Source organism: Coturnix japonica, chromosome 8, assembly GCF_001577835.2.
Source record: "Coturnix japonica isolate 7356 chromosome 8, Coturnix japonica 2.1, whole genome shotgun sequence".
Lineage (NCBI taxonomy): Eukaryota > Metazoa > Chordata > Aves > Galliformes > Phasianidae > Coturnix > Coturnix japonica.
The window spans coordinates 10,726,793-10,798,881 of record NC_029523.1 but is presented as its reverse complement, the minus strand read 5'-3'; the positions used below and the strand labels follow the sequence as shown (position 1 = coordinate 10,798,881).

Genomic DNA, 72,089 nt, shown 5'->3' with positions numbered 1-72,089 from the left:
TCATAAGCACAGCTATATTGTTAACATCACAGAAGCCATTACTGCATTATCTGCCTTTACGGCTTTCCTGGAATATTCTTTATATTCTGTGGTCTGTACCAAAGGCTGCACCTGGAACATTAACTCTCCCCTAGCAGACTTGCTATGTTATTCCTGTCCAGAGAGAAATGCACAGCCTTTCTGTTAAATATAACATATTGATTTTTAAATTGCTTTGATGAGTTGGAAAGTGATGCGGAAATGGGATCAGAGCATTTATCAGAGCTCTCCTCTGTGAGAACAGCTGATGTTTCAGATGATCCAAGGACAGCATTTTGGCATCTCCAAAAGACCAGCTCAAGAAGATATGCTCTTAACTGCTATCCAGCCCAGGACTAGAGCTCACTCCTAACAGACTGAAATGCTGAGTGAAACATTTTTACACCTAATCTTAAATCTTAGTTTGGACACTTATTCATGGCTGAAGTTTGCTTTCATTTTCAGCAGTAGGGTGGAACTCTTTGGTCTGTTCTTTCATAAGGATGCTATCAGTTTACTCTGTACTGAAGTTGATTTAGGCTTCAGCTTTTTATAAAGCAGGAGCAAGTAATTGCATGGGAACTTGTTTTCATCATTCCCATCTGCAATTGTAAGAGGGCATAATAAGAGTTGATATATTCTATAAACACCTCAAAAAAAAAAAAAACAAAAAACACAGAAAAACCGTTTTGGCTCTGATAAAAGTGCACTGATTTCAGTAACCTGGTTATCACCAAATCTTTGGATGAAAGCACTGAGTGCATATTTAATTTTAAACCCCTAGCTCCTCTAAATCATAATAACTTTTTTCTTTCTGACATTAACAGAACACATCAGATAGCTCTTCTTTTAAATGGAAAGGGGAAATAAAATAAAATAAAATAAAATAAAATAAAATAAAATAAAATAAAATAAAATAAAATAAAATAAAATAAAATACAACCAAAAAGACCTGCGGCTCAGTATGTGGCCAGACAGGACATTACTTCATCTTTTGTGACGGTTTTGTGATAGATCTGCAGAGATTCTACCAGGACCTGGTGCTTGCACACCCTGAGCTAAAAGGAGAAAAGCTTCTGCGGTAGTGCTGAGGGCTCCAAATCACACTGTGCTCCCACCTGAGGAGTGGGAGAACTGAGAACTATTGAGATCCATTTTGTTTATCCATTATTTCATTTTTCTTTTTTCCCCACTCTCTCATTTTTATTTCCTTATCTCTCTTTCTTTCCTGCTTTCTCCCATCTTTTTCATTCCTCCACTATTTCTAGTCACTTCCTTCTGTACTGCTTTCTCCTGCTTGCTCATTCTATCCTTCTCTTCTGCTCCCCCATCTAGAAGCAAGGTGGGCAGCGCTGGGAGTTTGGACCAGTTCCTCACCTAGCCCAGGACAGATGACAACAACACTGATATAGTAAGTAGTGTTTGAAAAATATCACAGGACCTTGATTCAGATCCCTGCTCCTCCTCACCCTCCAGAAAAAAAGCCATTTTTAGTTTACATCAGATCAAAATTTAAAAGTACCATTCCTGTGCACTTCAGCTAGCTTGAGAAGATTGTGAGACATGGGAAATATTTTCTTCAGCGATTTTGCAAAATTAATCCTAAGAATTATTTGATAAGCTCTACCACACAGTCTGTATTCCACCCCTTCTCTTTCCATACCTATTTGAGCACCAAATATATAGGCATATATATGGAATATTTATTAGAGAACACCGTCCTAAGTATTCTTAATGCCTCTGGTTCAATTTTCTGTCTTAAGTCATACCTGGAACAAGGCAGCAAGAGCCAGCAGGAGCCCAAGCTGCACTCTAACCATCCCCACCAGCGCACCTTTGCCCCAGGCAGTACTTTACATCCCAGAGTTAACACCAGCCTGCACTCACAGGTACAATGGCGCCCAGCTAACAGCATTCAGACGCACAGAATGATGAAGGTGCTGGCAGGGTTTTATGTGCTTCCTTTAAGCACAGGAGCTGCTGCTCTTTGTCCCTCACATCCTTTGTGTCAGAAGCAGTGCGACGCTAATAAATCTAAAACATTTTGAGATTCATAGCAAGGACTGCAGCCTCCGGATGGAATTCATAAACATGTGCTGTAATTGCTCCTGTACAAGGAAGCACAGGGAGAAGGTGTCTGTCTTCCCTCCTCAAGAGCACCCGAGCTGGAAGCAGCTCCATTTCCCAGCCTGGGATGTCCCTGAGAGCCACAGCCCCGGCTATGCCCAGCAGGTCAGGCTATCACCAGCCCACAGGGACAGCTCCACTCAGAGAGCAAAACAGCTCATTGGGATGCTGCTTCTAGGAGTATTCATGACTATTTACATAAGACAGCAGCATGGCTTTCAAATCTGGCAATGCTTAGACTTTGCAGTACTCAGATCTGCTACACAATTAGGATTTGGGGTTGGTTAGATTTCTTTTTAGGGACTTACATAACCTCAGACACTGCTTTGCTCAGGCTGTCAGTCATATGGTTCCCAGAATCATTACTTAAACATTAGGGAATTTCACACCCAATGTACAGCAATCTGTTTTACTCTGAAAACTAGACCATGCTGTAGTAAACAGGTTTTTTTCCTGATCTTGTGCCATGTCATTCGGCAGGAATACTCAGGTGTTGGAGGCTTGCATCCCGCCTGCAGGCACAGAATGGTGCTCGGGTTACACGGGGGGATTGGGACAGGGAGAAACATTAATTTCTTGGCTCATCAGACCATCTCCCTCCACCTTTCTCCACCCACTTGCCAATCTGGTACCTCCAGCTTCTCACTGAGGGAGTATGAAAAGAGACCGAATTGCAGGGATTTATTTTGTATGACAAACAGCTTTGGTTTAGTGAATACAGGCTCATATCTTTCTGTGGATCTGCCCTCGAGAAATAATAATCAGATTTCCAGAGCTTTGGAGTAGATTTTCCAGCGCTATTAGGGAATCCATCAATAGAAACATTGGCAGGTCTCTGAGAGAGGGGATCAATCTACAAGTTCGCTGACCAAGAGCCTGCTTTTTCATGTTTCCCAGTGACTTCGCACTCTCAGACTTTAAAGGTGATATTAAATTTCTGGAAGAGCACTTTAAATTATGAATATAAACATTTACCATTGAAAACTATTTGTTGGCTTTTTTCTCCTCCCTGCTTGTACAATTAAAGGAAAATATAGGGAAACACCGAGATTATGAAATCACAGTTTGAACCCCAAACAGCACGGCTAGAGGAGTATCTGCCCCTGGCTGCTGCACTGGCCCATCAGACACATGCTGTCAGGGAGCTTGGCCTTCACTGCCCCACACAACTGGGCCACTGTGCTGTGTGCACTACACAGCCTCACACATGGGCACACTCCTACGAAACACAGTGGTTATTCTTAACACAAAATTGTTTGAATTGCATAACACTGATGGAGTGCCTCAGCTTGAAAAAAAAAAAGTCACGTTTTATATCCTTTATCAATCACAGTGCACAAGTTTGGAGCATCCAGATCGCGTACTCACTGGTTCTTAGTCAGCTCCTGCATTTGCATTTTGACAGTGTTTTTCTGCCCAGGAGCTGGAGCGATGAGCAAGCTATGATCTGGCACATTAAAAACAGGAACCGCTGTTCACGTGTTGTGTGCAGGAGCAGCCCACCTCCATGGGGACAGCCAGGCAGAGCTCCCAACAATGCACGTGGGATGTCTGCCCATGGCACGGGGTTCTGCCACATCACATGGGGTCAGGTTGCCACACAGACAGCCTTCTGGCTTGTTATTGTCAAAAGAGGAAACCTTCTTTCTTACAGCTTCTCCCCAAAGCTGTCCTTAGGAAAGAATAGTAAGTTAAAAAATAAATACATAAATCAGTATGCGATTTGGTTTCCTATGTAGAGGTATGCAGAAATACCAAAGGATATAGGCATAAAGGAGAGTCAGGCCATTCTCACCATATTCCAGGTGATGGCATAGCCATATCCTAACACTGGCACTACCTGTGTCCATGCTAAGGTCCGTTTTGCAGCCCACAGAGCCTTCCCAGCCAGCACTTCCCACACACCACAGACCAGAGTGTGGCAGCCCCACGTCTGTGCTGGCTGCAAGAATGCTGGTACAGCAGTGCCTGCTTCTGGCTTCACTGCTCCCCATCCACAGCAACAGGAAAAGGGGCCTGCAACACAACATCTGCTGAGGTACGGAACGACCCAGGATGCAGACCAGGACTGACAGGGCTGTGGGACCATTTGCTTCCAGCCACAGCCACACCTCATTACTTCCACACAGATCAACAGATCAGGGGTACTGCATAATGACTGCTCAGGCTTATATATCAGCCTAGGCTGGAAGACACTTTTCCAGTCTTCCCAGACTATACCACTTCCAGCAAACACTGAATCATCCAGCAGCCCTAGATCCATGCAGCGGGTCTACAAAATACAGAAGAGTTCTGCAAACCCAATGATGCAGATGAAGGAGGGCAGGAGAATGGGTCCCTGCCTGTTCCTGAGCAGTCAGCCTCAACAGGTGAGCAACCCTCAGCACTCCACTACAGCTAACTGCAACCCTCAGCACTTGGTAGCCATTTGCACTTGATTACCTCCTCCTGAGGAATCTGAGCTGCTACACCTAATTTTCCCACATCTTTCTGAAGCAAAGTATCCATAAAAGGGTTCACACTGCATCAGCTGTCCGTGCCTAAAGAAACCACTTAGTGACCTGGTGGCAGTTGGGTGTCACAGGTGCAAAGGAACTGGTAAGGACCTTGTCCCATTGAGAAGGGCAGCTCCAAGACCTAAGAAGGCACTGAGGTGCACAAGAGGGCTCAGGAACACAGAGCCCCTCTATGGAACTGATCTGCAGCTTAAGGCCAAGCTAAACCTAGGGCAGCTTCTCCACAGTGGGGACACGAGGAAAGGAAGCTGCTGCACACTGAGAAACCTAATTGCATTTGCTCTGCAGGCTCTGTAACGTCAGTCAAACAAGTATGCCACAGCTTTTACTGCTCTGCAGTTGCCATTTACTATTTTACTGGGAAATTGTCCAGAAAAAGGGATGCTACCTAGAAGGAAGCATTATGCCAGCACCAGTAATATTTCTGAACAGCTCTATAGGCACAGTTTCAATTCCCATACCACAGCAGAGCTGCGGAAAAACCAGAATAGCCCCAGCCACTCAACTTGCATGTGAGACCTGGGGCAGCAGTGGAGAAGGAGGCATCTCAGGACCCCACAGGCACACCTGAGCTGATGTCAACCAGAGCCATGACAACCCACACAAAGAACATGATTCAGTGAGAAAGGGAATAAGCCAAGACTGAGTTCCACAACCCAACACTGCTGGAGTTGCTGAGGACTGGGGAAAGCAGATGCTGCCTACCCCTCTACTTCAGCACTCTGCTGGCCTGGCTCTGTCGCAGGGGTGAAAATGCCACAAAGCATGCATGAATTTGCCAAAGCTATCTCTTCTCTCACAATGGCTCCTACCCTCTAGAGAGCTCACCTACTATAGGTAACACCTTAATTTTTAATTATCCTTCTGCTAGAGACTCAAAGTGAGTTTTAGAGTTATTTAATTTTTATAACACTTTGACAAAGTACTGTTGAAAAAAGAGAAGAGCAAATCTGAGTCATCCCATTTTATCACTATTGTATTTTCCCCTCCCAGTCAAAAAAATAAATAAATAAAAGAGGGCATACTTCCCTTCTCTGCTCCCCACAAGGAAACACACATTTACCTGGAGAGCTTCCCATCAACATCTAAGCAGAGCTTGATCAGCCAGTCAGCATCTTCCCCTCTGAACAAGGAGGAGTAGCCTCTCATCCCTACTTATAGGCTCAGCAGGTGAGGGGGCACTTCCTTGATCAGCTTAGCCAAGAAAACCTTTGCCTGTTACACCAGCACCTGGCTCTATTTTGTGAGAAGGATTAGCATTCATTTTATTTCTGACATATTCTGGTTTTCATCACCTCATCCCTTGTACTCAAAGCACCTCTGCAGAAATGTTCAAATTCTTGTGTTGGGGTACTCAGCTGATGATACTGAGCAGAAATAACTGAGGCCACAAAGCACCCAGCAAGCAAGAGAAGGGGACAAGGACAAGGAGGCCATCACAGTTGCTGCCCAGTACACTACAAATTGCTCTGCCCAGGGCCAGGTGTGAGTTGCTGCAGATTACAGAGCTGTATTCATTGCACCACAGAGGTTTGCTCCAGCTAGATCCCTACTTTGTACTTGACATGTTCTGCTGGCTCTAGCTGCAAAGCTCCTGAACACATGCTGGTTGGATTAACATTATTTTTAATTTTAAACAAAATTAACCCTGTGAATAATTGTCCCTTTCTCCCTGTCTCTCAGATGGAATTTCTTAAACTCATGTGAGCTCATTGTTTTCATAGCACATGTTGTCCAGAATAAGCTGTGTTTAAGTCATCATTTAGGGAAGTGAAGATTTAACTTCATGGTGGAATTAGGTCTGACATTTCCTTTTAACTTACACTACACCAAGGGTTAATAAGGTTCCTATAACCTTAATCTTTGATCACTCAACAATAGAATACTTTGGGATTAGTGCAAAAGCTGGATTTTAACTTTAAATCCCATTATTGTTGATAACCTTATCAACACTGCACCCCACCATGGAGATGGAACAGGGAAACCTTAGACTAGACAGTCTCTTTCCATGAGAAACATTTGGAGTTTCAGCAGAAGAGCCAGGGACAGTTGCTTGGTTGATGCCTGCAGTGAGGTTCACAGTTTGCAGAAGGGCTGCAACACAGCTTTTAAACTGCTTGTCGGAAATCTTTGCCAAGAAAAACACTGGTCCAGAGGCATATGTTGGTGGAGCAATGCAAGGTTGCTCTAATTCCCTTACTTTGTTTTTCCCTCCTCCCATGCGGCAGCTACTCCAAGAATCAGACCGCCAGTCTGGCAAGTTGAGATCCAGAAACTTACTGCTAATTACCGTGTTTACAATTCCCAACCTGTTTGTTGGTGCCAACAATCAAACTGCATCCTCTTGTGTGCACCAAAAGACACTTGCTGGCAGGAGCTTCCTGAGGTTCCAGACTGCCTACATTAATTACTGTTAACTTAATTTTGGGGTATTGAGAAGTAGCTTTAATTAGTAATTTTTTTGATTAAAATGAATTTCAAGAAATAGTGGTTTGACTTACAGAGCGCTTACCGATCCTATACGTAGTTTATATGGAAACACAAGTGGTAGTAAATTTGTATGTGGTCTGACAAATAAAATCGGCAGAGGTTTAATGAAAATCACAGCAGGAAATGAAAGGTTATACCTTCTCTTTCAAATCAAATAAGCAGCTCTAGAAAGGCAGAGACATTTTTTATCACTTTTCAGCAAACATTTGACCAGAAAAAATAAACCTAATTCTTGTAGTGTGTCTTTGAATCGGAGTATTCAAACCTTAGGTAATTTATCTGTTTTAATGAATGTCTTTGGAAAAAAAAGTCACATATTCCATGAACTCGGTGAAAGAGCACCTGAGCTCAAACAAGTGCAGGGCAAAGCCCCAGCAGGGATGATACCATCTATGCCCTGCAGGTCCTAAGCTAGAACTCCTGAAGCCATTTCCCTGCTTAAGTGCCACCAACTCAATTAGGATCCACTTTAACAAAGCACGGATTTATGGAATCAGCTAAGAGCCTCACACTCCATGACAGCCTCAGAGCAACACGGGTGGGAGAGTGGTACCTCAGAGCCTGCCACCACTTTGTCTCTGACCCAAACCTTCCCTAACAGGTCATGGTCAGACTCTTTTTCTGTCCCACAGAATGTTTTCCACACTGTCACGTAGCCCTAAGCCTCCCCCAAGCCACTTGCTGTGCCTCTGGCATTCCTCAGGCTGTGGCCACTGCCAGAGCCCTGCATCATCATCCTGTGAGTGGGACAGCACAAAGCTGCTGGGGAACAGGCACTCCAGGACAAAATCTGGTGGTGTGAAAATCTGTGGGACTGTGAAAGTAGAGACAAAGAAGGCAGTAAGCCAAAAAGTAGCGTATTAAAGCCAACACTGTTTTTGACTTACAGCAGGAAGGAATGGAAGAAAACATATCAGTGCTCCCAGAGAGAGCCTGAATTTAGCCTGGTCCTGCAGGAGGGAATTGGAAACAAGCACCTGACAGCAGTCAGTTTGTACAGACTGATGTGAATTCACGGAGCAAGCCTATACATCTTAGAATGGCCCCAGAGGGACTAAGGGGCTCCTGCAGCACAGGGTTGCTTTGGCCTGCAAGCTGTGTATGTGGGATCCATGGGGCTGGGGCTGCCCCTTCCCACACCACTGCCATTCCCCAGGCAGCCCCTGGCCCAAGCGCCTGCACCCTGTGCAACCTGCAGATCTCTGGAGGGAGCCTGCCAGCCTCAGCCCCATTTATAATGCAGCAAGCAGAGGAGCTTCATTCTTCTAATTTACATAAAGCAGACATAAAACTGAAAGCAAAATAGCTTCAGAGCATATGGGCAAAGAACACAAGAGCCAGCAAGGAGAGGAGTGAGAAAGGACACAGTAAAATCTGTGCTTAGTTTGAGCTTCAGTGGGGGTTTTTGAGTGCATTTACCGCTGCTAAGCTTGGGGACAGTTGGCCCCTGTCCCAAGGGCCTGTGTTAATATATCAGCTCAGCCCCATACCTCTGCCCTGTGCCATAGCAGCCTGATGTGGGAAGGGAATTAGTCACTGATCCATTTTTCTGGGAGAGAAAGCACAATTGTTGAAAACCTTCCACAACAACACAGCCAAAAGGCAACAGCAGGCATTAAGCTGTTTGCATCTTACCCCTTTTTCTCTTGAACTCTCCCTTTCCTCATACAACATGGCAGGACTTCCCCTCTGTGGGAGAGGCTGAGCCAGCAGTCAGCAGAGGGATGCTGCTTGGCCCTGGCCACTCTCCCCATGCCTGTTCTCATAGCACAGCAAGCCCCAGCCATGTTTCTTCTCCCACGTGCCCAAGCCATAAACCTGGGTGCCAGCAAGAACCCCGTGGAAGCTGGTGGAGCTGCGGTGCCTCCCCAAGCCATGTGCAAACCCAGTTATTTCCTGCGAGCAATATATAAATAGATGCCATCTTGTTATTGATGTACATTGTGCAGACAGTTGAGCTGGGGATGAAGCTCGCCTGCTTTCCTTTTATGGCTGAGAAGCAGGATCCCAGAGCCTTTATCTGAAATCTCTGCACATGTCAATCAAAGCTCACCAGGAAGGAGATTTCGCACTCTTAGGTCCTCGTTAACTGCCAGGCACCACTGTATCCAAGAGGCCATGGGAAATGTCCACAGGAATAAAATGCAGCTCTGTACATGTGTGCATGTGCACATAAGCACATTTACATACAACAAACTGAAACCAAGCTAAAGCAGAATATTAACATTTTCAGCCTAATTTTTTTATTCTTTTTCATATCCCAAGACCAAGCTGCAGTCTGGGCACAAATCTCATTTGACTTCATTATAAGCCACTGATTTACACTAATGGCAGAGCTGGAAAAGCAAAGCTCGGAGGATGGCGCCAGGCCCAAGCTTTCTCCCATCCTGTGGCTGCAGCACATCAATATTGTGAGTTCAATTTGATGGCGAGCTCTAGCAAAGGCAAGTTATCGATATTTCGGAAAGCTGTACCTCACACTTCTGAGCAGCAAACGGCCCATCACTAAGAAGGCCAAACCCTTGTCAGCATGAGCTGACTTCTATGAAATGAAATACCGACCTTACTGCTAGCTCCAGAGCTAATCACAGAAGAGAGATTTTATTAGAGAAAGCAGGGCTATTATTCCCAGTCACTCTACAGAACACATGTTTCAGCTTTACATTCAGTGAGTGTGGAATACTCCAAATATAACAGCCCTTGCTAAGAGTCAAAATGTAAAAATTCCTGCTAGGCATTTTGTGCAGGGATTTGTTTGTCTCTCATTACTCAGATTTTGCATCACCCCATTCACGCTTCTTCCCATTGCTGAAGTTTTCCTCCCTTTGTAACAGGGAGCTGGAGCTGAGCAAACAGCACTGACTCACTGCAGCTCCCACAAATGAAAATTAAACATCGCTATTTTCAGCCCTAATGAAGGGTCTGCACCAGACATACATCCTGCACTAGAACGAATGTATTTACATCCACACAAAAGATGAGCACCTGAACATGGAGAGGAAAGGGAAAGTGGCTTTGTCTGTGGCTTCTGAGAGCAGGACTCACAGGTCCTATTTCACTGGGGACTCCATGAATGGCTGAAAACAGATGCATTTTTGTCACCACAAGTACAAGAGCATCATAATGTCATAGCACGAAAAAGGGCAGCGTGACATACACAGACAACAACAACAACAAAAAAAGATTATACTGGAACCTCGAATATAATCATTTTACTATCCCGCATGTAACTCAGATCCATGGGAAACACACAGGAAAGCACAGCTCCTTTGTAAAAATGGAAAAATCAGCCCTTCCTAAACTAAAGGTTGAGAAAGTTTCCACTGCTCTTCTCTACAGCTCAGGACATTTGGAAAAATAACCATTGGAAGAATGAGATAAATACTCTCTTAGAGAGTAATTGTTGAAAGTTTAGCTCCCAGTTGAACTGATGCATCTGCACAGGAAGCCTTCCCACTCTATTTCACACCTAATTAAAAAATGAAACAAATCCTATGGAATGCAGTAACGATGGTGGTGCATCTTTGAATTTTCTATCAACTTGTTAGGAGAGCGTGAATACTTACAAAGGTATTACTATCAGATAAACTAAGAGAAGTTACGTGAAATCTACTTTATCTATGTAAATGCCTCTGTAAGATGCAGTGACATTTATTTTTGGTAACAGGCTGCACAGTTAGGTGCTGCATAGTTCTAGTTCAGAATGTCCCTCAACCTCCAATTAGAGAAGATCAATCCCACATAATTCGCTCTGTCATTGATTTTGAGCGATGTAAAAGATAGGTTGGCCCTGCGAACATTATTAAAGTTAGTGATATTGCCCCGTCTTTGCAAAAGAACTGCTAATATTCCAAACAAGGTTATGAATCAGCAGTTTTTAATATTAAAGATAATTCAGCTGTATTGTTCCAAAATTTCATGCCTAACATATAATAAAGTGAAATGGGTGTACATTATATAAAATTCAGATGAACTGATACAGAGAAGTATTGTAGTGACACTTAGTGAGAAAGTAGATAAAAGGTTAAGTCTGACCAGAGTCTCTGAAATACTCTACCAGAGTAACCTGGGAAGTTTACGTATGCCTTCTGGGCCTTCCTCTTTCTTCCTAACAGTAGCAAGTACTGGAGAATTATCAGACCCGCAGCAACCCCATAGAACAATGTTGCAGAAGCCACAAAGTCTCTGGCCCTGGCTCTCCACCTGCTACGCCTTGACCAAGCTCATTTTCCATCTCCCAACCAAGGTGATTCCTGACTGCTAACTGTGCTGTTACTTTCTATTGTCTCCAGTGCCACAGCAGTTTCAGGTTCCCTGACAGGGGCTGTTTCTCTCTAACCATGCTACGCAGTATCTCTGCACAGCCCCTCAGTTTGATTACACACACCAAGCTGCCTGGTGGCTTTCTTACAGACCAATAGCAGCCCGACACCATACAAATCAATGGCAAAATTCCTGCAGACTTCTGCAGAGAGAATCTGTAGAAATATTTCAGTAGCAGCGTGTACATTTATCTGTACAAGCATGATTATGTAACTTCAGCGAGGTATTTGTATATATGTGCGTATATATAGACACACACAGACACACGGCTCCTTTCAGCTGTACAATCAGGGCTCTTATTTTTCCCACCACCAATCAACCTTTCTAGGTTCTGGGACATTTAACCTAATTTTCCTCTGGCTGTTTTTAACTAGATACATTTTCTTCATACTACAACACTTACATAATTCTGCAGCCATGGTTCCCACTGCTGGAGCACGTTCACCCACCCTACGCCACAACACCACCCCACACCCACTGCAGTGCATCACCCGTGGGCTACCCACAGACTCTGTAACCACTTCCACCCGTCACCTCCAGGCCCTTGCCTTCCCTTGAAACATCTCTGTCTTTCTATGCCAGTCTCTTTCCATCATCTCTTGAGCTTTACCTTGGGTTTTAACTTTCAGAGGTCTTATTTTTGGCCTGTCATTTAAATTCCTTTTGAGTCATTGTTATTATTGTGCCAACATTTATAAATAGCTCTGTGAACTGCAGGTACATGATAATTAGGTCCTTTGATTTTTCGTGCAATTTGGTTATGAAATAATAGCAATAAAAAGTGCACAAGCATCAAGGGATGTCCCAGAAATGCTTCCATAGTTAAAGGTTTGGGGAGACAGAAGCTAGTCTGGTAAAAAATATGTTTAAATATATTATATGATATATTTTACCTTTACAACAAGAAACGTTGAGGTGCCATAAAAGCTCCTTCCCTCCCCCAAAAAAAGTGTTTGTTTGTTTTGTGAAGGAAGAAAAGAAAAAGTCTTCTGTGTATGTGAAGGCACTATTTATTTTAAAAAGCATAAAGCTTTAGTTGCACAGATTACTTCTAGTATGATATTAAAAAAATAAAGAGTCAAGAGAGTGAAAAAGGACAGGATGCTGCTTCTTATAGCTGCAAAATATGTGTATGTCTGTGTGTATATACAGGAATTATTTTTCATCTGTTTCTCCACTATCACTAGGAATCATCTAACCTGACACAAAAGGCAGAGACCTGCAATGGGAGAAAATCTTATATGCCCTTCGAAGTCAGGCGTAAGTCTTGAAAGTGGGAAGAACAGACCTCATACCAATGAAAGGCACCTGCAGAACCACATGCGTCTGCATGCAGTAGTGCATGCAATTCTTTTAGGGCACTTTGAAGGCAGCAGGAGAAATCCTTGCACCAACCATAAAGGCACATGGAACCTTCACAGCCCTTGCTGAGGTGGGCCGGGGTTTACCTCTCGGATTCTGTAAGGGCCTCTGGATGTTACGTGCTGCCTGCCTTCAGAAGTGCATGCATGTGTATGTATTTTCCTCTCAGAAAGAGAGATAGATAAGGGTTGCAAGGCTTATGTATTTGTGGGAAAAGCACCTGAAATCAAATGGAAGCCCTCACCATGCAATTTGGGGTCTGGCTACAAGGAGCAGTGCTTCCTGCTACACACAGACCCAGTAAGATCACCTCTCGCCTGCACAAGGACCTGCACCCAAGGCCCTTTGTCCCTCTCTGCTTGGGGCAATGGCCATGGGGACCACCCCAAGTACGTAAAGCCACCCACAGACAGCACAGTACAGGGGCTGCAGGGCTGCTGCCCCACTCCCCACCTTGTTGCTGCTGAGGGGCCTGGCACAGTGGAGACTTACCAAAGTGAGCAGCCTGCGGAGCTGCTACAGCACACAGAGAGACCCAGAGATGCACAGCTTCAGAGGACCGTGGCCTTTACAAATAGGCTAAGTTCAAGTAATAATTTTGGGGCTGGCACTTTATTTAATTTTCTACCAGGATGCAGATTACAAAAACAATTTTAGAACAGGTATTTAGTATTCTAAATTAATTAACTATGCACTCACCAAAATAGCTGTTAGCACACAGTGCAGCCACAAACCTCATTCTAAAATGTCATCTCAGAAAACTCACGTACTGGTACAATTAAACACCCTTATTTATAGAGCTATTTTTGTTGTTATGTTGCTCTACAGACTTCCAGTATATATTTTGCTGTTAATAAAATATCATTAGACTACTAGAGGCAGGGGGCCTTTAGACTCATTTTTTAGCACATGGGATTTTGAATTCCTAAAATAAAAAAAAATAAGGAGTGTAGGGTTGTAAACATCCCTTTCACCAGGAGACTAATCTTTCCCATAGTGAAATTGACTGAGGCTTTGCTGTGGCATTGAATGGTAGGATCTGGCCCCAGATACTTTGGATTTAATGTGAGCAACCTGTTCCCAGACCAAACAGCCACAAGAAGCTCCAACCATCCAAGGGCTCAGGCCCACAGTACAGGCAGCCACCTTTCAGGTGCATGGCATTCAGAAGCCAGTGCTCCTGCTCCTTGGTAGCCCTACATGGCAAACCCAGGATTGCTAACAAACCTGTGGAGAGCAATTCTGAGATTGAGACACTGGGAAACATCACTCTAAGTGCCTGCATGTTGTTGAGCATTTAAACAATATTTTACAATTATTATCGTGAACATATCCAGTATTTCTCCAATCAGACCTTACAGCTACCCTCCTTCAAACCCATGACACGACAATCCACTGAAAGATTTTACAGAAAAGAAATCTACAATAATCAAAATGTTAATTTTGACTATGACAAAGTGTGCATGCATTAAAAATGCATCAGCTTTGTCATTAAGGCATTATTCAGCAAAAACATCTAATCGTGCTAAATGGAAAGCAATGACAGGAAAACTAGGCATAAAGAAACATTTCGCTAAGCTTGTGTTTATGGGGAATTGTCCAATCTGCGCCGCAAAATATGCTCAATTGAGCACAGAGCTAACAAAACCACAGCTTTTATGTGATGAAATGGGAACTCCTGATAATACTCTAAGTCATGACTCAAGGGAAAATGTCAACCAAAAGCTCAGATCAGAGGAAGGTTTGTAATACAAACCTGGATGTTTAAAATAGTGTTTCCATCGCTGTTCTTGCAGCACTTGTGAATGTGGATGTGCTGCGGCGCTGAACTGACTATGATTTAGCAGCTGATCATGTCTTTAAAGCATAATTTAACATTATTTCTGAGGCTGTTGAACATACTAAACTACAAGAAAAAAATCTGCTTTCAAGTAGTATTAGAGAAACACAAGGATCAGAGTGCTAGCATCAAAGATGTGTCTAAAGAATAACAGATCCACGTCTGCGTAACAATGAGAGCTCCAGTCGCTACTAAAGGCAGCAGAGTAAGAATCCTTTGGCAGTTGCTTGAAATAATTAAAAGCAGAACATAGATGGCCTTTCAATTGCTAAGCAAGAGACAGAAGAAGACATTCTCCATGCTGCCGCCTTACACTCACAACAGAGCAATCCCTCCACATCCAGTTTGCCCACATTAAAAATCATTCTCCCCTCTTCTACACTGAGCCTAGGGAAGAAGCCATTCAGAAAGGCTAGCTCATCACAGTGACCTCAGTCCTGCCTTAAAATGGCTTCTGATCTAATTAATTTAAGCCTGGAATCTGGTTTCCCACTTGCCATTATGTGGAAACAAGACCTGGGATCACAAGGTGTGCAAAGCAGTCTCTGCCTGAAAAGCAGGAGCCATCATTCTTACTCTGTATTTAGCAGACTTGAGGGTACAGGACTGGGGGAAAATGGTATGCTTGGGTTTTCCTAAGCAAAGAATCCAAAAGGCTGGCTGGGCTTTTAACCAGATCCCATGCCCTGCTACTCAGATTGGCAAGAGGGATGGAAATATCCATCCTGCATTCAATAACTGAAGCATGGCTGGGATGGCAATGGGAACAAACCGCGTCTTGGCCATGTCTCTCACCTGCAAGTACCTCTGGGGAGACCTGAGCTCTTCAGTGGGGACCAAGAAGCCACGGCCTGAACACCAGTGGGGAACCAAGCCCTCAGCCCTGGATGTGGCCATGTGTTCTAACCCAGGGCCTCAGGGGTTCATAAGTGAGCAGACAAATTCTGCCCTCACAAGACCGTCACCGTGGAGCAAGGGTGCTCTCACCCCGTGGAAGAGATTAGCCACAACTGGCTGCCCCAAAGCGTCCTTGCCAGGCAGATGGTGCCCTCTGCAGCCGAGGCACAGGGGCAGGGTGCGGGGTGCCCCCGCCTCATCAGTCCACTTCTTGCCGGCTCCCAGACTGCCCGGCCGCTGCAAGTACTGGGCCGCCACTCGGAGCCCGGTAGGGGAAGGGGCAGCATGCCGGTCCCTGGAACCGCCGGCTGCGGGCGGAGCCGCTGCCCCTCTGGCACCCCGCATCCCGGGGGTGGGACCCCGCTGCAGGCGGGGCCGGAGGGCTCTAGTCCCCCATTCCCTCCCCGCTCCCCCCGGCGGAAAGGGGCAAAAGACCATGGGCGGTGGGCCGAGAGAGTCCGGGAGGGGGAGAAACGGCCTCAGCCCCGCAGACCCCTCCCGTGGCCCCAGCCCCGCACCTTGCCCTAACCCCTTGGCCGCTCCACACATACGCACACCCAGAGGGCAGCCCCTACGCAGGGACGGGCCGGCCAAGCCACCCCCGCCCGGGTAGAGACACAGACAGAGCGACACACTGCGAAGCGAAGGAAAAGATGGAAAAGGTGCTACCTTGGCAACTAGAGGCTGTAGGAGCCAGCTGGAGGGCTGGGGGCGGTCGCGCTGCCTGCCTGCCTGCCCGCCGCCGGTACTCTCCTCGACTACGCGTATTCTTAAGCAATAACAACGTAATCCGTATTATCCACCCAAGAATACCCGTCACCGAAGAGAGTCAGAAAGCTGCTGCTGTTGCTGCTGCCGCTGGTGGAAGTGCTGCACCGGGACAATAAATCCACAACTATAATTCCCCTCTAGAAGAAGGAGAATCCACAAGGGCTTCGAGATCTCGTCCCATATCCAACGAGCACCGTTCCTCCCCATCCTGCGGAGGCAAAGGAGAGGACGGGTGGTGAGCACACGCGTAGCTCCATCTGCTCCCTGCCTCGCTGGGGGAGAAGGCTTGCAGGCAGGGCGGGGGACATAAATCAAAGTAAGGCTGAGTTTACCTGGTGATTGCCTGGCGTCTCCCCCTGAGCTTCTCCAACATCCTATTCCCTAGCTGTATGCTCCATCAGTTCTCTTTGGGAGCTCGCAAGAGATGTCACACACGGCAACAGATTCCTGTAGAAGAGACGCACTGTTAAGCACACAAATATTACAAATCTGTTTGTATAGGTGGGCTTGGAAGAGCTCCGATAAAGCAGCAGCCACGCCTGAGAGACTTTTCATCTGGGTTTGGAAACGCGTTTTACAAGTCTTGGCTCTCTGTGCGCTGCCGAGAACAGGCAGGGCGGAAAGCAAAGCGGCGAAGAGACAGAAAAATCAAAGAAAGAAAAAGCTGAGGCTCCGAGCTCGGCATAAACGCTGCTCCCCGGGCCTCCCACCGCCGCCAGCACCGCTCCGAGAGCGCTCCGGGCCCGGCCCCGCTGTGCCCGCGCAGCCCCTTGCGGGGCCGCCCCCGCGCCCACCTGCGAAGGACGAACCGGGAGAGAAACCCGAACGGGGGGAAGTTCTGTCCGAATCGCGCCCGCGGCTCTGCCGCCCCCCGGAGCCTCTCCCGTAGCAGCAGCGCTCGTACTTGGGGGAGGCGGGAGGGGGAAGCTTTGTCTGGTGATCTGCAGCGGCGATAATAAACGTTTATTGTTCTCCAACTAAATAGAAAGGATCTCTGCAACGTCACGGCACGCTTCGCCTGGCGGTGAGGAACTTCTCCGTCTGATCTCAGCCCAGCTCCCTGCGCTAGGGACGGCTTCGGCGTGAGTGACGGGAGGGGGACGGGAGCTGGCGGTGCGCTCTCAGAGCCGCGCTAACGGGGGGACCCGCGCCCCCCAGGCACCGCTCACAGCTCTCATCGCACAGCTCTCAACGTGCAGCGCCCCGCGACCGCCCGGCTGTTCTTTGGGTTCCGAATGGAACTGCCACCCGGTGCTGCCTTGTACTCCACGTTCCTTCCTCAACACTAGCTCTTAGCTTCCTTGCCGTAATACCACTATAGTCCCTCCGAAAAGCTACGAGAGGACAGCATTTGTTTGCGTGAATTTGAAAGAAAAGAGAAAAACAAAGAGAAAAAAGAATATTTTCATAGCCAAAATACCTTGAATACATAATAACAAAAATCCATCTCTCTCTCTCCTCTATTTTAATCTCATTTTAGGCGCACTTTCCTATATTTCTCTAACACAGCAGGCTTTGAAGTTACGTTTGAAATGGCACCTAGAAAGTAAATAACAAACACTGCAATTTTCCCCGCTGTGCAACTGAAGGCTGTGGCCCCATTCCTAGCGGTAGAACTAAAACACCGATTCGGCGGGTCTTCTCTAACTTGAACAAAAGCCGTTTAAAAAAGTAAAATACACCGAGTCGCGGCAAAAGCTCTCTACAATAATCCACCTAGGCTGGTATCCCCCGAAATCTGGAGGCGCTCCACGTATACATCAAGAATTAGGCAGAAATCCAAAGTTTACGTTTTTTTTTTTTAAAGAAATAAAGAAAGAAGGAATGCGGTCCTCGCGGAAAAGAAGCCCCGCACAGTCCCAGCCTTACCCTAGTTCTGTCCATCCTAATCCGCCCTTCCCTGTCCTGTAAACATCCCCCAGCGAACACGGCACCCAAACTTCCCCGCTCCCCCTGCCCAGCGCCGCACCCACCTCCCGCGGGCCTTCAGCACCCGCCGCCCGGACAGCTCCTCAACCCAGCGCTCCCCGGCTCTCGGACACGCCCGCTCCGGGCACGCTCAGCACGCGGAGGGGCACCCGGCGCTCTGCCCACCTCGCCCCGCCGCATGCGGGCAGTGCCCGTGGCGGCGCGCAGCGCGTTAAATACCTTTGTTCGGCGGCTCCCGATAGCCATGTTTATCGGCGTGGCCACCCCGCTCCCCGCCGCCAGAGCCCGGAGACTGAGAGAAGGGCCCCCGGGGGGCACCGCCACCGCCCCTACCGTGCCCGGGGAGCGGGGGATTGGAGGGTGGGGAGCGGATCGGGGGAATTAAACAATTAAGCTGGCAGGAGTGGAGCTCGGGCTTGCCACGCAAAGAGAATTTCAGAGGGGGGAATATCGATCCCATCCGTCAACAGAGACCCGCGATGTCTCCCCATGCAAGAAATGGTCCTGATTTTTTTGTGTGTGTGTGTTGGGGGTGGGGGGGGGGCGGAGGGGACATGGTAAGGGGAGGGTAGGGGGGAGCGTGAAGGAAAAAAAAAGAAAAGAAAGAAAGAAATGAAAGGATAAAGGGAGGAAGAAAACATTAATCCTGTCTTAAAAGCAGCTCTTTTTAAAATCGCCGGGAGCTTGCTCTATTCGCCACCTACCCGAGTAACCACCAGAAATCCACCTCTAGTGAAGCGCTTACCCTTTAAATCCAGGTTTCGAGCAGAACTCCAACCGTGTGTAAAACCAGGGGAGTCATCTGACGTGCGCTGGGGACGGGCTCCGGGCGGCAGAAGCTGCTCCCTCCCGGTGCCGGATTAGCACGGATCCACCCGGGCAGGACCCGGCTCCTCCACGGCCGCGGCTCGCTGCATTCGCACCTCGGCGGCTGCTCTCGCTTCCCGTGTCCCCCGCGGTCGCCTCTCAGCTGAATGTGGGCTTCCAGAAAAGGAGTCGGGGGGGAGAGTAGGGAAAAAAAATCGCCTAATGCAATCAAATCGATCTGATCTACACCATCTGTCGCCTGCCACTACACACAAGCGTTAAAATAGGAAAACGGGAGACACTGACAGCTCAGGAAGGTTGTTCTGCAGAGTTCATTTTTAGCAGAGCATAATTGGGTATGGACAGCATACAGTTACCAAAGCTGCTGTTAACCATCCAGTAGAGGATCCCAAACATGCTAATGGTGGATTAATTGAGGAAGATCTGACGTGCAAGCCTCATAGTCTCTTATTCATGACTTCCCAACGGGAAAGGACCAATGCCGTGTGGGACTATGGTAACGCAGAGTCAAAGAGCTGCTAAGAAAATGGCTCTGTGTTCATAGCACTTCTCTCTGATAACAAACATATGTCGACCAGAACCGTTTAGCAGGATGGGGGAAATGAAATTTCCTTAGCCGAGGTTAGCAATTCCCATCGCATGCACTTAAAGACAAGTAAAAAATGGACTGCGGGTCTGAGATGCTTTCAAGTGCTGGTCCCGGGGTTCACAGCCAGTGAAAGCAGACGGCTCCTGAACAGACGGGGGCTTAAACCCCAAATCCCTGCCTCCTCACTGTGACCAAAGTGCATCCATAGCAGTCCCTAAACATGCGGCGCTGCTAATTTCATCAGGAATGACGCAAGGTCTTTTTAATGCCAGGAACCCTTTTGACTTTTTCCAGCGGGAATTGCTTTTGGGCAAGACATTTCCGATCACTGAAATTTGACATAATCTCAGATAAATATGATTGGGGGGGGTTGGGGAGGGGGAAGGGGGGAGAGAAGGGGGCGGCGAGTTGGGAAGAGACGGAGTGTGCATCCAGACCTGCAATCACCCCTGCTGTCAACACTCCGATTTGCTCGCGTTTTCTAGTCTTTCCTGAATAATGAGGTTATAGAGATGTATATGTAATTATTAAAGCAGTATATGCACACGAGCCGCAGACGTCTACGGCTGTCGTGTCTGCACATGCAGACGGGGAGACAAAGTACGCCCGTCGGGGTGCGCCTTTCCTCTCCCTTACAGCTCCCCTATAGGGGGGGGACGCGCTGCCGGGGGACGCCCCCAGCCCCAGCCCCCGCCCCCAGCCCCTCACCGGGCGCTGTCCGCCCGCCCGGTGCTGAACGGCGGCGGCTCGGCCCCGCGGCGCAGACAATGGGCACGAGGCGCCGGGCTTCTGCGTCCCGCTCGGCCGCGTCCTGCCGAGCGCTTCAAGTCGCGGAAGCTCCCGTCCGTTGCCACCTCACCCAGACTATTAGTGAAGGGAGGTAACGGCGATGATACAAATCCAAACAGCGGATGTAAATGTGACAGTAAACAATTAGTGTTTAGGGTTATTCTGGAGTTAACCGTGTGCCTCTCCTGGAAGTTTGTGTTAATCTCTTTAGAATAAATCTAATGGTTATGAATTAGATTAGCCTTGAAAACGTAGCCTAAAGACAAATCAAACAATTTACCCGTTCTTTTGTTTCAATATACATTAATTAACGCCGCTGCCTACCTACACAGCATTCTTGGGTCCCGGCCACGGGGCCGAGCCTGGAGCTCTGCTGCCTTTTGTCAGCATTCGCGTCCAACTATTGCCCTCTGCAGGTCAAGTCCTCGCCGAGCTGCGTGCGGCTGGAAGGGGCTGCCGGGCCCCGCGCCGCAGGCCCCCTTCCAGGAACAGATCCGACTTATATTGGGATCAATTCTTCCCCTCGAGGCTTGGATGTGCTTCTCCAACGGGGGCACGGGGTCGTACAGAGCGCTGCTCGGCTGCCCTGAAGCCCCTCTTCCAACCTCGGCTGGGAGAGATGAAGACAGAGAGGGCAAGGTGCCACTCTGAAGATACCTTGTTTTCTTGCTCTCCTTCTCCCCTTATGACTATTGGAAGCTCCTCAGTCAAGGCCTGCCCTTTCCCCGGTTCACCTTAGGAACAAGGCAAGATCCAAGCACAAAGCAGGGCCAAGCAGGTGCCAGCACCCAGGACCCCACCCTACCACCTCCAGGCAGGCAACTTTCCCACCAGATGCAGCTCCAGAGTTTGTCTCTCCATCTCCAGGGAAGCCAGGAACAAAGGCTGTGAAGGGGCACTCAAGAGCAGACCCCCACCTGCCCAAAGGAGACAGCAGCAACTTTCAGCAATGCTACTACCCAAAACGGTTTGCCATTCCTTACACAGTAAAGCACAAAATGCTCTACCATAGGAAAAACAAAAAGAAACCACAAACAAACAATGTTTAAACGCTCTAATTATTGTTGCTTAGAATTCAGGAGCTTCAGATCCAAAACAAACAAACAAAAAAATCACAGCTCCCTCTTCTTCCCCCAGTAAGTGAACATAGATGATTTCTATGATTACATAGACTCCTCCTGCCACCCGGGGTAACACCGCTCACACGGGCTTTGCACCCCTCCAGCCAGCACAGCGGCCGATCCGCCCAGCGCCGCCACTGTGGCTCCGAACCCGACGGGCTGCCTTTCGGGCCGCCGTGGGCAGACCCCGACCCTACCGCAGCCTGCCTGGGGATAGGGCGGCCCCTCGCTGCCGCAGAGCCTGACAGGCGGCGGCCTTTTGTCTCTCTGCCGCCGCCGCCTCGCCCTGCCTGCACAGCCCCGGGGTCACGGCGGCCTCGCCCCTCCCGGCCCGGCTCAGCCACGGGCACGGCCGGGGTGCAAGTTCTCCGGGTGCTATCGGCCCGACCTCGCGGATCTGCGCTCGCCTCGGGGCGGGGGCCGTCGGGCCGCTCCGGCCACGCTCCCGGAGCAGATCCGAACAGGGTCCCCGCGGCCCCAGCCGGTCCGCACGGCGCGGAGCGGCGGAGCCCCCTGCTGGCCGTGCGCCGCCACACCGGGCCGGGCCGGGTCCGGCTGAACGGGGCCGCCGCCGCGCACCTACGTCCCCACCCGGCCCGGCGGTGGGAGACGGGCAGATCTCCAGCAGCGGAAATGGGAAGCAGCGCAGGTGCCTGGCTGAACCGCAAGCACTCAGCTCCAGGTGCAGCGCTGCCTCGAGCTGCTTTGTCTTTAGCCCTACGGTGTCATGTGGGAGCAGGTAAGGGTTACCTGGAAATTCCGGGGGTCTCGGGTGCTAGGTTAGGGGGAGAATTGGGGAGCTGAAGGGGTTCTCTCGATGGAGGAACCTAAAAAACAAAACCTATGTAACATAATTTGGTACACGCTATTTCTCTTTCCCATAGCACCACCAAGGTGTCCCATCTTGCTGAAGTTCTGGATGTTACTTAGAAACATTGGCTCAATATGCTAACCCTGTTTTCCCAAGCATGATGCCCACTTCACAGAATGATCAGGATCCATTTAAAAAGCACTTGCTGTCCTGGTCCTACTATTCCCCTTGGAAGGATGTTTCAGAATCTCATAACTCGGCTTCTTAAGATTTCCAGCCTACATTTATTAAGGGACCCGTTTATATGCATTTGTTCAGATGCCAATTTTGTCCTTGAACTTAATTAGTTCTGATATTTACTCCCCTCACAGTGTACTAATATTCCTTCTCATCATTTCCTTTGTTCAAATCAAGCTTTTTAGTCTTGTCTCATAAGATAGAATCTTCATTTCCCTGATTATCCCAATATCCTAGCAACTTATGAAAACTGGGTCGTGCCCAACACCCAGAAAATATGGGTTTCAGAGGGGTTCATTATATCCCATCCTTTTGCAGCTTGACCGAGACACAAGCAGGGGGAAGGATTAGCATAAGGTCAGACAAACCACAATTCTCCTGACTTCAAGCTCTCCCGCAATCTGTCAGGGACATGAGTTCTGAAAGGCCTGTGGTTTGTAACTTGGCTTTACATCAATGTGCATTTATATATCTATAGATCATCTTCTAGAGAGGAAGGTTGGCCTTGGAACCACAAGGGACATCAGAGATCTGGAGGTTTGGGTTTAAACCCAGGTCTACATGGGTTTGGGCAACAGAAGTAACTTTGACAAGTCCCTAAACCTTCTAATGCGTTTCCCTAATTTTAGAAGAGGGACAATAATACTCCTGTCCTCACCTTTTTCCCCAGTACACCTGCCTGCCCTGAGCGCTGGCAGACAGGGTGCCTCCTTCTCCCTGTGCCCGCCACCATGAAGTGCAAATTCATCCAAGCTCTTACGCTGATGGTTAAAAATAGCCACCAGTCTTATAGATTTTTTTAATTAAGCTGCAGCCAGTGGCCAGCAGTAAAGTCAGACACATTAACTGCAAAGCTGTACCGACTCCTGATTCTCAAGTCTTTGCCTGGCTGATGACAAAGTCAAAGCTGTATTATTATTATACATTATTTAAACATCTGCACAATTTGACACATTTTCTTCACTAGTTTTCATCTCAGATGGCAATTTCTGATCAGCTAATATAGCACAGAAACTTGGCCAGAAATGGACAGACCCTCACCTCGGTTGGTCACAGCAATAACAAACACTGCCATCATCCTTCCACCACAGCAAGGGCCTGGGAGGCTGTGGCTGAGCACAGAGACAGGGAGCACTCTGCTGAGCTGAGGTAAAGCAACGATATTTATGGGAGTAATTATCACAGAGAAAAACTGGAAAAATATGATTACAGCAAATTGTAACTCTCTCCAATATGTTTTTCGTTGTTAGAAATAGCTCAGCTGAGACCAAAACAATATGAACAACAGCCCAAGAGCACCAGACACAGGTTCTCTGGTTCTCTGAGAGCAGGGCAGGATCCAACTCCGGTGTGCTGGGGAGTAGGGTGTCACAGCCTGTGCCTCTTCCCAGCCCTTCTTGTTGGGTGAAGCCAAGCCAACAGAAGGAGTGTGATCCACCTGCTGCTGGACACACCAACCGGGGCTGCTTGTGGCTATTTTTCAGCACGCTGCCATGACAGAACAGTTTGCATGCTTGCATCTTGCAGTTGGTCTCTATCAGTTTTTGGAGGCAATAACAAACTTCATGTAAAACCCAAAGCCTCATTTAATAAAGAGTGAAATGTTCTCATTGAAATGTACCTACCCCACGGATCAGATGCATCAGAGAAGGTCTTCAGTCATCTTGAGAGCTCTGTAGGTGTTGTTGCTGCTCTCAAACAGTCTGTGAGAAGAATTATAAATGGTATTTACCTTTTAATTAAACAAAATATCTTGCAAATTAAACACATGCTCCTGCACATCAAAATTTAGTTAGCATCCATTTTTATTGTGCATCCTATTGCTCTCTGACAGCCTACCGAGTCCACAGCCAAATCTGAACACACGTTGCTAGTTCCCTTTTAACTTACATTTTGTGTATCTTGCGCAAGATTTTATCACATATGAGGGGAAAAATCCTTCTGTAATTGACTGAAGATACTTAAGCAGAATCCTGCTTAATATTCTTGTCGCTTAGAAAAATATAAATATATATATGTATTGGTGTGTCCTGGCAGAGGCAGAGAATCAGTTTTGGACACTTGTGTGACATACATCTTATTATCTTACGTAGAAAATTTGACAGTGAATGACAGAACACCTTAGAGGGATTTAAGAAGATGATAAAGGCAACAGCTTTCATATGAGTACAGAGACTAGTTCCTAAGAGTTACAAGCTTTTTTTACATGCATCCTTGTAATTTGACATTTATAATTCACTGTAGCGCTGGATCTCTGTCATTTTCTCACTGCCAGGTTCTCTATATGTGGATGTACACGTCCTTTCTAATTAGTATATGTATTTGATCCTTTAATAGCATCCTCTCTCCACCTTATTATGCAGTTACACAGTTATCTGCTCTGTACCAACAAATACTTTGATAAAACAGAAGCAGCTCTTCATTGCCTTCTCTTTAAACAGGTGTTCAGTGGGGGATTTTTTTTGTTTGTTTCTGGGGGGTGGGGGAAGGGGTGGTATATAAAATAATTTAGCCTAATGAAAACTAGTAAATCATAAAGGATTTAAAATTAAATAACCTGTGGAGGAACCCCAGCCTTCTGTCTATCCATCTACGTAACGCATGCATCTCCTGACGTACCTGCCACCTCTCTCACAGGGAGCTCCAAAGATCCTTATAAAAGCACTGATGCTGTTGCAGTACCAATGATCAAAACACCTCCTTTACACTGGAAGGACCAGCACGGACTTCTCCCAGGGCAATTTCACAAGCAGTGAGGCAGCTGCAGAGCCTTGGGTCACCACACTGCCCCAGGAGCCAGGAGATACACACTGGCAGAGAAGAGGTTATGCTGAAGGCCCCTGGCCCAGGGCTGACCTCTCACCGCTGCTTCTTTGTTGAACTTTGGTAACAGAGGTGATGCCAAGCAGTTCCCAGTATTACAGTTTATTAGGCAACTTAGTTGAGATTTAATGCAACTGGAATGAAAGCCTTTCAGTATCATGTTGAAATGGGCTGTGAAGGGCTTACCTTCCAGTAACGCTCATGCTGAAGTCAAAGGAAGTGCTTATTCCAAGTGTTTTAAATATTATGGCTTGATGTTTGAAGTAGGAGATGTTCTAGTGTGTAAAGCAGAGAACAAAATAGAGTTGTACTTATTTGTGGTCACATTAAAATGTCACCTTTACTGGCACATAAAGAGGTAAGATAGGAATGAATTCAAAGCAAACTTCTCAATTCTCTGCTATTCAGAAGTAAACACATCAATACTGACAACCATTTTAAATATTCACAATGTGATCTCTGGCTTGGACAGATACCAGGGAAGAAAACAGAACTTAGGACCAATATGGAAAGACTCACCCAGACTGTACTGGTTTGAGGTTTATCTCTTTGTGTCACTTCAAATATCTTCCAAAAAATCTCAGGTCAGTAGTAGCACTCTCATTGAAAAAGAGAATCTGATGAAAAGCTGCTCTGGAAAATACAATCAAATGACATCAGAATGTTTTAATTACCAAGCATGGTAAAAGCGGCTCAGTTATTTATGGATTTAAAATAAAAATACATGCATTTGTTTTCTATATATATATTCCCAGTATATTTTTATGTTAATCCATATGAACCACAATAGAAATTCCAGCTCTCCCTTAATTTCTTAATACAGACTCCCATTCAGGTAGTGAGAATTTCCAGCAAGCAGAAAACAATGCAGGATTTCAGAATCCACTGCTCGGGTCAGAGAGCTCTTTAGAATCAGCACAAGTACATGAAGCTTCAGGATTTCTTCCTGTGGAAATTGAACACAAGTTGGAGTATTTCCAGAGCCAGGAAGAACAATGCCTTGCCCTGGCTGTGCTTACAGAAGGGTACTGTATGGTGTTGAGAATCTATCACCTTTTTGACAGTTTCAGGTACAGGAGTCTGGGTAGCATAGCAAGGAAGGTACAAAGTATGTCACAAACGTCACAGGAATGCTGCGTGCCCAAAGGCGGGCAGCCCCACTGCTGTGGGTGTGAGGGCTGCAGGAGCATGCTTGCTAGAGTGAGCATATACTGCATTCTCTTTGATATACATCTTCTATTTTCTGATCCCATTACTTCAGATTAGCTCTAAGTCTTATATCTAAACATTTACTCCAAAGGGAAAGTCTCTATTTACAGGCTGGATTAAGAGCTTTAACAAAGGGAATGGCAGAAAGTGATTCATTTACAACAGAAGAAAAAGGACTGCTTTGTATTTTATCACTTACCAGCATCTCCCAAATCTTGTTCCTCTTCTTCTCCCATCCAAACATAACAGAGGCAGAGAGGTTCCCATCTGACTACACAGTTGTGGGAAGCACAGCATGCCTCTGCCCCTTGCTGCCTGCCAGGGTTCTCCTGCTCCCACCCAGACAGCAACCTGGGCAGCCCAACACTGCCACTCCTTTTTTTGCCTGACCACTTTGGGGCTAACCAAAAATTATAGTGTATTACTGAGAGCATCATTCAAATGCTTCCTGAGCACTGACAGGCTTAGGGGCATCAACCATCTCACTAGGAAGCCTGTTCCTGAACACCATCACAATACAGACATCTTCCTACTATCCCAGACCTACAGTCTGAACCTCCCTCAATGTGGTATCATACCATTCTCACATGTCCTATCACATTGTGCTTAAAACTAATTAGCAGCATGTAAAAATGGACTTCCACAGAGAAGCTGTGAGTGCTATTGCTGAACTGCAGAAAGTGGTAGGAAAGGAGAAGATTACTTGTTGAGTCTTAACCCAGGCTAATTCCCAGCATGGCTCAGATCTGCAAGGTTCAGTCTAAGTGAGATTACAAAATGATTTCTCATTAACATTTACTCTCTGTACCTACCCCAGGAATGCACAGTGCCTGCAGCAGTCCAACAAGGTCCCAAAGCAGGGAGGCACAAGCCCTGAGCCATAGCATCTCATCTCTCACTGCAGCTGTGCACCCAGCAGGACAGCACTGCAGGATGTGCACACCCAAAACAGAGCCTCTGTTGGAACTATTTAGTATAGAAAACAGACGCATAGAACTACTCTATGGCATGCTATCCAGACATCTGTCCCCCACAAGACCCCATCTCACACACATACTTGCTGTACTCTCATTACAACTCAGACACATAGCTCCTCCCATCAACCCCAGTATCTAACTTCCACATCATGGTAAAACTCCACTGCTCCAGATCCCATCTTCCCAAGCACAGCTGGCCTGAGTGGCTTGGAGGCTCCTAGCCTTATTACTGCATTAGCCCACAGCACCTGTGTAGGTGCTGCCCAGGGTGGAAGATGATTGGATGATTCTATGATTGATTCTATGATCCTCAGTACTCCTGCTCTGGAGGTGGATAGCACTATCCTGGTATCTTAGGGTGTCTTCATCCAAATAGATGCTCACATGTTAAAAGAGTTAATTGTGTCAATGTGGGTGGATGTTTCAATGGCACTCATTTCTCACGGGTGCCTGTTTGGTTTATCCTACCTTAATATTCATGATTAAAAGTGTTACCAGTTCCAAACACTGAACGAAATTTCTTTCATATTTTCCCATTTTTTCCCCCTCAATTCATCCTGACACTGGCAGGGGTTATTGGGGTGACTTGCTCCTATTTGTAAAATGGGGCTCCAGCAAGCCATACAGTTTTCCATCTAAGGCCCCTAGCAGGAGTCAGCATATGGCTGCTGATTTTATTCCCACCTAAACTCTTCTAATGGTTGCTGTTGGTTTCAGTCTCTTGCTCTCTATCTCCACTAGTGAGGCTCTGAGAGGTCGTGCACAGCAGGTGCTCTGCATTCAGGCACACCTGTCTGTGGTGGAGGAAGCTGCCTTTGGCATTCAGCTCATGGTGTCCCCCGGGACCTCTCCCAAATGCCTCCTGCAACACCTTCACCTATTGCAGCAGGAGCTGTATCGGCCCAGGCTGAAGGCATCTCTTGTCTTCTGATTTCCTCTGTCCAAACATAAAGAGCTACAGGACCAGCGGTCACTCTGTTCCCAGAAACAATAACAGAAATCCTTCATTTTGTTGTACTTTTCTTCTCAATGTGAATTCCTTTAATATGTTGCATAGCTTCTCCATTTCTTAAAAGCCTGTTGCCTTTTTGCAGAGCAGGAGGACCCATTAGTGCTTCTAAGTGGTCACAGGCAATGTAAAACAAGGTAGTGTATTCTGCATTAAACCAGCATTATAGTGAGGGATGAATACAATCTACCCAACAGATATTTTATCATGAAAATTATTAAAATTCATAGCTTAGAGGTGTGAATGCTTCTTTAAGAAAGGTACTTATGTTATCCCCAAAATAGCACCAGCACCATGTGATGTTCCAGTTGCTATGGTTACCACAAATTTGTTATTTAATAGCAAAGAAAATAGATGCACAAAACATGCTAATTATAACTGGTACAAATTTTTCTAAATGTTTTATATGAATATGCATGCATGTTTTATGCATAAGGAATAGGAATGCCCTTTTTCAAATAATTCTGCAAGTTTTTAGGAACATTTTAGTAGCTGACTGGGAAGTGCATTGTGTGGCTCTGAGCAGAAGGAAAGGAGAATGAAAATGTGAAGATGGGCAATTTGTGTAAAACAATGCAGTTTAGTATTCAAATGGCTAGACAATCCAGAAAAGCAAAGATGTTTAAATTTGTTGAGCCCTTATACTTTCCTGGTGGCATTTGCTTTGTTTCTTCTTCTGCTCCTCATTGCACTTTAAGTGTTTCCTCTCTGGTCAGAAATCTCCAGGAAAAAAAAACCAAAAACATAAAAGGGTAGAAGCAAAGCTATTAAATGTTGATGTTAATACACCCCAAAGACAGACTGAGGTGCTCCAGTCACCACCAGATCCAAGCCTGCTTGAGGCTACCCCACCCCATCTCCTGGCATCACTTAGAGCCCCAGGGCTGGGCAGATGGCGTTCTTGTTGCTCTGAGCCTGGGCACGTCCTGCCTGTGGTAAGAGTCCTGCTGCAGCCCCAGAATCCCACCCAGGCCAGCAGCTGAGGAGCATTTTCAGCATGAAGTGGTGCTACCCGTGCACATGGCAAAGACAAATACATCAGGCTGGCTCCAGGTGGGAGGAAGCAGAATGCATTCATGCTGGAAGGGGTGTGTATGAGAACAGCTTTCTTGTAATTCCCCATTCCTTTCTATTCTTTACCAGATGTTCCCAGAGATAAGTCTGGGGGACATGGTGTATGAAGCACCATAAGTGCTTGAGCTGTGAAACATGGTAAGGTTAATACAGCCCCAGAAAGGGCCGGGAGAAAACTCACTCCTTTCCCCTCCAGTCCTTGGCCATGCTGAAAAGACTCTTGTTCCAATCCCTCTGTTAAACAACCCACACCTGCAAGCTGAGGGGCTGGTGCTGGGCTGCCCACCTGTGTCTAGCTGCTCAGTGCCACGCTGTGCTTACACTGACGAGCTCCTGGACCCGCCTGGGGATGGGGGTGGAGCACACCCCAGGGTAGCAGCACCGTGTTGCAGACCCTGCTGCACTCAGGGACAGCTGTGGAAAATGTCATTGCTGTCACCAGGAATCAGGCTCTCTGTTTTCACAGGATTTCAGCCCTTCTTTTTGCGACCGTGCAATGACTGTGGACAGAATTCAAGTTGTGTGCTCACATTTCACTGCCAAATGACCACACATATTGGCATGGATACTGAAGGCGCTCCTTTATGCCAGTGGTTTTTGACTTTTGCACCCAAAGCACATGCTGGCTGGTTGCTATATTTCTGATGTTGCAGTGTGTCAGTGGTGCCGCCTGGAAAAACATTCTCTGTAGCTTGCTGTCATGTCATGATTGATATCGACTGTAACAAGATAAAATGTTATGGTACTGTAATTCTGTCTGATGCAAGGTAGTCTTTGATCTTTACCATTTTGAGATGATTATAATATATACTTAGTTTGATAAATAATACCCTTTCACCAGAGTCACAAAAAGTGGAAGGAAAATTGACATCTGAAGTTTTGAAACTTCCCCCGTGAGGATGCTGATGCTTTTAAAGTGAAAGGCTAAATAACAGGGAGACAGTCCCACTCACCTTGCTAGGAGCAGACATAAGAGTCCTTTTCTTGATTTTGTTCTGTATTTTAATTTGAACAGTTACTTGAACCATGGGGAAAAAATGAGCAAAAATCAGCACCGCAGCCATCAGAAAGTGTTCTCATCAGGTAATCATTTATTAAAACATTTCAACCAGCTGGTATAAATACAATTGTCATCAGAACACAACAGGCAAATATGTGCTCCCATCTGCACAAACAAGCCAGCAGCAGTCCCTGCATGTCCCCTGCCACCTGTGCAGCCTGTGCCCAGCACAGGGAGCCCAGCAGGGTCCTGTTCCTGTTTAGGGCACCCAGCAAAGCCCACCACCTCACCACTACTGTGGAAGGGCAGTGGCTCTTGAGATCTTGCAGCAGGAAGCAGCTCTGCACTGCTTCCATGCTGAGGAACTCTGGACAACCCATCAGGCACCACCAGCACCCTGGGGCACAGCTGGCACTGTGGTTGAGCTCTGCGGCTCTGCCAGGAGCCTGCAACCCTCGTGGCCTGCACTGTCCCACTGACAGCTGGACTCAGGTTGTGGCAGGGCTGTGCCAGCGCTGTCCCGAGGGGACAGCCATGTGCTGGCAGTGAGTTTTGGCATCACAGGGTGCTCTGCCAAATCCTGAAAGATACCGCATGGCAAGAGTAGGGTGTAACTCCAAGGCTGTGATTGTTTTCCATGTAAATGTCTGTTTTGGTTTGTGCTTAAATGATTATCTGTCATTGATTTGTGTGCCTAACTACTACTGCTTCAAGCTGTTTTCAATTATTCTGTTCTCAATACGCTGCAATCCCAAGGATTAGCAATACTGAGTGCCACAAACCACCTTGCAGCAACAGAGCCATAAACTGAAGAGGCTAGAAAGGATTTTAATGGGAGATTAAAGGCAGAAGTGACTCACAGAATGGCAGCAGGGAAGGAGCGTGCTGCCTGGCTGCAGCGAGGCTGCTCCATGGTCCCTCAGAGTGCCCTGAAGATCCCAGGTTAATATAATAATTCTTTCCTTATCATGCAGATTGCTGGTAATGATTTTGTAATTAGGGATGTGTTTAAAAGAGGGCTTGAAGTGAAGCATATGCTCTCTCTTTGCTCTAGGAGGTGCAGAGCTGTGGTATAGCATTGTGCAGGGCTGTGGTATAGCATTGTGCAGGGCTTGTTTCCTTGCCTGCTGATTTTTCCATGTAAGTTTTTCCTGCTTTCTTTCTGTATATTTTTAATTGAAAAACTGTACCTTTGGAGAAAGCTGTATTTCCCCTTGGCAGCCCTCTTTAACCAGAGCTGGTGTTTTTAAAGTAAACAGCATGCATCTACACCAAAACCAATGAACTGAGCTGGAAGGGACTGCTGCACTGAACAGCAGTGTGTTTTTCATTATTCAGTTGTAGGTGCTCAGACATTAGTTGCCTTTAAAGCTCATGTTTATGTACTGCTGTCTCAGCCCTAATGAACAAGGGTTGCACACACACAAATGTGGTGATGCACAGGGATGGTGGGGGCCAAGGGTACAGCTGGTGACACTTCCTGCCCCGTGCCACTGCAATGTTTCTGACACGTTTGGCCTGGTAGGAGGACACAACCTAAAATCCAAGCCCTCACACTTACACTACACACCATACTACTATGATGAGCTGCCTTAAGATTTACCTCTTAATAATATCAGCAGGCTTTTTTTAGCTGTCAGGGGCTGAGGGTGCTTCACTGTTTCTTCTCACCTAGACAAGTAGAAACCTCCCTGTGCTTTATCTATGTTCCTAATTGTTGCAAAGTAATAACTATGTACACTCATGAAGTAGCCATTTGTGACAGTATCCTTCAGCTGGGAAAACGTTACTATTACTGAATTTCTAAGGACTCCTATTAATATTCTGACTCGGAACCAATTTAAATATTTGAACTTTATGAGAGCATCATTGAGTTGAATAATGTGGAGAAGCGCACTCAGATGGATTAAATCCTCTCTGGATTTTATCAATACAGGGAGTCGGAAGAGAGAGAAGCTATTTGTCTGACATGTATATATGTTTATAGCAGATAAAATCCAAATATGTTATCACTATGCACTTTGCTATGTATATTTTAAAACATTATGGGTGGATGGGTACATACTCTTCACTAGCTTACGAGAGATACCATCATTAATTTCCGCATCACTATAAGTTTTCATGGTCCTTTTAACCTTTTTATATTAAGTAAAATAGCAACTAAAACACTCCTTTATGTCCTTGGAAGTACCATACTTGCATACAGTTCCTGTTAGGGAGGCAGGAAATGCCCCTGCAGAGAAGGGGAAGGCTCAGCCAACCCCAGCCCCTGGGTTTGCAGCAGGAGCTTCTGAGTGTCAGAAATCTGGTGGCAGAACTGAGAGTTAACTTAAGACAGCTGGCTTACCTTGAATGATAAACTTTTTATTTATTTTTCCAAGGCCAGCATTCAAAAATCTGTCAGGTCACTTTAATCTGTTGCATTTTGAGCAAATTCAGGTAAAATAAACAAGTCCCCAAAGCAAAGCTAAACTCTAAGTATCCTGGTACTGAATCTATAAGATCAATAAAAACGCAAGGGATGTCAGCAGTAGCTTTTGCAGAACACGAAGTCATTGAATCTCAGGCAAAGCATTTGTATTACTAGGCTTTTCCCATGGTACACCATACCCTTATAATCAGTCTCCAATCTGTCCTTTAACTTTCAATAATATTAAGCTGCAACAAAGCTCACCCAAACGACAATAAAAGATGTACTCACAAAGGACTGAGCATGCTCATGGGACAATGCTAGAAATCATGGTGTGAGACAGGTCTTCTAATCTGATACTCTCCCATTGTTGTATCAGAGGGATAGCTGAAAACTATTTTCCAAAAAAGGCAGCCAATCCCAGTCACATTTCAATTATCCTGGTTCAACATAATGCTGTATTTTAACTGAAGAGAAAGCCAGTTTGGATTCCAGAAGCAATTAGTTAGAGGGACACAGCTGAATAACTCAGGGAGATGTGGGAACTCCATCTGCAGGAGGAATTGCCGAAGTAGCATCACTTGCCTGTGTCCTCCAAACCAGTACAAATCTTCAAGTATCACCATGTTCAGAATAGCAAATGCCACTGCAGCTCAGGAGGTGGCGAGCCCATGGAGCCAGAGGGCATCTTCCTGAAACAACACAGCTGTGGATTGCTTAGAGTTGACATGAAAAGCCCAGAAACATCTCAGACATGCACAAGTATACATGTCTTGTGAGAATGGGCTGTTTTGCCCTCAGAGGTACTTATTTGTAGGACAACATTTGTTTGATAAAACTCTTGAATTGAATAAATAATTTACAAAGCAAGAACTTCTGTTTTACTGAATGCTTCATCACAGGAAAGTCACAGTCTCCTCACCTTATCACAGAACTCCACTGCAGTCATAGCCACAGGGCTGTTAGATAGCTCACTCCTGTGATACACTATAATGGGTGTCATTCCTTTTTAGTAAGTCTAAACAAAACAGTTAATAAATCTTCAGGGCCTCCTATCGTTACATCTATAACTCTTGGCTTTCACTTCCTCAGTGGTGTTGATCTTCTTGAAACTCATGGCATTCTCATAATTCTCTTTAAATAACGAGCTGTGTTTCAGGCTCTCATTCAGTGCCGATCTGAGTTTTCTGCACGTTTGACTGTGCAGTGTCTGCTGATGAGTCACATCTGATTTACACCCAGATAAACTAAATCATCCCTGGTGGCACGCAGCTGAGCACAGCACCCTCTGATCCTCTGATGGTGCCGGTGCAGTTTTCTATTGCTGTCGGTTTGTCGGATGTCACCCCACTTTGAGTCTCCATGGAGACTGCTCTGAGATGCAGGAATCCCCCAGCTAGTGGCTCCTAATAGGACCTGCTGGGCCCAGGATTTCTCAGCAGGGACAGGGGAACACTGAAAGAAATGGAGACATTTGCCATGGTTTAGGGGAAATATCTGGATGAACACACTCTTACACGTGTGTGCTGTGAATGAATCTTTCACAGTAATTTCTCCTTTTTCCCTTTGGCAACTTCGAACACTTTTCTCCTGCTGCTTTCTGGTGACGCTGCAAAACATCCACAAGAAAGTACATTCTTTTAGCGAAGTAAAATGGTGAATTGGTTTATTTTAAGCAGAAATCTAATTTACGTCCTTGCAAGAACTGGCCAAACACCAGAATGTGAACAGCAACTCATGGGAAAGGCAGCTATTTCAGACCTACCATAAGTGAGAGCACAAAGTCACTTCTCAAAATGTGCCAGAATAAAAGGAAGTTTTAAAATTTAACTTTGATCTGACTTATATTTTTAATAATGTAAACCCAAGATTTCCTCCACTAACAGCAGGTGAGGTTCACCATAGGGTTTTCCAGAGACCCTTCCCTGACACCCTTGTCACAGTTCCACCACTGACACTGTGGGCTCTGTTCTGGGTCCAGGTGGACATGGCCCTCAGAGTGAGCTCCCTGGTGGCCTGTCAGCTTTAAGTGCAGTTTTTGGTAGGGTGGGTCAGTCAGCTGACTGGACACTGAAGCTCCCAGCTGCTGGAGGGGACAGTGACCTTCTGACATGTGTCATACAATGAATGAGTCTCCCCAGCATATTTTGTAGGCTATACAACACAGCAGCAGAACTTTTCTATGATTTTGCTTTACATCTGTAATGCAACCTGTCATGCCAGATCTTATCTTTAGGGTGAAAAAATAATGTTTGAAATCCTATTTTCTAGATCAAAGCCTCTCTTGCTTGTTTGTAATTAAACACTTTGACTCTTACCTTAGTTTCATGTTCAGATTATCCAAGAATTCAAGTGTTTCATTATAACAGAAGAGGAAGTTGCTTTGATCTAGAAAATAATTCATACTTAATAGCTGGCAAAGTTAATTATTCAAATAACAATAATAATATAAATACTGAATACACTAAAATAGCAGAATATTAAATAAGCCATAAAAAGGCGTGACCTGATATATGCTGTGCCATGTTCTCATACTGACAAAATTAATAAAGAACAGTGGTTTATAGTATCATACATTTGTTTCATGTGTGAATATAAAGGACTTCTCTCGGAGGTCTGACTCGGGGCTGACTCTCAAAGCATTAGGCAAAATAAAAAGAAGGTGCCTGCTGGAGAGGTGGACAGAAAATGGGAGCGTGATGGGCTAACAAAAGTGTAGTTCCAGTATTATTTTAAATGGGCACCAAAAGGCCAAGGCTGCATTTTTCAATGCCTAATAAAAAAGAAAAGGTGACATTCTAATCGAGGCATGCATAAGAAGAGGTGAGATGAGGGTCTTTGTCTTGGTTCTGACCAAGAAAGGCTCCCTCTTAGGGATGCTAAGCAGGAGGGGTCTGTGGGATTATGCCATAGCCGATGTGGATGAGGGAGAAGGGTCTGAGTCAAAGCTGACACACAAATTATGGGCCTGAATGACAGGCAGAATGGCAAGGATGTCCACAGTGATCAAAGAGGGGAGTAGCAGGGAAGACATGATGTGGGGAAGATTACAAGGTCTGTCTCATTCACATTGAGTCTGAGTTGACAGACAGTCATCTACAAGAGACATCAGGGAAGCAAGGCCTGAGATGAGTTGGACAGAGGAGGCAAGTTGTGAGCACAGGTGGATCTGCCACTGGCTGCACAATAGTGGTACCTGTGTTCGTGTTCGTAGGTGAAATTACCCAGAGATGTGGAAAGGTACAGAAAGAGGATGCAAAGAGGGCAAGGTTCCATGCAGTCACCTCAGAAAATAAGACTGCTGATGACATATATTAAAATGAGGTTAGAGCAATAAATACAACAAGGATTTTAATGTCAAAATTGCTTCTAGCTTGCAATTTCATTTTACTAAATATAACTTCTGAAATAAATAATTTTTAAAACATTTTAAAAAATTTTTTAATTTTTTTTTATTTTATTTTTTTTTTTTAGAAAATGTCTTTGAAATTAATGTAATCTCGTGTACGTAGAAATTTTAGTAAAATATATCTTTTGCAGGGCAAAAGATGTTTCAGCAACAAAAGACAAAATTTGGAGCAGCTTTTTTTGAACTCTAAACATAGCATCTTCTACTGTCAAGCAACATATTTCATTATCTTCTTCATGTCTCAAACTGCATTAAAAAGAGTAGAGAGGTTTTGCTGATTCTATTGTAATCAATCCTGTCAGAGCTGTTATTGGATTTATCTTGGAATCTGAACAACAGCATTTTTCACTGTTGTTTTAGATTTTCTTTGCAATTGTACAACTAACATGGTTAAGAATATAAGAAAATCTAAAATATGCTAATCTGAACAAATAAAATTGCTAAATGACTATAAAATTACCCATGAAGCCTCCTTGGCTCCGAATAAACATCCATGTCTCTTATTTAGTGCACTATAATGAAATGCAGGGCTATCCAGGTATGAATTAATTCTAGAATTATGTCGGGGTGAGGCAGTCTCATATTTACCTGCCTTCACTTGATATAGAGGTGTTCAAACATCTATCAAAATAAAAGCATACAGGCATAGCAGAACCAAGTGGTGCCGAGAATGAAATCGGGCAAAATTCTGATGCTGCAGAAAAAGCAGCCCCAGAAGGAGCCTCACACGTGCCTCAGCCTCCCTGAGCCCGGCATAAAACCACTCAGCTGATGCACAGCGGTGTTTATAAATCACGCGCACATCTCGGAGCCTTCAGTGCAGCATGGACAATAAAAGGGAATTAAGATGCTTAATGAGGTGAGGTACTTCCTACAAACGGCAGTCTGTCTTTCCTTCCTTTTCATACTCTTTGGGATATCATTTTGTTTCTTTTTCTGCCTCTCATCATTTCTCTTGCTAACGAGGAGCCCAGCTTTTCTTTCAGAAGAATGTGATTAGCTGCAGCACTAGGTGCACACAGACAGTCTGTATTCCCATTCCCATTGTGTGGACGTGCCCTTTGTGCCCCAAGCTGCTGCCTCTGTTGCACAGGTCAGCAGACACTCTCCAGTGCTCAGCCTATGGGACTGGAGCTCCGGTTGCCCCTGCCTACAGGCACTGGGGGATGCCCCGCACCACTGCACACTGCTGTGACACACAACATCATGCAACCAGCATCAGAAATAACATGACAAAATAAAACTGAATTACCACTCTAGGATGCAGCTTGCTGGAGCATTAATACATTTCTTGGGCTATTGAAGTCATTTAGCCTTCACAGGCAGAGCTCACAATGCAACCAATGTATTATTAATGTCCCAGCAAAGCACACCCCATTGTGTCTTAATGCTACAGCGTAAGATGACTGCAAGGAAACAGTCATGTAAGGCAGGGAGCAGTGCCTGCTAGGAGGATGGATGGACGTGATGGCATTGCCTGTGGCTCCAGCAGTCTCAGGGATGCCTTGGTAGTGTTTCTCCCTGTATCCTTCTACAGAGGATTTTTCCAAAGCATTTCTAAACATCTATTATTTATAAAGCACTGTTGCTCTGTGTGGTGCTTCACGGGCAAGAAAGGAAATGCATCCTGCCCTAAGGAGCCTGCGGGGGCAGAAGGCAGTGCCATGGCCATGCAGGCAAGGCAGGCACGGCTCCCTCCTACCAGCAGCCCCTACCCTATTGTGCCCATCTTCCCACTGCAACCCTAGCAAGAAAGGACCCAAATAAACCCTGTTGTGCCAGCCTACTGCCACTTTCACACCACTTGTGCAGAGCCTACACCTCAGAGAGGTCTTCCCTCTCCAAACCAAGAGGTCAGGTAACCCATATCCTCACACAACTTGCTGCTACGTGGTTCCCCCAAAAAACAGCCATGGGTCCAGCCACCTCCTTGGGCACCTGGAGCTGGGGCCAGGTGGAGGGAGGGGTCTGGCTGTAGGAAGCATGAAGAGCAGTACTGCTGTGTGATGACAGAGCACTTTGTGCACTGCCCAACACACCAATAGCTCACACACACCTGAATCAAAGCCTCCTTTATAAATAACCCCTGGGAAGGAGATCTCCACAGTGACAGCTGAGAAGGTCTAAAGCAAACCTTGCACAAGCAAGGCATTTCTGTTCCAGCAACAGAATATTTCCACTGTTTTGTTGGAGATGGGTCATAGGCATGCCCAGAATGACCTGGGTAAGCCTTCTGCAGATGCCTGATGCCCTGAATCAGGAGTTGGTGACAACTCAGTATAGAGACTGACTTCAACGTGAAGGAACTAACCTTCCAGGAAAAAAGGCAAAACACAAGAAAAGAGATGAGACAGATTAACAGTGTTTGGGGGCAGAGGTGAAAAAAAAAAAAAATGAGAGTCCGTACACTGAGCACATGACCATGCTGGGCAGAGCTGAGAAATGACAAAAGGTTTAGTTCTGGGATTGAAAAATCCGAGGGGCAACATTGCCTCAGATCAGTTAGATCTTGTAATTCAACCTAAGGCAGAATGTTGCTTTGCTCTTGGGTTTTCTAATACTTTCCTATAATTTTTCTACTCTTGTGGTTCAGTTTGTAATTGAGAAATGCATTTCAAGGCAGAGGAGTGAAAAGGCTCATTTTTTGAAATGTCAGAGTGAACTGTCTTAAGGTTTTCAACATCTCTTGCCACCTGCCACATCCCTGATATTTTTTCATTGGCTGAAAATTTATTGAGCCTGACCTAATTTATTAACAGCTTAGATACCCCCAAATTCCTTTTTTCCAGAAAATTTACTGCTTATCACAAAACAAAGTGAATTATTCCCTTCACCCCCTGCAGAAAGGCAATACCAGGGTGAGAGTATTGTAACCAAGTGTGAACATCGATGGGGAAACTGGTTAGCCTGGACGCTGGTGGGAGAATCTTCCATGGGGAGCTGCAGGAAGCAGGGACAGAGCTGGGGCTGGCTGAAGAGAACAGAGGGATGCCAGGAGGCTGCTAGTGGGATGGGCTCAAGGGGGCAACCATGACAGCTGTGGATGGGAAAGGATGACAGTGGTAGAGCCACCAGAGGATGAGTGGCTGGGTAAGAGCTTTGGCAGTCTAGAGAGTGAAAACTGTGAAGCACACAGTGGTTATAAAGGAAAACCCAGCAAAGGATGACCTGCTCATGAATAATGTGTGCGGTGAGCACACAGCTTGTACTCCACACTGTAAAAAATGTCTTAAAGCAGCTGCTGAAAGAATGCAATGATTAAATCAATATATTCTTCTCCTATTTCCAAAGCCTTTGCTTTCAGTAGTTTTCTAGTTCAATAATGTATGTGCTGTGACAGATACAGAACAGTCAATATTAACAGCCCCCTCTGGCTGCAGTTAAATTTATTTTAAAATCTTCACATTTTCATATATGAAGTAGATGTTTGAAATTGATCAGAGTTTTCAGCATATTTAAATTAAAACAGCTCCTGTTTTATCAGGCTCTTGTAACCGCTCCAATGGTAAGGGCCATGTCCTTCAGCTATAGATATAATTGTCCCCTGACAGGTAACCGATTGTCACATACACAGACTCTGCATGCAGAAATGAAGATCTCTGTTCTCTGGCTGACCCTCTTCCTTACAACTCTGCCAAGCCTCTACATCCTGACACTTTGGCATTGAGCAGCACATCAGGGTACAGTGCTCACACCCTCCTGCTGCATGGCCCAGGCTCCAACATTACCTTTGGTTAAAAGACAGATGCAGGTCAGTGGCACCTGTTCATCTTTGCATCATGTTTGCATGCTTCTCCAGTCTAATCTCTACAAGAATCAAGCTGCCCCTTGCTCAAGCAGTGGTTTGGAAGACCCACTCCCACCTCTGAGCCTTCCCCCTGGGGCTGCAGCCCTGGGCGGCATAATGCCTGCAGCTCCTGGGCTGCTGGGACAAGTGGTGGCGAAGATCACTGAACTCTCAGAGTGACAGGTGATCGATATGCCTAACAATTAGTATCAAATATACAGTAAATGATGCATAATATCATTGGTGAAAAATGTTCTATTTTGGCAGAATGTAGATTGATGTCAGAAAATGCTCTTTAGTGTGTGAAATAATCAAGTCAACTGCCTGATGGATGTACTCTATAGTCTATTTACATAGCTCAGATTCAATACACTTACATGATATTTGCATCAGAAACATATCTATAGTCAACCAATGGGGAAGAATACATGATTTTACCAACATGCTTATACATTAATAATATTACTTGGCAATCTGATGTTTCAAGACCCAGGGTGAATTACTTATTAAAAACCCATATACAGCTATCTGTCTTTATCTTTCTTTCTGTGTGAGCCATAATGGCCCTGATTGTTTTCAAAATTACATTTGGCCAGGATATGACTGTTACATGAAACCTCTTAAACCAATATCATTTCCCTCACTGATAAAATACATTATACTGCTGGATGCATTGAGCCAAACCATTAACGAAGGAAGCTTAACCTAACCTTTGTGCTTTGTGACCAGCCGTTATGGCAAACTAACATTTCAGAAATTGTTTCAAAAGTGAAGTTGACATGATTATGAATATTTATATTAAGTTCACTTATAACTTGGAGCTTCTCCTATCATCCTCATTTTTAACAGTTTGAGTTTTGCCGGAGACTTAGTTACTCAGGAAGATAGAAGGAAATGTACTCCATTTAGCATTGTTTATGAACGCAGGCCCATGATAAATTAGCTTGATAAGGTCAAATTAAGCAAGGTCAGCTTTAAAGCTTGAATTCAGGATGCATGAGAAATAGAAATACATGTATTCAGTTAAAATTTGAGATGTGGTGGAAGTCATGGAGAAATCTCAAGTCAAATTATTCATAACAGTGACAGTATTTCAATAAAGCATCTCAAGCTCTGCTGCCTCTTAGAGAGGCAAGACTCTCAGACCTCCTGGCCAAGACAACTGTGCCTGACAGAAAGCAAGTGATGCAACATCAGTGAGAAACACTGCTTTGACAAGGGAATAATGAAGTCATTTTTCTGAAACTAATAATGAACGAGATGTTCTAACATAAATGATTCTATGATTCTAGATCTTCATCATGACTTCTCACAACAGAAAGAGGAGACTTCATCATTTTCATGCTTTACAAGATGATCCACGGAGCAAAACTAAAGGGCAAGACCCATCTGTAAGAACTAATAAGGCTTAGTTTTTTATGGAACCTTTTCTCTTTGAGCGCCTCATGGCTTTACAGAGTATGTCAGGATCTGTAAGATCTTGAGGGCTGGCTCATGGTATGTCCCTATGGCCCAGACACAAAGACTGGCTCAGGATCACCAAAAGGAGAAGGCAGGCCCAGGGATCCTGGAAGAAAAGCTACATAATTCATTGTATTTGCAAGTTAGAGGTACCAGAGAATATTTCTGTCTTGGCACAGCAGTCTCAACCCACCATTCTGAACAATTTCCAGAGGGAAACCATTACAGAGGCTTGCTTCTCTGTATTTTTGTCTTCTTTTGTTTCTCCTATTCATCTAGTCTTTTGTCATTCCTGAAAACATTAAAAGCACCAACTATATTCCCGATGTAGGCAGACAAAACAAAGTGATGCACTGCTAATTGTAGGATACAAAAGGTACATAACAGCTTCTGTACTTGGCAGGACAGAACTATGTGTAATTTTATTCTACATGCAATTCTATTGGTGCAGATAACCATTTTACAGCAAGGAAAGCACGGGGCTGACTTGTTTGTTTTATCAGCCCTCTGAAACTGGATACTTACAGCCCAGTTTGAACAAGTTAAAACCTGTTACTGAAGGTTCTGAAGGTGTGAGGGGCATACCACATTCACAAGCAACTCAGTGGCTTGATGTCTGATGACATGAAGAGTTTTCTGGTGAAATTCAGTTCATCTGAATTATTAGGTCACTTATATTAGGTCACTTGTGATTTAGTGAAGGAGATGAAGCTAAAGAGATGGGCTTGATGATCCCAAAAATGGGGAGCAGAATGGCTCTGTATCAGGATGAGGAGGAAAGGCAGAAAAATGAGCCAAATGACAGTACAGTTGTAAAAACATAGATTTAACCTGGCCATGGATGCTCAGTAAACTCTGTAGTAAAGAACACATAATCACCTGACATCTCCACTCATATTCACCCTCTTATACTGCTTCAGAGCAGCACCCAATTCCCTTTCTAACTTCTCTCATCTGCAAATGATGCTCTGCACCCCAGTCTAGTGAGCTGCTCAAGCTGAAACAGAGGGATGCTCTCAGTGCTCTACTTAGTGCTGTCAAGCAGTCTGAAATGGAAGCTAGCAGTTGTCTTTCCAAATGGCTATAGCTACATGTAGCTCAGAAGTGGTAAACTAAAAAATCTTTTTGTATTTGAACTTCTTCCAATTTCATTCAGCAGGATACTGGCAGGCCATTTTCTGTGTTAATTATTTCTGTCCTGATTGCCTGGCCATACAGAACACTGGATCGACAGTATCACACTTCGCCATTTGTTAATACTTCCAGCTGAACACAGAAAGTGAAATACAGAAAATTCACCCAGGGAAGAATCTCTGAGAGATGGTGAAGGGGAAAGAAGATGCCACTGGAGTCATAAGAGACACATATCTCACCGATCTGCAACATTCTCTCCTAGTTTTAGAAATCCTTAAGAGCAGAAGAATGACACACTGTATTACTCACTGGAAGGCACTTAATGGGTCTGATCCCAAAATGAATTATGCTGGCTTAAATCTGGAGTGACTCCAACAAAGTCAGAGATTAATCAAGAACTTTTAATGCCTGATTAGGAAAGACTGCCTCTGTGTTGCTGGCAGGTATAAATGAGAAGACCCGGGCATAAAATTACCTCATTGCTCCCACAAATCAGTGAGCTAAATGGCTACATCTTGACATTCGTACCATCAGTAAATTGTAGTGAGGCAAAAAAAAAAATCTGGGAATAATTCAATGCAAGTGCAAAACTGAAGCTAAATCCAAAGTATATGAAGCCCACCAACACAAATATTACCTGCTAAAGATCTGCATAGCACCAGGCCTCTGGGAGACCACAAGCGAACGCAAGAGACATTATCATCCAAAAAACCTGTCCTGGAAATCCTCTTACAAGAAATTGCACCAGGACTTTCCCATGCTTTGAGAAGAGTCTCATTGCTTGGCACACACATGCCCAGGCACTGTGGCTGTACCAGCAGGCCATGGCAAATCTGACAATCCACACGTGCCACATACACTATACTTCTACTGTTGAGATAGATGTCACCCGAGATCAGCAGATTTCTCACAAAAGCACTAAAAATTAAGTGAAATTGTTTCAACTCTGTGACATGTCCTGTAAAAGCACTGGTAAGAAAAAACTAAGCACCCCATACACACACTTGAATCCACATAATGATAAAACTCCTTCAAAAATGGAAGTTAATCAGCAGCATTTGGAATTTAAATAATAATAATAAATGGGTTGTTTTCTAGACAGACAAAACCAGCAATTTTATCAATAAACTTACTTTAAAACTGCAGTAGAAAGGTTCTGGTTAGAAAGACTGCAGCCTTCCTCTGAAGAACAAGCTCCTTGTTTTGACAAGGTGTGGAACGAAGGGATACGAAGAACTTGATGGAATATTTTAAAGCTGCCTTGTAGCACTCACCATTATTGCTCCGGAGTTCTGAGGGACATTTTCAAAATAACACAGCTCAGAGGGCTGAAGGAGGCTTGTTCACACACAAGAAGAATACATTCTGGCCGAAGCCTGAAGAATCTCTTTTGGAAATCCCAGTGAAAGCGTATTGCTGTGCTGTTGTGTCAGGAGGACTGGCTTTCCCCACACAGCTACTGAACTGATGCTGCTGTAGGGAAAGTATTCCAGAAGTTATTTGGGAAAGAAAACAAACAAACAAACAAAAAAACCAAACAGCATGGCAAAACATCAGGAGCACCACAGTGCTGTGTTTCCTCACACATAACGTCACCCAGCCAGTATTGCTACAAGATCAAACTTTCTTTCTTGAATCCCTCCTCAGGACTTTTCTCCTACTGCAGTAATTCAGCCAGGAAAGTTTATAGTAGTAATTACTTCTAAGGGGAGTAATATTTCATTACTTGATTTGCAAGTGCAACTAAAGAGTCAGGAACACATTGCTGCCCCATGAAGCCCCTTCCCTCAGTCCCAGCTCCCGCTTTCTCCTGCCTGCATCTATGCTACTGCAGACCCTTGTGGTCCACACATGGTAGCTGAACACAGGGTTGTGTTTAGCAAATAACAGAAAAAAGAGTGAGGCAGGCTAGGCAACCCTAGAATTTACTGCCCCAGCACAGGTTTCCTCATGCCCAGCCTTGGGCATCACAGGCAAACTAATGTGTCTCAACGACATGTCACACTTATGCATCACCACACTACTTTCCAGCAGGCAACACCTCCCATGGCACACAAACTGTGTGTGTAGGCGTGTGAGGTGGAGATAAACTTGTTAATGATTGTGAGTTGCCCATTCACTGTACTGTAGGTACTGTAGGAATTTTGTGGATACTGAGGTTAGAATTTCATCTCTTCTGCTTTCATGGATTTAACTAAATCTCACCCAGGATTTTCAAACATGCCAGGATTAGAGGACAGACTTTTTAAACATAAGCCTATTTCTTACAGTAAAATTCCTCCAGCTGGGATTAGCAATAAAAGGAACAGTTTTGAGGTCTCCATCCTCACTATGGCAGCCTGTAGCAGGGCACAGATTTGGCCTGGGCAGCCAAGGCCATTGCTGACCTTAACTGGGCTCTAGATTCTCACAGTGGGGAAAGCCAGCACTTACCTCAGCCGAACCCCACATACAAACTATTTGAAGAGAAATACTATCAGCTGATTAGAATGTAAGCTCCCTTCCTCAGGAAATCATTTTGTCTCAGAGCTCATGAGTTTGGATGGAGCACAGTTCAGCTGCAATCACCTAGCAAGCAGGGCATGTGAGCAGAGGTGGGTCCTTGTGGAAACCCCGTGGGCCCAAAAACACCCTTGAAAAATGTATCCAGGGTTATACAGTGCCTACTCAGTTTATGATAGGAAACACACCTCACCCTTCAGCTGCAATGAAACCCAAGGGGGGTTCACTGAAGGGAAAGAGTGCCCACCAGGCAGGGTTTCTTCTCTCAGAAGTGATGCCTCTGTCACCTTGGGCCTATCCACAGCTGCACACCTTTAAAGGAAGAAAGGAGCCATGAAACTTGTCACAGTACAGGACTCGTAGATCTACCGAGGCTTTCCCTACCACCAGCTCATTGCAGAGCTGGAGGGGGGGTGGTGCTATGAGCTCTCACCTCATGGCAGATGACAAGCTCAGTCTCTCAGCATAAAATCTTCTCTGCCCACTGCCTGTTCCCTCATTTTTCCTCCCCTGGGGCTTGGGGAGAAAGCACCATGGCCTGACAGCTCTGCATGGGAGGTCTGCGTTGCAGCCCTGGAGAACAGGAGTGGGGAGTGCAGTGAGCGCTAAGGCACTGAAGTCTTGTTCAAACATACTTCAAAGCTTATGGAAGCCAACAGGGGTCTTACGTGCCGCTACTGATATTCACATCAATCCAGAGCACTTTGTCCAAGTCCACACAGTGGGATCTCTACAGAGTTATAAATAGACCCCAACTCTCAGGACTCCCACTGTCATGCTCAGTCCTGTTCTTACCGCTCCCTGGCTATACATGGCACTTGTGGATATTGTGTCTCATTTTTCCATTGACTACAATTCATTTCTCATCTTTCTAACAAAAAAAAAAAAAAAAAAAAAAAAAAAAAAAAAAAAAATAAATAAAGAACCTCAGCTTTGCTGGTACACTGGCTCATCTTTCCATCATGCTTATCCTATTGCAAAGAGCTAATTGGATAGTGGACTGTCAGACAGCTGAAGGAGAGAATCTCACCAGAACATGGTATTATGTCTCTGAAATCTCAACAAAAAATGTTCATAGAATTTTACCGACTGACTTTGCTAAACACTGATACTCTTGTGTCCAGCATATTTTGTTACTACAGGTGGATTTTGTGTCAGCTTCATGCTGCCTGAAGACCAACTCCATACATGGCCAAAGCAGGTGTGTGCTGGATAGTCCAAGTACACTTGGGGATGGATACCTCTGGTCTGTGGCTGCATTCCTCTTGTTTTCAGTGAGACAAGGACAAAGCACTGTGTGTTCATTATACTTAAAGCTAAGCATAATGTCTAACAACAGAAACAAAGAAAATATATAGTGCAGCCAGTTTTATCCAAATTGTTGTAAGCTTTTATAGAATTATAAAGATCTGCAAAATGGTCTTTGTGTAAAACACTGCAACTCCAAACATAATAATACTAAAATCAATGAAAATTCTTTAAAATGAGTGAATACACCCACATAGTTCAAATTTCATTGTGTTTAGACACGCAGTAGATGTTCTGATACTTCAGCTTTGATTTTGTCTTCCCCTCCTCTCAGATATTCCTTTTATCAGGTTTCCTGTATGAAATACATAGAACCTGGGGGGCTGGGGAAAAACAGTATTTGGTTTTAAGCATTCATTAAACATCTGTAGGAGTTAATACAAAGGAAGAGTCTTTGAATAAATCTAAAAAATTAGGAAATTGTACTTCTGATCCTGACTTCATCCTCATGCATCAAGTAACACATTTCAATTTTGTTCTTCTTTATTGTGTTTAAACCAAACACTGAAAACAACAACCCTCATCCAACTGTTATATATAATTTCTAATGACAGGGTAGCTTTTGTTCTAAATGCACATGCAAAAGACTTTCACTTTAATATTCCAATTCTCAGCTCTTTAACTTAAAATAGTGCTTTACAAGTGATCTCTACTGATAATGACATACATTTACATTAGAATTTCAACTCGATTTTCTATCTTTCATAATCTACATATATCTTTTGTTTTGTTTCAGACTCTTTTTCTTGCAGGTTATGTAGATTTGGCTGCAGTAGATTTTTCCCCAAAGAATATCCAAAAATACATGTTTGCATATCATAGAGTTGGAAGAACTGTTTGTCACAGTCTGCTTGACAAAACAAGTCCTTTTTCTGTGTGCAGATTATTCAGAAGGCATCCAAGTAGTACAAATGCATTCATTATTAGAAATTACTCCATGAATTTCATAATTTGAGGCCAAAAAGGGACTATTAGTTCATCTACAGTTTGACCTCTTGTACCACATAGGCCACTACATTCCACCCACACACTAAACTCAAAGACTTCATTAGGCTAAAGCATCTCAGTCCTCAGATTAAATTGTGCTTCACTGGTTGAGAACAAGACAAAGCTGCCAGTGATACTGAAACCCCCCAGAATAGCAAAGAACTACTGAGAAGAGATCTGTCCAGATCATCCCAGTAGGTGAGACATAATTTTAATGAGCAGCAGGACATAGATATCTGAAGAAGATCATAGTCTGCACTATAGCAGTCATCTACTCTCGCCTCAAGGCAATTAAGGAAGGCTGTGGGTCTCTAACCATAAATGTCTAGTGCCACTTGACACTTTGTCTGAGGCATACTGGTTAGTCTGAATGCGGGACAGACAGCACAGCAGCAGCACAAACCTGCACCTGTGAGGAAGCTAATGACTAGATATGCAAGGCAGTGACTAGAGGCAGCAGACCCTCTACTTCACATCTACTATGAGTCCCCACATTAAGACACACAAGTCCAGGTTCTCCACATGCAGATCTGGGTTTCATTCACAGCCCTTGGGAACTTAGAGAGTATGTCAGAGTAGCCCAGAAAGCTGCTCAGTCCACCCAGATGTAGGCACCAAAGCTTGGTGCGCAGCTTGACAGACTCTCTTCTCATTAGCTCTTTGCCATACAAATCACCCTGAACATCTCTAGAGCTTCAGAATGCGAGAAAACAAAGAGTCCAGGAACCTCCAGGTAGATAAGCATGCAAAAACAGTATTCCCAGACCAAAGCATGAGGTTTCATTAGACACAACATCTCAACCCAGGAAATGGAAATGTGTAGATAAGGCCAATGGCAATGCTGGAAATCCCACCAAGCCCATGCCAGGACACACCAAAACTCACCATACCAGGCTGTGCTAGCAAGTGGAATTCCTGTGACATGCTGCCTGAACAATGAGTGGTTTACCAGTATCCTACCTACTGTGGAGTTCACTTGGAAAGTCTTCCCCTCACTACAACAAGTGAGAATCTCAAATACTACCAGTCATGTGACAATACATCCTTATCCTCTATACCTCAGACACATTACAACTGGCTTTAACGGTTTGGTCCCTGACTCTTGTAGGTTTTGATATTTATGTTCTCTCACTACCCTGCTGCTGTGGGTTTGCAGATTAGGCCTGGGGGAAAACAAGAGCATGCCCATCTCTATGTACGAAACACTGTTTCTCCATGGTAAACAGTCAAATTTCACAGTCTGTGAAATCCAAGAGATGTGAAAATAGTGCAGTCCTGCACAGCTCTCCTCTTAGAAGTGCTAAGTAGAGAGCAGCTCTCCAATGCCCCCACAGCTACGCATTTCCATAAAAGACAAGAATCGAGACCTTACCAAGTATTAGAGTTCTTCAAATCATAGGTAAAACTAATCTGTATTCCAATTTGAAGAAAGTCTCTGAAAAGACAAAACATGCATGTTGATAGCAGAGAGAAAAATCATATGTCTGTTCATTGGGAAAAAAATCCAAGAATATTTAATGTGTGAAAATAGGACTCCAGTTATGCTGTTAAGAATAATGAAATCTAGGGTGCTAAGTACTCTATGTGTCGCTGTACAAGCTAAGCCGCCTGAGGCAGTTTTAATTTCTCTAGCCAATTTTTCTTAAATTCTCTTTAATTTACGCATTGACGTGTCCATCACAGGCAGAGGACGGGCTGGACAGAGCGCACCCTGAGGCGCTGCCTATCCCAGCCAAAGCTGAGCAAAGACAGATGGAGCCAAGGTACCCCAGGAGTAACCTCTCTAGCCATGAATAGGGCTTGATACACATCCAGGCAATGAAAATCAAAATAAACCCAATTTTGTTGCAGGTTTGGGTGGGTAAGGTGTGGGCAGAGGAGAGACAATAGGGCATAACAAAGTAGGAGGAGGAGCAGACACAGTCCTTGCCAAGGTGTGGGACCAGCAGCTTCATCCACTGCCTCATCCTACTGCTCAACCTGCACTGGGAGGGCTTAAGTAGTGCAGCCATTGCACTGAAGAACAAGGAGGGAAATACCTAGACTATTCTCACATTGCTCATTTAGGAATTTTTATTAATATTTTACCTTTTTTTCTGGTCCTTTGGTTTAGCCCCTAGGCACCACCTCCTAACAGCACACAAATTGCCTGCCCCAGGACCCCCTGCAGTTTCTCACCAGCATAGATGTTATGCACCTTTCTCCGGGCAAACAAGACGCACTTTGATATTAACATTTTCAGTAGTCTCAAAATGTAAGTACCTTGCCATGCAATATCATGCTATTACCTTGTCGGAGCACTTCACTCCTCTTTTTTTTTTTTTTTATTCCTCATAGCTACTTTCCTTGTCAGGAACAGGCTGAAATTAACTTGTCAAAATTATTAAATTTGAGAGGCAAACATAATTCAAAATTGGATAGACACAAACAAGTGACAGCAGCAGGAGTGTGCACTTTGGGGGACTACGCCAGGCACATTTGCATCTTACTCGTGAAATATGTATTTACCTCTACAAATCACCGTGGAGCTTGCTGGGGTTTCACTTCACAGGAGTCACTGAATTTAAGGCACACACCGACTGTTTGCAGCTTTGTGGATCTGCCCAAACACCAGCAACAGACTCTGCAGCTGGGAGTTCTTCTGGCATGTACCTGAAAGAGCAAAAACGGTGATTGTGAGATGGTGGAGATCGTCCCTTTCTGTCTCCTGTTTGTGCTTAGTCTTTAATGAAGTGGCCTCTAAATATTTGGTTTGCTCATAGACTGCCAGGAAAACAATATTTTAGATTTGCATAATCTTTGCTGTTTGTGCTCTACCACGCAGAGCTGCCACTGACTGTCTGCAACAGCACACAGATTAAAGGGAAATAGCTGTAGGAGGACCAGGGTGCGTGGTGAGGGAACCCAGGGGAACACCTGGAGGAGCAAGGGCTCATGGTGACATCCTTGTGGGTTGCTCCACATGGGGGTCAGAAACCTCCTGGACAGCAGAAATGAGGGATAGGTAAGTGTGCATGGCTTTGCAAGGAGGTATGCACAGAGCTGGCAGGCAGGCGTAGCAACCATGCTGCCCTGAGGCTACATGTGCCCATTGTTCATGACACCAGCAGAAGCAGCAATACTGAGCAGAGTGTTAACACACCCCTGGGCCTAAGCAGTGGTCCCATTCACAGCAAGCAGGGAGAGAGATGCAGGGGTAGTGATGCACAGTATGGTCAGATCAACACAGTTATTCCCATTAGCAGCTGAGTCCGAAAGCACCCAGTACCATTTTAGACAGCTCTCCATACTTAACAACTGAAATTCAACAAACTATTGGCACAGCAACTGCAAAGGTTGCTGCTCCACAATGTCCATTTTCCAGAGATGAAAACCTGTGCGAAATGGGTTACTGATGGTTTTTTTTCATTTCAGTGCAAGATCTCCTCCCTCTTCTTCCCCACTCCTATCAGCAACCAGAAAATGTCCTCAAAATTTGATGGAAAGACAAGACACGTGAGATAGTATGTTATTCTCAATGGAGTTTCTGGAGCAGCTGAAGTTTTGAGCTCATCTACGGCTCTCTCTGATTCAGAATTGCATTTCTCCAAAATTTCAACCGTGATGAACTTTCCCAAAACAGAAGCAGCAAGCTGCTTCCCACCATCACATACTTGGCCTGTATCCTGTCTATCCATATGCAGCAGATGTAAATATAATTTACTGGCACAAGCAGCTTTCTGCACATGGCAGCATTCTGAGTCTCCTTTAGCATCCATGTGAAGAAATAAACCATTTTACTGATACACTCGAATTCCCCAATAATGTTCCATAATGACCTGTGAATTGTGATCTTTCTTAATATGCACTGACCAATTACTCACATAATCATGTTTCACATCGTTTTGCTGAATTGTTAATAATTCTCACCAAAGTAAAAACAGTTCCTTACAGACGACATAAGTCTTCACTCTGCTGGCTTCCATATATGGTAAACTAGTGCATATACAGATTCAGTGCCAACACCAGTTGCATCAGTTAATTTGGGCATGACCTCTTCCAGCTGTGCCCAATTACTGCAGGTAAAGCTTGAAAATTCTCCCAGCACTTTAAGGATGTCCAGAGATGCTCTGGAGAGCAAATTGAAGTAAATGCACACAATCTATCTTTCTACCCTATAGAAATTAAATGGCCAGAGTGATAGTGCTTTAATCAGGGAGAAGAAGACTATAAAGTCAGAATGAAGTGTTCTGGATGGAGACAACCTGTCTAGTGGTGATGGGAAATCCTGCGTATCAGCACATTCCCTCTTGGCTTCGTCCCTGCTCACTGGATGTGACTCAAAGGAAATGCTGGGCTTCAGTTTCTTCATCAGCAAAATGGGGATAATATTTCCACTTATGCAAGTCACTTTAAGTGGAAAGCACTGCATTCATGCAAGATAGCATTATTGTGCCAGTATACCACAGAGTTTTTCACTTTCTGCCTGGAACATTTCATACAAATCCCTCCACATATGGAACAGAATGAGGATTGCAGACTGCAGAAAATGTAATTTTTCGGGAGCTGACAGTGCCACTTGCATTTGTGTGTTTTCGCATTTCAAACAGTCAGCCTTGGCAATGAAATTCGCATCATCTGGTGGCTGTTCTGAACTGAGCTGACCACAGTGTGCTCCTGGCAGGGCTGGACAGCAGAGGGCTAGCACATGCCATGCAGCCCCCACACCTTGGGGCAGGGGGATTGGTGCTTTGCATCGTCTTACCCCACAGATAGGCATTGCCATAATGCCTGGTTGCTGCCCCACATCCTCTGAGCCCACCTGGCCCCACTGGGGCTACTAACAAAGTGCAGTGCAGCTCTGTGAGCTCAGGACCAGACTGTGGACATGCATCATATGTCATGTGGCCATCAAAGACAGAGGAATTACATTTTAATTACTGTATTTATCTCAGAGAACACAACAGTTAGTTTTTCTAATGAAAATAAATGGAATAAAGGCTAACAGACTTTTGGTAGTAGATCCATTAAATGCTCCATCTAAATAGGGTGTAGATATCTGGGGTGCAATTAGGCTCCTGTGCTGAGTGCTTCTCAGTGTAAGTGTGCGGATGCACTCTAACCTGAATCTAATTCTGCACAGAGGCCAAAGCAAAGGAGAGCTATTTGTGTTGTAATGATTTAGTAGAAATGGGCAACATTACATTTCAGCTCCCTTTTGGTCAACGAGCACGTTAGGACTTTCAGTGCACTCTACTCAAGACCTAATTGCTTTTAGCAACTCCTGCACACAGAAGATGCATCATCACAGTAAATGCAGTGCCTTGTGTGAAGCAGAGGCAGAGAGAAGCACTGGCCATCAGCAGTACATGGCACACAGTACAGGAGCCTTGCAGCTATCTCCAGTCACAGGTATCCTACCACAGCTTGTAAAGACAGAACTGAACAAATAAGTCAAAATGAATAATATATTTGATTAATTTTGCCTCTCTCTGCTCAGGGAATACATGCATACATACATATATATATATGTACATATAAAAGTCAATCACACCATCTTGGATTTATTTGTTATTCAGATATATTCAGCAATGTTCTTTTCACTATATATTTTGTTTAACTCTATGGATTAATCATTAAAAATGTACTGTCCCACTATGATTGGCCAGATGTGCCACATGACAACAGTATTCTTCTGTGAGCATCTGAGGATGCCAGCACTTCTGGAGTAGTCCTTATGCATGCAAAATTGAAAATTCAGTTTTGACAAATATTTGCAAGTGCATCTTTAGAATTCACTTGCTGCCAAGAAAACTGTCAGTAAAATTCAGCAGTTCTTAAATTTGTAAAATGTGAGAACTAAAACATGCATTTTAACATTTGCATTTAACTTAATTAATTTTTTTCCCCCAGTTTTATCTGGAACTTTTAGAAGAATGTATCTCCCCTTAAAGGCTGCAGTGCTGCCCACTCTGATGGAGTTACATTTCCAAGCTACTGCTCCTGCTGTCGCACAGCTCTCCAGCTATCTGCTTTCCTAAAGGATGGCCTTTTTCTAAATGGGCAAATGCTTCATGAATTGTATGGAAGCTTTCAAAAGTCAGGAGGTTTGCCCTGATGGATGATACGTGCATTGTTCCTGCATTAAACATTCCCTCAATTATTGAACTGTTCCTGTTGCACTGTTAGGAAAAAAATGGATTTGAGAACAACTCACTGAATGCATCCATGATGATGTAAGTATCAGATGTGACTTAACAGAAAAAGCCAACCCACCAGAAAAAGTTCTCCTCTTCTTCCTTTACTAAAGCAGCTGCAGGAGGAGCATTCACTGCATGTACAAGGACATGCATTACAAAAATGAGGGTCTGTCTGCTCTTCAGTTACACCTGACACACTGCTGGTTCAGTGGCTTAGGGCAGGGTTGGAGCAGAACATCCCTAACTGCAGCCGGCAGAGCAGTAACTCTGCATTTGTTAAGATCCTATGGGATCCATGGCATGTCTTGGCTCAGCCACCACTGCCCAGGACGCAGATGTGCACGTCCCAAGGCCCCGCGCATTCTGCTGGCAAGAGAGAGGTACTGCCAGCACAGTGGGGCAGCTGGAACACAGCAGGACTCTCTGATACAGCAAAAGCCAACATCCAGTCCAGGCACATAAGGGTCACCCATCAAAGAATCATTCAGTTTTGAAAAGACCACTAAGATTATCCAGCTCAACCTCAACCCATCCCACCATGTCCACTAACCACGTTCCTCCGTGCCACAACTACACAGCCCTTGAACATCTCCAGGGATGGTGACACCACCACCTGCTTGGCCAACCTATGCCAGACACCTCACCACTCCTTCTGTGAAGATACTTTTCTTAATACCCAACTGCAAGGATCAGCTACAAAAACACAGCGGGGCATTAACTCATTCAACAAATAAATCTGGTGCTTTAGTTACCAAGCAGGATGATTTAAATGGCTTAATTTACACATCACAGCAAGCTTTTCCTACTGCAAATCAATACATTTGCATAGGATCTTAAAATAATCAGCACCATGCTCCTGCATATATTTCTTAAATAGGTACAAATTCCTTAATGAAAGCCAGAATCCCATTGCCAGCCCTGTTTTCTGCTCGCCTGTAAGCTGGGCTTCCAGGGAAACACAGCTGCACCAAGGTCCCAGCAACACAGGATTCCAGGCCACGTACAGGTGCACAGGGTCTCCTCATACCACCCGGCAGGAGGGGAACCAGCAGTGGGGCTGTGCCTGAGTGCACCCGTGCCAGGGAGACAGGCAAACAGAGAGAAGGATGGACAGAGCACTACTTCCCCTAGGGAAAAAACCACCCTGACACTTGCCAAACTGAAGCCTCTACCCATGGTCAGCCCACTTTTCCCATGTTTTGTTTGATTTCTTGTTCTTCCACATAGGAACGGTGCAAAGAACCACAGATGTGGAAAAGAAGTTCCTGTGGTGGCCCATTTCCTAGCAAGGTACAGTCCTATTGCTCCTCATCTCTTTCCATTTCTCATGCTTAATTTAGTTTTCATTGGATCGTTGTTGGTGTTTTTTTAATATTTATTACTCATGGTTGAAACATGTCAAACTTGACAAAACTTTAAGCAGAGGGAAGGATAAAAAGTGTCTTGAAAATCCTATTTGCCCCTTAATAATTTAATTCTGCAGAAAGGGAAATCAAAGCATCACAAATTGATTGCTATGAAACAAATTACAATTATTTCCACACATCCAAATAAATGTACTAATTTTAGGCATCTGACTTCAGGCATTAGATGGAATATGCAAATGCACATGTTGAAATGATGGCCGTGTCTCTAGAGCTGCTTTCTGATCCTTCAGTTCTTACTTGATGCCTGATCATTCTAGACTGCTATTGAAACATGCAGTAAATTAGCTGCTCTATACTTTGCCTGTTAAAAATATTAAAAAGGATACCTGAAAAGTTCTGCTGACAGCTTTAGGCATCCAGCACTGGCTCCTCTCTTCTGGAATGTAGACACCAGTGTCCACGACTGCTCTCCCCAGCCGTGCCTCCAATTACTCCATTCTGCTGCTGCAGCCATTAGCCAGAGCCCTCTGCCCTGCTTTTAGAAAGAACAGCGTGCAATGAAATATCCCTGTGAACACAACTTTTCCACATATATTTTAAGAAGCACACTTGTTCTGCTGTCATACTTCTTCACGTAAGAGAAGTCACATGATATTGTTAGTGACATACTAGTCTAGTGTGGGATTTAATATTAGGCTTCATTTAACTCACAGGGATGGCAGAGCAATCTCAAGTAATCAAAATAAATGAAGGCGGCCTGAATAATGCATTTGTTAAATCTAAATAACATACAGTGGACACCTTTTTCCAGGAAAATGTGACTCAGGTGCAGTATTGATTGAGAAGATAAAGACAGGTGTTTTCAATTCCTATATTGTGGAAGCAGAGAGGACTTTGATAATGTAACAATCATCTTTTGTTATTTTGCTGCAGCCCAATACAGCTAGAATCAATTTTTCATTGTACTCATTTACAGGAAAAGGGGATAATGGCAGGGACAACATGGCTTTAATAGAAAGAATAAGTCATGATTTAATTCAGATGTTGTACTACAGCTACAAGTTGGAAGATATATTTGGGTATACAGAAACAGTACAAAGAAGGCTGCATGCCTTCGAATAGAAGTCACGGCTCCACATTCCTATTTATTGGTAGTTAGGTGGAATGATGCAGCATTATCCTGACAGCAACAAGAAGCAAGAACCTTTTAAACAGGAAAAAAAGGAAGAGAAAAGAAAAAGGCTGTAGAATTACAAGCAACCTTTATAGGAAAATAAAATAAAAGGCAGCAGTAAAGGGCACATTTAGGTCTTCATTAATATTTGTATTTAAGTAAAAACGACAAGCAGAACAGTCTGAAGAGAGGCCAAGTTCCAAATCAATGTGAGGCTTCTTTGAGCCACTGATGTCTTTCACAAATATCTCAGGCATTTTTTTGATAAATTTTGTGCTCATGGAAAGTACTCAGGATGATGATAAAATAATGATTTTTTTTCTGGCAAAATAGATTGCTTCATGACTTCTTGAATGAAACACAAATCTAAGAGTGATAGTGGTCGGGGCTGGATTAGTCCCCTGGGGTTACATCCAGTGTATGAAATTTCATAGCTTTTACAGTGAGTTCAATAGTGCTCTTCTCTGTGGTGAGATACTGTTGAACGACCCCTGAAAAACCATCCCACAGGCTGAGCTTTGGAAATGTTGTCACTGAAAACCACCAGGACTTAATTTAGCCCACGTATAGCCCTAAAATATTCTGCGTGGCACATTTCTGGGCAGGGCTCATTAGGCTTATCTAAATCCAAGTTTCACCACCAACTTTGGAGTAATTCAGGACCCAAAGTCAAGCTTTAACGCTGATTTCTACATCTAATAGATCTGAAACTGAATCTCAGCCTCTGCTTTTAACAATCAACTTTTGCAGAAAAGCAGACAAAACGGGTAAAATCCTTGTCTGGCATTTCAGGCTTCCCCTGAAGAGGAGCCTGGTCTAGCCCTAACACTCTGTAAATCTGAGCTCATGTTTCTCTCTGAGGAGTAAGGGAAAATGAAAAGAGTAAAACGAGAAAAATCAGAGAGCAGAATTAACCCCTTCTCCATCAGCAGCATCTCCTTGCTGAAAGTGCTCCTGCTCTGAAATAGCCAACTAAACACTGTGTAGAAGGTGCGGTGTGGGACAGCCTGGGAGAGGCGCAGGTGTTTTGCCAGGTGGAGTTGCCCTGGCTAGGAGGCACCATGCTGTGAACACCTAAGATCTTAAATATGGGAAAGCAGAATTTAAATTATGAATTGACACTATACAAGTACTGCCTCACTGCCTGCTGCTGACAGGATCTCAAGGCCAGGATCTCCAGCCCTGTACTTACCCATGCTGCAAAACACAAGAACATGGCATATCCACCTTTTCCTTACTGGCTCAATCCAGAGGTGGCTGCCTGACTCCCCATGGCATAGGCGCAAGGACAGGCAGTTAGCCTCTTCCCCATGCCCTTTTCAAAGGTCTGAGGCATTTGAAGGAATGAGCTCTTGATCACTGCCTGTACAGCAGTTACAATATTACCTGACAATGACATATGGCCTTTTACATATGTAATATATGTCTTTTAATAGAAGGAAAAACCTTCCCTTCCCTATTAGAAGGGAAATTCCAGAATTCTTTACTTCCTCATCCTTGAAGGCACAGCTGCCTTTTTGGATAAAGTTAATCTCTTCTTTGCTCCCTTTCTCTCCTCCCCATTATTTTTTCTATTTTTCTATTGTCTCCTTTTTTTTCTCCTCATTAAAGGTTTGTTGATTCCAGTGCATACTGTTTAGTTTGAAATGACACAGTTCAGGAGGGAATTCCCCAGACAAAGAAGTTTTTGGGGAGCAGTTGGCATTCAGGTTAGTACTGATTTCACAAATCAGGGATTTTTCTTAATTTTTTCTTAAAATGAGAGAAGTCTCTAACCAGCTCTGACCAAGACAGCAAGTGAGCATGGTGAAAGCTGTGCCCTTCCAAATATTACTCGGAGTTCCCAAAAGACCCTTCATGCCCTGTGCAACTAAGTAGAGTTAATTTTAACAGGAAATTCCTCACTGCAATCAGAAGATGGGGTAAAATAATTAGCAAACTTTTCATAACTTTGTTCTGTGCCACTATGAGTGCTGTCTGTGATCTGAAGCACATTAATAGGCACACTTCTGAGCTAGAAGGAATCAAAGATTGACTTCCTTACACATATAGGTGCTCCAGTTTCCTGGCAAGAAAGGGAAACTGATACAAAGTGCACAAAGGACCCTAATATCAGCAAGAATGTAACTAGCAGTGGAATGCATTAAAGAAGATCGTTGTGACAAATCAGGTTCCTAAGCATGACTTTCCCTTTTCATGCAGAGAATGGACTGATTCGTTCCCCAAACAATGGGAAATTTTGTGGAGGCTCTGGAACAGATTGCTCTCTTTGCTCCATTACTCACAGATCAGCTCACCACGTTCAGCAACAAAGGCAGGGGCTAAACTCATCTGATCTGTTGTCCTCAAATTATGAAAAAATAATTTAGCTCATAAGCAATGAGGTGCTTCAAGAACTTGCTGAAATGAAAGCATCTCTCCATCAGTACAACAGTACAGATTCAGCTTCAACACAACTTGTATGATCTATGCACTACTATGTTACACTGTCTAGACCTCTCTAAGAGTAATTGTGAAGATTTTACAGTGTTTTTTTTCTGCTAGAAAAAAAATACACTTAAACTGTGCTGTCTGACTGGAGTTATAGATCTCAGTAGGACACGGCCATCACATTTTTGGGATATGGGTATGCCTGCTGGATGATATACTAACAGTCCAGTGGCACAGTCTGAGGATATGAGGAGATAGTACCGTTTCCACATGCATGACATTTCTGTGCACCCATTGCATACTCTGTTTTTATATTTTGGCTGCCACTGCTCAGTGTCCGTGGACTATGATCTGAATATACAGAAAATAAAAGTAGACTTTTCACACCTAATGCATTCAGCATTATTGGCTCCACTGCCCTCAGGAGCTCCATGCCTGGGGGTTTCTTTCCATGACCACACACTGCCAATAAATCTCTCTCTGTGCCTTGTTTCAACACACTGGAGAGACTACAGAAGACCAGCTACAAGGGGTACTGCCAATTGCCCTTTCCCCAATTGAATTTAGTGAAACATACTACCTAGAAAAGACAATACATGAAAGGAGATCATTCTTCAATCTGCTTACAGATGGACATAGAAGAACTGGATGTTCACTTTGATCAGAAAAATAAATCTTTCAGAAACAAGTTCTGAGGCTCTTAATCATATTGCAAAAACACAGTCCTAGAAAAAAATCCCACAGTAATCCATGTTTTTATTCAGAACATTTTCATTGTTAATGCATCAGATTTTGCTTTTATCTGACTAACACTCAGTGATACAACAGACAGTGTTTGCGTACAGAGGAGGAGTAAGAAAGGAGCACTGCAGCTGATAGAGGAAGGATGGAGGATGGCTGGTTGGATGTTTGCACCAGTAAATAGCATTACATGAAACTGTAAAAGCATTCAGGTGCATCTTGTTTTGCTTCCATATAACTAAAAAGGAAGCAACTGATTTGCAGCTTGGGATTTGAAATAGCTGATAAAAAGCCAGAAAATCATTGATGATCAAGTACTGCTGAGCAGCTGCAGCATCACGCTGAAACCTTTTGGGCCAGTGCCAGGCTACCTGCTTAATGTCTGGAGATGGAGAGCTGTTTGGAACTGCTGAGTGACAGCATAACAAGGTATGTACACTGCCTGGTCCACAGACAGGCCTAGGGATAAGATTCTTCTTTAAAAAAGGGCATGTTCTAATTTAATTTAAATCTGATCAGCAGTCTTCTGTGTTGCTCATTTGTTATTTTCAGACCTGAAGGCAGTCTGAGTGCCTGTTGATAGCTTTCCTGAAAAGAAATCTGCTTTTTGTCTTCAATGAATTCCGGGCAAAGCCCTGATTGAGATACCCAGAGAAACCTGGAATGCCCAGATCTCACAATAACCTCATGTATCCCAGGCACCGACTACTCCTTTATCCTGCACACACTGGCCACAGTTCCTTACTCTGCAACATGCCTTGTGCTCAGTTCTTGTGCAGAACATACAAACATACTCTCTCCATCAGAGTTCAGGGCCTAGAAGCCTTCCTGATCCCAAACCTGCCAGCCCTTCAGGGTTTTGCAGCACCAACCCAGACAGACCTGTTCTATGTCACCCTTCCTGCCTCCTGTGCTGGCAGCAGCACTGTTCTTCCTCCTGCACAGGACACCAATAGTGCTTATGCCCCTGCAGATGGGAGGAGGGGATGCTCACAGTGCTGTCAGACACTTAACAGAAATGCTCTTTGGGGAGACTAACATTTAATGAGAAGGCTTCTTCCTTATCTGCTTCAAACTGCATCTCCTGACTGACTCTACAGAGTACATGGGTAACTAAACTCCTATTTTAGGTTTGAGCACAGTCCTTCTTGCATGAATGAGTTTGACAGTATGCTCTCTGCTAAGTAGGACCACTTGGCAAATGAGAACATGACTGTGTAAAGGAAGACAAGACCACATCTGCAATAGTTGGGTTGTCTCACATTGTAGCACGAGTGTGTTGCAGACATCAGAAAGGATCAACTTGAACATCACCTGTGCCCAACACATAATGCATAGTACCAGTGCCTGTGCTACTGGGCTACTCCTTGCTCAGCTTCAGGAAGGCCTACAGGCATTAAGCTAACCCAGGTGCTGCTGCACTCAATTTATTGTACAGACACAAGCTTGATGTTTACTTCACAGAAACCCTATGCCTACCCTGAAGTAAAACATGAGGAAGACTTCATGTCATTCTGCACATATCTCAGTGAAATAAAACAGATAGCTTTGAGATTTTTACATACATACAAGTATACACTCACATATAAAGAGGCTTGGGTGAAAATATGATTTGAAATGACTGCCTGATATCTCAGTATCACTGGATTATTCTTCTGGAGAACTCCAGCACTATTTCATTGGAGCGAGCAGTCAAGAAGCTGCTCAACGACTCTGCTGGCATTAACTCACGATTTCCTTCACCTAACCTTTTTGTTTTCAGTATTGTCAAATTGTAGAGATGTAGAAAAAGATGGGGAATTCCAGCCTAAAAGCCAGTTTCCTCTGCTACAGAAAGAGAGATCGCTAAGGTCGAGGATTGTCTAAAGCAATACTGCACTAATCTCTGTAGCCCCATTTGAACAGTGAGTCAGTTCACATAATCTAACCTCAAGTCAGCTGGAAAAAGAATGGTTTTGGTAACACTTTGCAGTCACCTGTGTTTCAGAATTTAGTCACAGTACATTACTGGATACCAGCTCACTGTTGTAACAGTATATCTTTATGCAGGTAGCAATTTTTCTTATATTTTTCTCATGCTTCGCTGCTTATTGAGTATTTTTATATACCCCATATTTGTTTTCATCAACTACTATTTAAAAATATGTGCTGGATTTTTTCCACCTACAGAAATCAAGTGGCTCAAATCCATCTACAGTTCGTTAAGTACACTCCAAAGGTAGTAAATACTGCCACAAAGTGCCCAGCTGCCCCACTATTTCAGAGCTCGCTATGACTTACCCTAGTTGACTCCCAAACTGCCTTTGTCTCCCAAACTAACTGCATGAGCCACTCAGGGCTGGCTGCTAAAACACTATCAGAACAACAGACTTTGCTATATATGTCATACAGCACAGGCCACCTGAAGAGCTTTTATTTTATATTAAAAACAGGGATTGTTTCAGCAATTTTATGCGAAGTCAGAAATCAAACTAATACATGTTTTTTGTTTTTTGTTTTTTTTTTCCTTAAAAGCTGATTTTAAAGAAACATGAAACCTAATGGGAAACAGTCAATGCAGAAGTCACTCCCTGCTGAAACGTGCCAGCAACAGAAGAGGTAGTGACACACTGTTTGAAACAGAAGGCTACCAAAATGGACACCAAATATGATGCAGAATTTGACTAAGATTAGGTGAAATTTGTCACAAACTTCAAGTCAGGGGGATTTTTGAAGTTGTGAGAGCAATGCAAATTATGCTCAAAGTGTTTAGACTTCAGTGTGGATATTTGTAAGACTCTGTTGCACCACAGCTGGGTTTTGGCAGCCCTGCTTTCCTGCTCATTTCCAGCTTCTGGAAATCCCAGTGATTATGAGCTACTTGGTAAAGCTACCTTTTTACCTCTCAATTGGCTGCTGTGGAAACAGATATTCAAAGTTAAATTTCATGTTGCTTAGAAGTCATCCTCTTTTTTCATTTGGCCTAAGGTCAGCAGACTTAAAAGAAGGCTTCAGACAACTGGGGTGAAGGAAAGCAAAGCCCCAAGCTGAGCTATACAGTTTCAATGCCTCCTGCCCAGGCAGGGCCCTTGGCTACTGTGGTTCTATTACTGACCTCATGGGGATGGCAGAAGAGGCATGGCTGGACCTTGACAACTTTTCATAGCTCCTTTAAAGGGAGAATGGTTGTAATTTCCAGAACAAATGAAAACTCTCAATGTTGCAGTGAATTTTTGGAAAGGTAAAGTGGTTTTTCAACATATCTACTTAAAACATACAAAAGCACATTCCTCCCTTCTCCCATTAAAGGTCATCAAAACAGAAAGGGACAGCCAAGGACTGGGGTTAGGCTCAACATGTGGTTTGAGACCCTGCAATTACACTCTGCTTTTCCAGAAACTTCCTTGAAAAACAAAACCCAACTTGTAAATATATTCAGAGTAAAGAACCAAACCATTTCATATTGTAATTTTATACTTTCATTTCTGTGAGTGTATGTATATTTATGCCTTTGTTAGTATTTTATTTTGCCACCACTTAGAGATTCTGAAGATGAAATTGTCATGAGTTTTTCCACAAGTATTTCTGTATGGAATGGTGTAGTGAGATGTAGAAAGTCAGGCAGAGAAAGAATATTCTACACTGATCACTGAATGCATACAAATGCATCTGAAAACAGGATGAGCTTCATGATTTTGGAATCAGATCTCCAAAGATTATTCCTGGTAAGAGCTGTAAGAGCTGTTAGATGAAACTACCCCATTGCTGCTTTGTGTTTTCTGTCTGTTGCTTTAAATTAACACTTAGAAAAATATGCATTGCAGCTCCATCTCACTAATGTCTGAGTAATGGAACACAGTTTTTAAGCTGGCCTACATACAGAATTTCAAGAACAAAAGAAAACACTTGAAGATAAAGCCTTATGTGCTGAATTCCAGCTCTTCAGAAGGACAAGTGGTGGTAAGAACATTGTCTTTTAAATAAAACAAGAAGACCTGATCCTCCCTAACACCCTGGTAACTAAACAGGCTCTAACATCACCAATAGAAACCTTAACAGAAAGAACTGCCTGATTCAAGGTCACAACAGCAGGGCAAGGAATTCAGCCTCATGACTTTAGATCGCAAGCAAGCTATTTAGAGTGATAATTTCTTCTTTTCTCTCAGCTAGAAACATCCACGCAGAATATAAAATCATAGCATACTAAGTGGCAAGGCCACCTTTCTGTCTTTTACAGCATGTAAAGCTTCTTACTTCCCTTTTCTGATTCTCAAATATCACAAATGTTACAAGGTCACAATTAAATTTTAAAATAAAAATATGAACTTGTCTTTACAAAAGAAAATCTTTTTTTTTTTTTTTTTTACTAGTTTTTATCCTCTACAAATTTGCCCTGTGAAGAATGGAAAGGGCATAAAAAACCATCACCGCTTATTCTAAACCTCACATGGTATAGATTATTTAACAAAGTCTCACTACTTCTATCAATAACAAGAACTGTTCTGAAGAACAGTACAGGAACCACGACAAACATACGACTCTCATGCCATTGGTTGCAGATCACTGTGTCCCACCACTTCTCAGGAGGGATCCAAATCGCTTTATCTCTGCATCACTCTGAGAAAAATATGACAAGCATATGTTTTCTACTCGTGCAATTCACAGTCTGCTTCTCCAGCAATACAAAACTGAAGGCAAGCACATTTCACACGTGAGCTTCATACTTTACAAGGAATGAAAGGTCAAAGGGCAGCAGGCAAAAGCTATTTGCCACTCAGTTCTAATTTCCTTCATAAATTATTAAGCCATCCCTTACGCATTTCCATCTTTGATAGTCTTGTGGTATGAAGTGTAAGTCAATGGATAAGCTAATTGCAATAAGCAGAAGTGGTATTTAATGCACTGGACACTTTCAATAGCAAAGTAGTTCTAATTAGTGTTTCTAACTGATGTGACAGCAGTTTACAGAGCGCCAAAATAGTCCCTCATTTGTCAAGTGGGTCTGAAGCTTATGGCAGCTTTCTGATCATCTCCCTTGCCGCAGGACCTGAAAGCACCTTCAAAAAGCTTTCTCTCATTGATCTTTAGTCAGATGCTGACTGAAAGGCACACAGCTTTGCCAGAAAGAAGATAGATAGATGCTGCACCAGCATGAAAATGTCACTTGCTTAATGAAAAAGGGTATCTGCTCAGAACCTCTCTTTATGCATGTATATGCACACACATGCACATGTACAAGCCCAACAAAGCTATGAAGAAGCAGGTTATTAAGCAGGTGAATACATGTGAAGTGCTGAGTAAACCTCTCACATCAGTTCATGTACAGCAGCATGTATTTACACTATACATGCACAGAGATGATCATATAGCCTATAACTGAAATGCAGAAATTTTAAAAGGCATGTTAAGTTCTTCCCTCTAGACCTTTCATTGAGTATTCGGGACACAGCACAGGCAAACTTCACCATTAGTTTCAAAATGTCAGAATTTACTTTCCTTGTCTATGATTTTTCTTCTAATGTATCGATAGTTCAGCTATCCTGCTGTTCTCTAAGGGCTGAGGGAGTAAATGATGGTGTGTCAGATAAAGAGCAAGTATTTGCCAAGTAGTGTCAAGAAAGTTCAGAACAGTTTTCTTTTTGTTATACTTGTTTTATAGCCATCATTAAATAATTAACTACTGTGGTCTGTTTTAGGAAAAACTATCACAATTTCCCTTGCATTTTAGACAGCACTCAAAAGGGTCCTACAAACATCTACAAGAACAAAGAAAGGGGAACTTCCAAATATTCTTCACAGATCCTCTGCAAAGCAGGCCTTTCAAAGGCTACCCTTAAACTAATATAGGCGCACCAGATACTAGGAGTTGGGCTGAAGCAGTACAACCAGAATTGTTTTAGACGGCACAGTGAATAAACTTACCAGAGCTACGAATAGCTCTGAAGCAAGCACAGTACGGAAGGAAAAGACCTTCATGTCTGAAGAGGAGACCAATGCCTCCCTCAGTAGTGCTCACCCCTGCAAATATTCAGTAGTTTGTAAAGTAGTATGTGCTTCAACCAGCTGTACTAGCACAACCATTTCAGATCAATTGTCAAGGTAGATGCAGATAATTCTTTCCTCTTGTAGGAGACCACAGCTCATAAAAACATGGAAGGCAATGTCACTTAGTGCAGCACAGGCAATTAGGAGCATGGAAGGGATGGGGTCAGAACACGAGTCAGTAATAATAGAGTGAGCACTAATTGGAGAAGTTTTTTATTAGTGCTCGCACATCAAATTAGTCAGATGGCTCAGGCACACACAGAGCAGCAGCAAAGTGTGTGCACCATGTGCCTGCCCCAGCACAGAGCCACGTGCATGGTACATCTCACTGCCTCCTTCTCCCCATGCTCTCTGGACTCAGGCTCTCTTGCAGTTCCTGTCTGTGTCAGCCCCACCACCTTTCAAAGCAGGTGATGGATCTGCCTAGCTAATAAAGGTAATAAAAGGTTTTTGACTAAGGCATTATTGTGCCAAATCCAAATGGCTGAATCCTGTTAATTTTGCAGTCTGGCTGTTCTGCAGTGTGAGGGAGGCAAGGCACATGCAGGGCTACAGGGCGGCACAACCTGCCCCTCCCAAGCTCTGTACACACCATGATGATAAAGAGATGAAACCAGCAGCACCTGCATGAGGGACACCCAACAGACAAAGCGAGCATCTCCACCAACAAGCCACAAACCTGGTCTGAAACAAGTAAGTGTGGAAGCAGTTTTTAACCGCCATCACAACACAGGTACTTCACAGGCAGGAGAGCTGGTGGGGGGATCCTGTGGTTACTAAGCAAGGATTTGCATTTACCCTGGTTTGATTTAATTTTAGGTGTTTTTATGTTGGATTTCATGGGAGGTAATAGATAATTAGTGGCCCTTTCCTTCCTTTGAAATTCTCATATTGATTCTATGAAAGATCCATAATGTCAAGCAGCATTGTTTAGATTAAAAACAAATTGCCAGAAAACTTGCTTTTGTAATAGATGTGTGCTTTCTGCTGCTTCTGATGTTTCTTTAAAAAGCAGACAGCAAACGATGGAGGAGAGGCTGTTCCATAGAATCCCAGTCTTGTTTGTCGTTTCCCAAAGAATGTTATCACAGGACAGAAGCAGCCACAGTATCATTGTTTTAACATGGTTTAGGATATTATTTTGGTCAGAGATGCAAATGTCATGGAGAGACAAACAAGCAAGTTCTGCTGTATATCAAGTTGCATTTTCTGTTATTTAAAAAGTTACCTTCTCACCAGTTGCCTCAGACCCCCTCTATTTCACAGTTGTCTTCCCAGTCCCTTGCTGTCTTGTTTTTCCTGTATTTTAGGAATTTGCTCTTTTACCACTTGATCCACTTATTGACTTTTTCTCTGATCCTATTTTATGTTGTCCCAGTGAGCCTCCATACTCTTTTATCAGAGGCCCTATATCTTCACACTAATTTCTCACTAAACAATAGCTCTCCAATTTCTTTTGTAGCTCTAGATCTGTTGTGAATATTAATAGCTTCTTTCAAGTTCTACATTTGTGGAAAAGAGCGCTAGTGTTTGATCTCTGGCTTTTCTTGAATACACTTGTACTTCTGCAATGGGGGCTCAGATCTCTTTTATGTTTTCCTAGAAGATCCCTTCCTTCATTTCTATCTTTCTGTTTTATTGCAGAGATGGAAGCTGTGGTGGACCTTTAAACATTTTTCCTTATTAAGCAAGTCTCCTCACACCAGCACAGTCTGTGGTAATTTCTGCCCTCATTGTGGACTATTTCTGTACACTCCCTAAAGGCATCAAGCCATTCAGGTAGTAGCATGTAATTTGTTTTGTACTGTGGAATTCCTGCCATGCCTATATGTATTTAGACCACAGGCAAACCAATAAAGTTGTCATAGAAACAAAGCATTTCATGAATAAATCAATTCATAATAAACTTGTAAACTTTGAAGAACCTGCTGTGCTTTAACAACACATCTATTATATATACACACTAATCATGTTTGTAATGAGCAATGTACATACACTACACATGTCCATTTGTTTTGTCCTGTTGAGCATCTTATAAATATTCTTTAACACTTTCCTGTGTTGTGCATGTCTCCACAGTATGGAAGGATAGAATTGGATGCTTGCATAATAACATAGCAGCAGGAATTTTTCTATTTCTTTTTTGATGTGTGAGGTGGAGGTTCAGTAAACTCTGAAAGCTTTTTTTTTTTTTTTTTTTTTTTTTAAATAGAGACTGAATCCTTATCAACACTTTTTTCTTTTTTCTTCTTTTTTTTAGCTTTTTTTTTTTTTTTTTTCTTCTTAAACAACACAGGAAAGGTTGAAAGTATCAGTGCAGTAATTCTTTCTCTTGGCACAGAAAACTTAGTAGGACTTAATCCACTGTTACAGTAACTAGAAAGAATGCCCAGAAAGCCCAGGGAGCCTGATAGAAAGCAGCCCAGCCATGGGGAGTTCAAGAGCTGGCTGAATAGGGCCCTGAACAGCCTGATCTGCTGGGGGACAACCAGCCCATGGCAGAGGCTTGGGGCTTGATAATCTTTAACGTCCCTTTCAACTCAAGCCATTCTGTGATGCTACAATAACCATTTCAGAATGCAATATTACAGAAGAAGTAACACTCATTATTCAAGAAGAACATTAGCATTCAGGCTAGATAATTTCCAGCTGACAGAAACATGCAATTAAGACATCATCCCATATAAGGACAGTCTTTATGTCCAGTCAACATGGGAGCCCAAGGGCCACCACAGGTTCCCCTCTAGTGCCATTCCTCCTACACCTGCACAGCAAGGAGCAAGCTGAAATACCTCACCTGTAAAATGTTGTCTTCCTCCCACAAAAGGCAACACCAGTGGAAATACAGAAATTGCAGGCCTGTCCTAAGCATCTGTCCCATAAAATGTGCCCAAAAAATCAACTCATAACAGCTATACATTAAAGTAAGGGAATCAAACAGTCGTAAGGAAGTTTCAGTCTACTGATTCCAGTAATTAAACACTAACTTATAGGTTGACATCCCTTTATAACCCATTAATGTGGCTGCTCAAGGTTGATATTTGTAGTCATCAGTATAGATCTGTCTATATATCTATACCACTTCAAGGTGCTATTCTGAAATGGCAAGGAGAATCTGAAAAAATTGGAGGAATGTTTCATAACTACAGGTTTAGAATGGTATTTTCTTTCTGAGAAGCTGTTTTAGTGCTGTTTGGTGTGTCTAAAATATTCATTGCTTGCCTGGCAGTTAAGAAAAGTCCAAGCACTCATTCTATTATAGTCTGGGATATTTGCTAGTTAACCAAGCACAGAAAAAGAAAGTTCTGTGAAATATTTAGTGGCCCATTGCTCTGCAGAAATCTCCCCATCCACATTGGCAAGGCTACAACAAAACCCAGATCTTAGACCCCAGCTGCAGGGTTGGATGACTTCTGTAGCATAGTCTAAGCACAACATAGAAAAGAGATCCATCAGTGCAGCTCAGGAGCACATAATAGGGAGCAAAACCAGAAGGCAAAAGTCATCTGCATTTGAATGTGCAATGTCTTGTTTTAACTATGTATTGTGCAGATATGTTACTTCTGTAGAACAATACATTATCCAGTAATTAGGTTCATTTATGGAATCAAATCAAGGCTGTCTACATTTCTGCTGGGTAATGTTCTTCACAAACAATCCTCCCTCCTGGCTCCTCTGATTATTTTATGATTCCTCTTGCTTCTTGTCAGTACAGATTAAAGGTAACACATACTGCTGGGAACAAACAATTTTCCAGCGGTAGCATTTTGTTTTCCTTAATAATTAACAAGTGCTGCTGACTAACCTTCCAGTATAAAATGTGTACCTTATTGAAAGGGAGCGGACACAGGTTAGGACAGCTCACTTGGGATATCAAAATAAGAAGTGTGATTAAAGCATTAAAGATTTAGAGGTTGACATTAAGGGATGAAAGGTGGAATTACTGTAAATATAAAACTGTTCAGCGTTAAATGGTATGTGTTGCACTTGAAACAGTCTTTCAAAGTGCTAACATTTCAGCATTAATTATTAATAGAAACTGGCAGCTCATTTTTAATTTGAGCCTAATGACAAGGTTCCTTAAAAGATAAATACAACACATGGGCTCAGAGGGTTTGTGGATCTTTTTGAAAGGCTCTAGGTTGCCTGGGCCTTCATCTGCAAACTCATTATTTTATAATATGCTTTCCTAAGAAGTTTAAAAAAAAAAGGAAAAAAAAAAAGCACAAAAAACCACAAAAGTGAAAACTGATCTGCAGCCCATGCTGCTGGTCCAGCAGGGCCTGCAGAAGGTCCCAGGGTATACCTCAGCCTTAGCTCACCCTTCCAAAAGACAGGAGCTCTAAAAAGCAGGTACCTCAACTTCAGAGAGGTTCCCTAATCAGAAAGCAAACACTGTTCACCCACTGCTAATCACCCAGTGTTTTGTTTTTAGGGCAAACAGCCATTTCCTTTCCCCATTTGTCATCGCTGCAAGTTGTCACCAAAACAATGAGTTATATGACCAGTTTTGATCCCACCCCAGCTGCATCTGCAGGGGTGAAGTCACTACAACCAGGGACTCCAGGGAAGACATACACTCCCAGAGCAATGCCCTGGGGTCAGGCCAGCTGAAAGTACCTTCGCTAGAAACTGCAGTTACCTTGTTTCCTTCACAGCTCGAAAGGAATTTTGAAGTGTCAGTGACCAATAAACAAAACATTTGTTGTTTCTTCTAATGAAATTTATGTCTAGATTCTCCAATGCAAGAAAGACATGTAAGAATATTACAGAACATTTATATTATATAAAGTTATACTGCTTTTTTTTTTTTTTTTTAATAGGAATGTTTGTAATAAGATCTCAAATGCAACTTTGGGACATTAGAAATCTGCTCAGTGTGTGAAGCTCTAAATAACCAGCCAGAATGAGGGTCAAGCTTATCTCATTAGCTTTGGCAGGTGTAAAGGCTCATGAGTGACAGTGTACTTTTCCTTCCAGCCATGCAAACAATTTGCAGCAGAGACTAAGTGAAGATATATGGCCACTGCTTTCCTAGTGGGGAAGCAAGAGATAGGAAAGAAATTGGATGGGACAAGGAGTGGAGAAAACAAAATGAAGAAGAGCACCCTCTGTTGTAGGATATCATTGAGAAAAACATTCAGAAGTAAGAAAACAGAAGGAATGCAATGATGGTTTATCTGCTTTTACTGACACATCCAGAATTCCTCAGGGGGCTGGAAAGAAATAAAGCAGTTTGCAAGCTGGGCTTTCACTATGCTCAGCCCGTCGTTCAACGTGACGGGAATTAACTTGCATCTATGAAAAAACAGTGTTTGGCAAAGAAGGGCACTGAGGCCATGAGGCTGTCAAATTTAAGGGCATTCAGTGGAGAAAAGCACTTGTACCCTGATTTAATTCAGCCATCAGTTTAAATGAAGAGGAAATGAGAATAATACAAGAAGGAAGTAAGAGAAATTGTTTGAAAAACCATCAATATTTCACCAGAAAGTCAGATGATGTTAATCTTTCCGGGCTTGGCATTTTGGTTTTCCTAGTGTTTTTGCTGTGCATTAAAGGAATTCGTGCCTGAAGTGACACTTAAGGGGTGTCACTTAAAGAGCACTGTATGATGGCTTCTGGGAAAAACCTAAGGCTAACATTAGCCAAAATACTTTAAACTTCACTTCTGGCACCCTTGGTGTATGTGCTCATGCAGTTCCTTCTTGGCACATGCAACCCTTCAATAACTGGCAGCCTGATTAATCAGATGCTTCTCATCATTTGTGGAAGACTAATTCTACCTGCTCATGGTTGTGCAGCACCCTGGAGTAATTTATGATTTGGAAAACTAACATCAGAGGTCTTCATATGTCTTGCACAGAATGCTCCTGTGGATGATCTCACACAACTAAGCACACACGTACTTAGCACTAGCTAAGAAAAACCTACCAGTTTATATACAAAATAAAATTCCAAAATTTACTTCAACAATTTAAAGGAATTTATTTTTCCAGGAATTTCTTAGTCCTGCTTGCAATTTAGGAGTTGTTAGACAAACATGAAGTATGCCTGTAGAAATAGAACTATACAGAAGTCAAGGGCTTTTTCAAATAAATTCATTGTAAAATGAAAGATTAACTCGTAAAAATATTGCTAAGTATATTCCTAAAGTATATTAAGAAATGGACAATGAAACAGCATGCCTTCATGTCTTCTGCCCATTTCCTTGCAGCCTTGAAGAGTCTCAGACAGCACATTTTTTCTAGGAAAAGGATTGTCCTCATTTGATTCAATTCCAGGGATGACCAGGCAGTTTGCAATTTCAGAATGAACGTCCTGATTTTTACAAAAGGCAGAAACAGCAGCTTCAAGGGCCAGCTCATAAGCACAAAACACTTTTAAAAGTGTGTCTTCTAATTCACAAATAGCTGCCTGAATAAACTGGTTTCAATAG

General features: G+C 43.9%; 1 long non-coding RNA gene across 1 annotated transcript; it reads left to right on the top strand.

Annotated features, from left to right (window-relative positions):
- Positions 1–22,201: 22,201 nt before the first annotated feature.
- On the top strand, positions 22,202–67,577 carry LOC116653774. The gene is made up of 3 exons (XR_004308207.1): positions 22,202–22,339; positions 49,852–49,992; positions 51,153–67,577. It is a non-coding gene; the product is annotated as an uncharacterized LOC116653774 (long non-coding RNA).
- The last annotated feature ends 4,512 nt before the right edge of the window (positions 67,578–72,089 follow it).